The sequence below is a fragment of the Chenopodium album genome, chromosome 23, assembly GCF_948465745.1.
Source record: "Chenopodium album chromosome 23, dcCheAlbu1.1, whole genome shotgun sequence".
In the NCBI taxonomy this organism is placed as follows: Eukaryota; Viridiplantae; Streptophyta; class Magnoliopsida; order Caryophyllales; family Amaranthaceae; genus Chenopodium; species Chenopodium album.
Genome location: NC_137856.1, coordinates 2865768 through 2937856, shown reverse-complemented (window position 1 = coordinate 2937856; position 72089 = coordinate 2865768). Strand labels below are relative to the sequence as shown.

The 72089-nt window shown below is 32.4% G+C and overlaps 5 protein-coding genes across 10 annotated transcripts in view; 4 read left to right on the top strand and 1 right to left on the bottom strand.

Annotated features, from left to right (window-relative positions):
• LOC145608487 (putative mediator of RNA polymerase II transcription subunit 26b) overlaps positions 1 to 1184 on the top strand; it is a 4545-nt gene extending 3361 nt beyond the window's left edge. For 2 of the 3 annotated variants that reach the window (XM_081664102.1, XM_081664104.1), the window contains 3 exons: positions 1 to 216; positions 319 to 409; positions 564 to 1184. The exon at positions 1 to 216 is cut by the window's left edge. In XM_081664102.1, coding sequence (XP_081520228.1) covers positions 1 to 216; positions 319 to 409; positions 564 to 685 — 429 coding nt within the window. In that variant the 3' untranslated portion in view covers positions 686 to 1184. The remainder of the gene's footprint in view (positions 217 to 318; positions 410 to 563) is intronic. The other variant, XM_081664103.1, reaches the window with a different exon arrangement.
• Positions 1185 to 13964: 12780 nt separating this feature from the next.
• Positions 13965 to 17287, bottom strand: LOC145609695 (tubulin beta-6 chain-like). 3 transcript variants are annotated; one of them, XM_081665152.1, is made up of 4 exons: positions 17209 to 17287; positions 15651 to 16060; positions 15088 to 15357; positions 13965 to 14995 (listed from the first exon to the last, which is right to left on the bottom strand). In XM_081665152.1, exons 2-4 carry the CDS (start codon positions 16042 to 16044, stop codon positions 14322 to 14324), a joined length of 1338 nt encoding a protein of 445 aa, XP_081521278.1. In that variant the 5' UTR covers positions 16045 to 16060; positions 17209 to 17287; the 3' UTR covers positions 13965 to 14321. The 3 variants fall into 3 exon arrangements, with proteins under 3 accessions (XP_081521278.1, XP_081521279.1, XP_081521277.1); XM_081665153.1 differs by having other exon boundaries at positions 15651 to 16049; positions 17209 to 17283; XM_081665151.1 differs by lacking the exon at positions 17209 to 17287 and having other exon boundaries at positions 15651 to 16116.
• Positions 17288 to 37690: 20403 nt separating this feature from the next.
• LOC145607913 (stomatal closure-related actin-binding protein 3-like) lies at positions 37691 to 44417 on the top strand. 2 transcript variants are annotated; one of them, XM_081663509.1, is made up of 13 exons: positions 37695 to 37880; positions 38754 to 39052; positions 39172 to 39300; positions 40317 to 40409; positions 40536 to 40676; positions 40944 to 41012; positions 41248 to 41331; positions 41492 to 41672; positions 42206 to 42322; positions 42467 to 42525; positions 43091 to 43225; positions 43729 to 43878; positions 44092 to 44417. In XM_081663509.1, exons 2-13 carry the CDS (start codon positions 38768 to 38770, stop codon positions 44116 to 44118), a joined length of 1470 nt encoding a protein of 489 aa, XP_081519635.1. In that variant the 5' UTR covers positions 37695 to 37880; positions 38754 to 38767; the 3' UTR covers positions 44119 to 44417. The 2 variants fall into 2 exon arrangements, with proteins under 2 accessions (XP_081519636.1, XP_081519635.1); XM_081663510.1 differs by lacking the exons at positions 43729 to 43878; positions 44092 to 44417 and adding an exon at positions 43471 to 43698 and having other exon boundaries at positions 37691 to 37880.
• Positions 44418 to 46154: 1737 nt separating this feature from the next.
• Positions 46155 to 48961, top strand: LOC145608105 (G2/mitotic-specific cyclin S13-7-like). Its single transcript, XM_081663707.1, has 9 exons — positions 46155 to 46293; positions 46806 to 46944; positions 47046 to 47106; positions 47195 to 47425; positions 47534 to 47656; positions 47756 to 48004; positions 48106 to 48264; positions 48354 to 48532; positions 48641 to 48961. Exons 1-9 carry the CDS (start codon positions 46263 to 46265, stop codon positions 48786 to 48788), a joined length of 1320 nt encoding a protein of 439 aa, XP_081519833.1. The 5' UTR covers positions 46155 to 46262; the 3' UTR covers positions 48789 to 48961.
• Positions 48962 to 50862: 1901 nt separating this feature from the next.
• On the top strand, positions 50863 to 59197 carry LOC145609064 (calmodulin-interacting protein 111-like). The gene is made up of 11 exons (XM_081664634.1): positions 50863 to 51213; positions 51754 to 51912; positions 52413 to 53272; positions 53862 to 54066; positions 54200 to 54407; positions 54621 to 55117; positions 56040 to 56466; positions 56738 to 56818; positions 56942 to 57132; positions 57218 to 57405; positions 58827 to 59197. Exons 1-11 carry the CDS (start codon positions 50914 to 50916, stop codon positions 58906 to 58908), a joined length of 3198 nt encoding a protein of 1065 aa, XP_081520760.1. The 5' UTR covers positions 50863 to 50913; the 3' UTR covers positions 58909 to 59197.
• The last annotated feature ends 12892 nt before the right edge of the window (positions 59198 to 72089 follow it).

Genomic DNA, 72089 nt, shown 5'->3' with positions numbered 1-72089 from the left:
CGAAGAGAAGAACCTAAACAGGTAACTCCCCTTCCAAAGGACAACAAGGTGCAACAAACGAAAAGGCAAGAGCCCCTTTCAAAGCCTAACAAGCCCATAAGCGTGCAATCTGGCCCTGGTAGACCTGTAAAACCCAATGGGGAACAGAATATCAACAAAGATTCTAAGGTTCAACAAAAACCAGTGATCCAGAGAAGGCCACCTCCTCAACCTGAGGTATCAAGTTCCCAAAATTTATACCATAATTAGGTTTCAGGATAATATAATGTTTTTTGAAAGTTTAGGGTTTAATCTTGTTTCTGTTGCTTGTTGGATCAGAAGATCAGACCTTCGAGTGACAATGCTGTCCAAGAGAAATTAGAAGCCACAAAAAGGAAACTTCAGGAGCGATACCAACAAGCTGAGAATGGTAAGATGAGATTCTCATTTAATTCTCGGTTTACATTTTGTGCAAACTCTTTTATGAACAGACATGTCATTATTTCCAACTCCAAGTTAGTTTAACTGAAATTAGCGACCGAAGTTTACTTCTGACTGTCATTTTTAATTTTGTTGTTAAACAGCAAAGAGGCAAAGGACCATACAAGTAATGGAGATACATGACATCCCCAAGCAGGGGCTTGCAAAACCAAATGCATTTGGTAAATTTGGCAACAACAGGCATTGGGCGAATGGCAGGAAATAATCTGTGTGATATTCTTCCTTTCTCGTTGACATCAGGCGAATTTTTTCCATTCGGTGGTTTACATGCCTACAATTTGAGAGTTAGCTGTAAATTCTTTGGCAGAAGTTTGAGCTTAGCCGACATTTCGGGGAGGATGAAGCCTCATTGGTCATTCGATTCTGCAGTGTTAGGGGAATAAAGCCTCCGGGAACATTCTTTCTTGATTTATCAGTCATTTGAACACCTTAGTATCAGCGTACTGATCTTATTTACCGGAGTGTGTTTCAGTGACTGTTTTCCCCTATCCCTTTGCTACACTGCTCCTTTGTTACATAGCTCCTTTATTACAAACCTGGATTATACATGAAGATTAGCACAGAATACATGTGCATTTTCATAATCTTACTATGATGTGTAACAAAAAATAAAAGTACATATGTTACTTCACAAGATATAGAGTATATATCTGCAAAGAAATAAGGATCTTGTGCAATTTGTGTCTATTGGACACTTGTGGTTACCTTTTTTCTTCTTTGGGTGGTGGTTGATAGGCCGGGGTTGAAGTGAATATTTGGTTCACCTTGCATCCGATTTTCGAGAATTTCTTGTTTAGTTGATGCTGTATAGTTGAGAGATGATAGACAAATCTCTGTAGTAATTTTTGGTACTTAGGAAATTAGGGGAGTTTTGGGTATTTACCCAAAAAAATAGGGGTGAGCGAGGGTTTTGTCTCGAACCTCTCTCAACCAAACACCTTCTGAATGATGTTTAATGTTCTTCATACTTTGGTGATAGACAAAGATATACATTGATGTCATTGACAGATAATGGTAACATATAAGTTTAAGATTCTTCAGATCTGGTACATACTACATAGTACTCCGTAACATGTTTAGTCCAGTAAATCACTAATCATAGAGAGCAGAGCAGAGACATTTATTCTGTACTTAAAAGATTTTTGGCATTGGATAATTACTTGTGTGCCCCCTATGGTTCAATATTTTCTGATATTGGAGGAAAAATTCCATTATGTTTTTCAAGTGGAAGGACTGTATAAAAGAAAATCATATACTTGATAGGATTATATAATTATTTGACTTTCAAAAATTAATTTTAAAAAATTACTTGGAGTAAAATTAGTGATTAAAGCAATGAGTCAAATTTCACTAGTGCTGAACTGCTGATACTACCTATATCCCTAGAAGTGCCTAAGTGGAAGTATTAAAGTCAAATCTAGATTTTAAAGGGAAAAAAAAAATATTATTTTATGCCTTTATGAAAATGCTAAACAAATATGTGATGTCTTTAAGGGCCTGTTCTCTTCGAAATATTTTCAGTTCAATTCAGCTCAGCTCCAATAAGTTCAGTTCACTTCTTAACTTCCTTCTCTCATAAAATATTCAATTCAGTTTAGTTCTGTTCAGTTCAGCTCCAATAAGTTCAGTTCAGTCCAGTCAATTAGAACAGACCCTAAGTATTTAATATTTCCTCAAAGTAGAAGTAATAAGAAATACATGTAACTTAATTATTACAGTATGTCGAATTAACGAATTTTGTCATTAATTCTTAGCTTAATATTATCCACCCTATGAAATCTAAAAATGTATTTAATGCATTTGTAACATGAATCCTATTTAACTCCTCAATATAGTTGCTGATAGTTCATCTGATTTGCCGATTCAACTAATTAGTGACACTGATCTCCAAAGTTAAAATTATTACAAGCTGTATTAATTAGTTTTAGGGTTTTATTCTTAAAACAGTTTGAATCCATAAAAGACATTGTACGTGAGTTGAAACTATTATAGAGTATGATATGGATCTATAAAAAAAATTACTCTAGTTGCCCTCAAGGAGAAATAAAAGATACAAAATGCCAAAAATGGCCTTGGAGCTAAGTTATTGAGCAACAAATGTAGATATAGCATGCTAAAATGATGTCTTTATTATTTTTTTTTTAAAAAAAAAATGCAAAATGCCAAAAATGGGCTTAGAGCTATCTAATGGAGAGGCAACAGACAACTTTAGAAAGACGCCAAAAAAAAAAAAAAAAAAAAAAAAAAAAAAAAAAAAAGAGGAAAAACAAAATGCAAAGCAAAAGCATCATTTATCTCCATTAATAATAGTGTTAGTTGTTGGTAGACTTCAGCTATAATTGAGACACCTACTCTCAAACTAACTGCTTAGCCTTTGCTACACATAGCATATACTCTCTTCTTACTGCACTTTGCGGTTGCCCACTTCTTATTGTTTTCATGCCACCACTAAAGTGAAGTCTTATCAACACTCTTTTGTTCCAACCAACATTTTTTTAGATCCTCAATCCTCTGTAAGCCGTTAATTCATTCGTCTCAACATATCAATATAAATTAATTTAGTAAACGGTTAAAATTATGCGTTTAACGACTGATATGTCAAACCGTGTAAACTAAAAGATAAATGAGTATATTGCTTGCTTGGTCTTGTTTGTGAATTGTGTACATGCAATGAATTTGCACAGAATAGAAGACCTTAGCTTGATCACAAAGTTGCAACACTAGAAATAAAATACATGTAGTTGACTAAAATGAGGTAGCGTACCAAAGTAGACGCGGGAATATGTGCTTTGACCAACTTGGTCAATTTTAACAAAAAAACTATAATATGAATTCCGTATTATACGATATAAATATACAAAGTATAATTAAGAAGTTTCCCTCAAAAAAAAAAAAAAAAAGTATAATTAAGAAGTTTAAGAAATCTGAAATTACATGCCAATATTTTGTTTTCCGTTTAACTTTCATCCCAATTGCTACATTCTTTAACCCCTTAATTTAGGGAATATTAAGCAACTCATTTTGTCCATTTGCATTTGAATATTACGCTATCTGATCATAAAATAAGATAGCATATATCGTAACAAAAATTAAAATTGCATAAAACGATTTCAATTGTAATCCATTTATGCTTATTCTAAATTACATCGACATAAGTTAATTTAAAGCTATTCATCATAATTTATAATCATAATTTGCATAAAGTCTTATTCTTTTCACCCTATTTTTTCCAAGAAAATTGATTTTGGACTTGGAGTAGAAAAGTCTACGAAGTTCGTCTTTATCTAATTATAGACTCTAAACAATTTTTATTTTTAATATAATATAATGAGATCTTGCATAGAGATAGAGAGTGTATGTTTGTTTGTCTATTAGGCTAGAAAAAGTATAAGGAAAGCAACAAAATAAATTAAACAAACATTTTTCTAAAATTTACGGAGTACTTAATGTTTGACTTCTTTTAATTTTTTATTTAGATGAACATGGAAGTGTTCTTTCTAAATAGCGAGGAGGCAAATTAACATGTTAACAATTTTTAATAAGAATTTTATTAAGGATTTACCTTGACTTCCATCTAAAGAATCAAATCACAAGAACCTTTCAAATGTGTGTTATTTGTCCAATAAGTTTTCTCTAATTTATTTCACACGTCATACAATTCAATAAGATTTCTTCCTTGCAACATAGAGTTTATTTGGTCAATATACATCTTAATAATTTTTTACTTCGTAGTAAATAAATATAAAAAAGTTACTATGATTTAATAGTGCATGTCATATAGCTAATAATTTTAACGAGATATCTAATCATAGTATAAACTCTTTCATATTGCAATAATAAAATAATTAAAAAAAAAAAAAAAGACAAACCACGAATATAATTCTTGAGAACCTTGATATAGTAATGTATCGAAACATGGGTATTACTGAAGAATGCCCTTAAAAATGTTCTCTTTTCTTTATCAAAGCTTCTTACATGATAATAACTATAAATGCAAACTTTTGCATTGATTTTTATCCTATGGAGTAACTTTTGCACTAACACTAGAATATATTCAGTGACAACATTATTCCATACAACTTGATGTAGTTATTTTGATAATCAGCTTTATCAATTTTGGTATGTATATACTACTTCACCTTATTTTTACTTATTTTAGAAAATAATCCGTATAAATTGATTTATAGAATATTATGAGGTCATGTGGATAAGAATTAAATTAAATGAGGAAATGTAACCAAATTTGTTCATCCTTATAAAAAAAATTGTAGTCGTACAAATATTTGGTCTTATAAAAAAATTTAGAAGTGGGACCCACACGGTTGGCAGCATATGATATGCGCACGTGCAGGTTGAATGTCAGTGAAATTGTATACTCGTAAATAATGTAGTCGTCGTTTTTTGTCCTTTTTAAAACTCATCAATATCAGGATATTATTAATTATTTTTATTTAAATACGAAGTGGCTCCCTATGTTGAATTGTTGACTGTGAAATGCATCCTATCCTACTCTAGTCTAGAATATTCCACTTTTAGCTTTTATTACTGATTTGCTGTCATTCTTTCCCACGGTAAAAATAATTCTATCCATACTAGGTCTACTACGCTCACTTCCTTGCCTCCCAAAAACTACTGTAATAATAATAAGGGCTTGTTCTGATTGACTGAACTGAGCTGAACTAAACTGAACTAAACTTTATATTTTATGAGAGAAGGAAATTAAGAAATAAACTAAAAATTATCTAAAGAGAATATGCCCTAAGTTGTTCATGGTGATAGTGTGTAAAGATGGCACTAGGTTAGTTCAATCTGAGGCAAGGCAAGGTATGTATGACACTGTATGTATGAGCTTGGTATAGGCATAGCATGATATTTTATCATGCATGACAAGTTGGGCCACTTTTTATTCGGGAGAAGCACGATAAGATACGAGTCGGCACAACATCACATGCTTAAATTAATAAATTAGACTTAGGCAGACATACAAGCACAACGAGACTTGGCACCCTACGCAATCAACCTTATAATCAGAACACGATACTTAATTATCTTGTGATTGAGTTGTGCTAACCCCAAATCATGTAGGCTTGACATCTGGCATGTATGTTACAACCCACAATCATCTCTAATACTCCCTCCGTCCCCTTTTGATAGTCCCTTATGGACAAATTTTAGTCCTAAAATGTTCACCCCATTTGCTTTTTTCAACAACCATTAATATTTTTTTTTTTATTAAAATCCCCTCCAATTTGCAACAATACTTGTGCAAATTTATTTTCCATGTAAATTTTGTTTTCCCCATGTACTTTAATTACTTTCTCTCTCCACTTTTTTGTATACCCAATGTCAATTTACTTTTTCAATGTACTTTTACTATTCTTATTTTTGTTTATTAATTCCCGTGAAAAATGCCCATAAGGGACTATCAAAAGGGGACGGAGGGAGTATTATACAGCAAACATAAAATAAATCGAAAGTTTGGTACGCTTAGAAAATTGCAATGTGGCTTAGGAATTATGTTTTCGATGAATTGCAATTTGTGATTTGGGTACGGTTTTCAAAATTTATTAAACCAAATCGCATCGCAAACCATATTAGACTTGAGGCTTGAGAAAAGGGACACACACTATATAAGTACAAGAACACTTGAATGTATGCATACCAAGCATTTATAGTGCACATAGCCACATATTAAGACAGATGAGGCATCAACTGTGGGTTAAAATGGTGACATCTATAAATTGAATTGGAGCATATAAACTAGTAAAGTTTGTTGGATGTGGGTCGGATGATGAATTTTATGGTGGGGTGTGCAACTAAAACAGAATAAGCGACTATACATTGAATCCCACAAACATGTCTGCGAGTACCAAATTTATATCATCATTATTTTTACCTTTTTTTCGTCTTTATTACAAGTGTTTTTTTTTTTTTTTTTTTTTTTTTTTTTTTTTTTTTTTTTTTTTCACTTCACTACATAGTAGTACATTCTTGAATATATCCTAGAACCCATAATTTCACAATTAAATTCATTGCACTTTATGCCTTTTTCCTCCCATCCCTACCCTTTTGCAGTAGACTTTTTGGGTATGGACGTATGGTAATTTGGAATTGTGATGTGCTTTGGAATTTTTGGTATTACGGTATTACCGACTTATGTTAGATGTTTGTCTATAAATCCATATTAAAAAAATTAAATTGAAAAAAATGAAATATAATATATTATTCAGTGCATTATTTTTTTTTTGACAAGAAAGTACATTGATTTATATATGCTTGATTTTGTCATAATTATAATTATAAATATAATTAATATTAAAATAAATAAAGAATATATTAAAATACTTAGGGTCTGTTCATATTTACTTAAATTCAGTTCAGTTCAGTTCAGTCCAACTCCAATCAGTTCAGTTCAGCTCCAATCAGTTCAGTTCAGCTCAACTCTTGATTTCCTTCTCTCATAAATTATTCATTTCAGCTCAATTCAGTTCAGTTCAGCTCCAATCAGTTCAGTTCAGTTTAGCTCCAATCAGTTCAGTTCAATTCAGTTTAGCTCAGTTCAGTAAATGTGAACAAGCCTGTATTTATAATTTTAGGTATAGTACCCGTAGGGGAAAAAAAAAGGTATGGCATGCATACATATCACCTAGCCTTATGTTAAGTGTCGTAAAATATATGATCAAAAGAAATTACTACGTATTAGAAAATGTCAATATTGTACAATGACTTTCACTTCAATGAATGATAAAATTACTCCGTTAATCAAATGTCAATATAAAGTCTTTGAACCACTAACCTCAAGAGTCTTATCCATAACCATGCACTTATATCACTTCGCTCCACATTAATTTACAAAGATTAAAAAATCTATTCAATCATTAACACCGCATATAAATTTAATAGCTTTAGTTGTCTACCACATGCCAATTGTAGGTTGTAGGACAGGCTACGGAGCAAGCAAGGGATTAACAAATACAATACTCATTCATTCCATTAAGATCGCCTCATATTCTTTTTCCTCAACGTGTGTCTTAAATAATATATAAACTAAGAATGTCAACTATTTTACTCTCAATACAAACGGTACATGCATTATTTTTATTTTCATCAAATTTTCTCTCATCAACTTTACTCAATCAAAACTTTAAAAAGTACGTAATCATACTTTAACACGACAAATCTTAAAGAACAGAAGGTGCAACACTAAAATATAAAGATGATGTTATTGAAAAATATATCCTAAACATGCCAGCACACTACAAGAGGATGACTAATTATATATGTGTAGAATTATAGTTCATATATTATTTAATTGATAGGGTCATCTTTTTTACTTCAACTTTTTCTAATGGAAACTAATTGCATAAATGCAAACAGTTAGTAAGTTTGACGGTCTATAACAGAATAGACTGATACCATATAGTAGAATAATGTTGTAATTGTTGTTAGTTCTACCATAACATGACACCAATTGGTCAAATTAGAGGCTAACAACCTCAAGGAAAAAAAGGCTTCAATTTCACACCTCAATTTCAAACGTAACTTCTTGTTTTGAAGGCCATAAGGCCATAAGTATAACATAAGAATATATATACGGAGTATATTTTTTTTCCTTTTGGAATTGGTAAATGAAATATTATTTTAATCATGCAAGATATTTTATGACCACCAAATCCACCAAACTCTTGAGCTAATATTCAAGGGTTGGCATAAGTCATCAAGATTACTTAGACAATTAACGTACAATTACAACAACACAATTGTTGAACGTGTGTGTTTGGTGCTTTTAAACTTTTTTTTTTTTTTTTTTTTTTTTTTAAAAAAAAGGAATAAGATACTGATGAAGAGAATTAGGAACGTCATTTCATAAGATTGTTGCTTCCAAAGAATATAGGTGGATAAATTTAAGCCTTATTTTAATAAGTATGTAGTATTTTTTTATGAGACGGGTTGAGTTTAGTTTTTTTTTTTTTTTTTTTTCGTGGAAATATCACAAATTATTTTACATTGATTATTAGAGAATTTTAGATGATTTGATACAACACAATATGAAAAAATGAATTAGAATCTCTAATGACAACACAAATGACCTCATTCATCAATCTTAGTTCATTATGCCGGTATGTGGTATAATAGGAAGTATAATGCTAATAATATGTTATCCTCATGACAAAAAGAAAACAAAAGCATTGATCTTTGGGTATCTAATATATCTTGTGGAATCAATACTCGTATAAAATACACAAGCATATATTCCATACTATAAAATTTAATATCAATGCTTTGATTCTTATTAAAAGAGAAGATAATAACTATGCTAAACAATGTCACACACTCACACCATATAAGTAGTCCATTGCTAAAATGAACATATTTTCCGACATGAATGAATTTTGTCAGTATTATCGCAATAATAATAATAAGAAAACAGAATACTTTTTTAATCAAACAACCAATCATACAAAAATATGTTAATTTCTTACAAAAAAGTAAAATATATAAAAATTTCATCATTTGTAAAATAATAAATTCAAAAAATAAACAAATATTTGTGGTCAAGAAATCACAAACATATGGTCCAATAAAATACAATAGGCCCATGATGTTCACAGTTTTAACATTACATATTTGCAGTAAAGAGTCATGTCAAAAAGATGGTATGCAAATACCACTAGGAAAATATGTCAATCTACATCGATTCTTTATCAATGTGGACCATTTTAATTTTTGGTATTTCAACATTTTGTAATTTACCAACTTTTTTTGGTGAAAACAATGTAATTACAATTCTTGTGAAAGGATTGTTTTGTTGTGATCAAGCCTAGCTACTCATGAGTCATGACTTACTTGGTCGGCATATATAGTTGATGTATCATTTTCCTCTTCTTTCTTTCTTCTCCTTTCTTGTTTTTACTTCTCCTTTTTAAGAAAAAAAATTTGACAATAGGCATGTATCATATGCGGAGTATTTATCATTACAAATGCAGATCTTCTTAACTATGTTTACTATATGTAATTTCAAATTTTAGGATGATTTGTTAAGACATTTGACGTTTATGTATAGAATTGGCTAAGAAGCCTAAAATATCTAACGCGTCACTGATAACTTGCATGCACCAAGGTGACATAGTTGTGCAAATGCCAATAATCAGTTACTCACCAATGAATGCCAATAGAAATTTAAACTTAAGAATTCAATTCTTAATCCACCAAAATAACGATTTATCTTCTAGTCTCTATCAGATTTTGGACCGATGCACAACCCTATGCACTATGAAGAGTTAAGTCAATATATCATTAGGGGATATGAGACCTTAATAAAAACTCAAAAGGATGTTTAATTGTATGGGAACATGTAATGTGTACCCACTACCTAAACAAGGTTGTTCGATTGGTTGGTTGGTGTATAAAGATTAAGCTACGTACGTTAATAATATAATATAAACAAAATTATCATGAAATGCTATTTATCTTCAATTTTAATGTGCCAGTCTTTAGTTCAAACTCTACTGATCTCTAAAAAAAAAAGCTTGCCTCTTCTATCATTACTCACTAAAACAAAACCGAAGATCTATATAAGATGCCAATTAAATACTAAGTACGATATTATACCCAAGACATAAGGCACGATGTTATACCCAAGACATAAGATCAGATCTCGTTCTCAATTGTTTACATCACCTGACAAGATAATCTTCACACTAGTATACTACCATAGTGCATATTTCTACTACCACTAGGTTCATTAACAAACACTTTGGGCCATTAAAAAAATGAGGTCGTCTACTTACTGATGGCACAAAATCAGTAGCTAACAAAACTGAGGCTTTGAATAATATGATTTCCCAATGTACTGGGCCTAAGTGAACTACTTGTGAAGGCCGAAATATTGAGCCTACATAAAATCATCGAAGTGCATTCCTATAATCCCTAGATAATTTGCATTACGAATATTTTTCTCGTTTTCTTTTGTTCTTCAAATTTTGATAGTGCATGCGTGTCAATACACATTTTTTACTCACTCATTTTTCATAATAACGGATATTTTTTGACTTTTATCATTATTTATACGCGCACTTTGACTATAGCTTTGTGTAAAGTTTTAAATGTTAATTCGTACTACGTAAATCATAATTCCAAAATTTTTATTAAAAGAGAAGACACATAGCTCTAATAATTTCCCAGGCTAAGCTCGCGTGCCGGATGCGCTGTGAGAGCCGCCTTAAAGTACAATTTCTATCGAGCGGCGGGTTGAATACGTTGCAGACAATTTAAATAAGCGACGGGGTATTGTATGTGGCAGAGTGACCTTGCTGCCACGATCCACTGAGATTCGGCCTTATGTCGCTCCGATTTGTCTCTCCCTCCTCCCCCTCCCCTATTCCCTAAAACACCTATATTTTGGAAGCGAGGTTATCGGTGCATCTTATATGCTAAAAATGCTAAAACAGTAACTATGGGATAAAGACAATTCACAAAGCCTAATTGTTGCGATGTTGGATGGTGCAAGAGGGCGTGTGGCATGTGCACAAGACATTTGCACCCAAGGACAAGGCATACTTGGAGATATTTTTGTCATTTGAGGGTATGTCGACTTTGCCATAAGACATGATGATTAAGGATGAATGAGATTGTTTCGGCATTATGTATGACTCCCAAGGCCCTTTGGGAACCCACGGAAGTACTTGGATGCATGATATTGCCAGCTGAAAACATTATATACGAAAGTCAAATATGAAAATTATAATACACGATGTTGGAGCAATTTAGGAGGTGTCTAGACTCGGTATCGAAAATTTGCGGAACACTATAGGATGCATCTCGGGGTCATATAATATAGCTTTGACCCATATATGGCCATTAATCGGCTATGTAAAGGCTCCGTGAAAGCTTATAGCCAATAAAAGAAGCGCGTACGAAAACGGGTAAATTGGATGCTTAAAGGCAAATTGGATGGTAGCACCCACCCAATTGGACTCCCAGAGGATAGAGACCATGGTAAACATCTCGGCAATTTTTATTTTCAGCCCTAAAAATGTCAAAAATTTCCAAAATTGAAGGCTATTATTAAAGCTTTTGAGCAATTTTGGAGGTTTCAGGGCCTGATGTCAAAAAGTCTTAAGGTACTAAAGGATAATACCCGAGGTCATATAATGCCATTTGGAACCATATATAATCATCATATGTTGTCATAAATGTCCGTGGTAGGCTTGATTTTATGAAATCGGTGCAAGTTGTAAACGGGTAAATTAATTGTTTAAATTTAAATTGGATGATTTTACCCACCCAAATGGACTCCCAGGATATGTTAGTGTCCATGGTAAGCATCTCGACAATGTTTATTTTCGGGTCAAAAAAATTGGACATTTGTCCAAATACACGATTTTGGATCAATTTTTGACATTTTTGCAAAAAATGAACTGATTGCGTGGGATGACTCATGGGTCATATAAGGTGTTTTAAAACCATAAGACACCGATAAAAATGTCTATAAAGTACCAAGAATGAATTTTGACTCTATTTTCACATTCATGAAATTTTGAAATATAATGATGTCATACAAGTGTAATAATGTGATGTGAGTTGACTATAATGATGTCACAAGAAAAAGATGATATTAAAAATGTATATTGAAGTGATGTAACTTAACTATAATGATGTCATGTGAATTTAATGATGTCATAAAAGTTTTATTATGTCATATAAGTGATGTCATATAACCATAATAGTGATGTGATTTAACAATAGTAATGGAAAATAACACATGGTAAAAGTATTGGGTAGAACCGTAGAATTATGGACTCACGTGAGTCCAATCATAAAACTGAAAAATATCTAATTCCTGATGAAAATTAACTTATTTCTAACTAGAATGATTTTATTCCTGACTAAAAATATCTAATTCCTAATGAAATTAACTTATTCATGACTAGAATGATTTTATTCCTGACTAAAAATATCTAATTCCTGAAGAAAATTAACTTATTCCTGACTACCAAAATCTTATTTATGATAAAAAAAAAATTAAATTACTTAATATTTTATTACTAATCACTGAGAATATTTGATTACCCACGAAACAAAGAAATGTCTAATTACCCATCAAGTAAGATCCATGTCAGTGATTGAACAAGGACCAAATCAAGTACCACAAGCAGCACCAAAGAGAAGCGACGCAACAAAATATCCTTAGAGGTAGGAATTCGGGTCTTTCATTGATGGGTTGTTCGGGTTTGAATTCGGGTTGCTGGGTTTTGTTGATGAGGCCATGAAACGACGGGGGCGAAGGTGGTAGTGGTGGCCGAGACGGTGGAGATCGGCGGAGACAACGATGAAATAGGTGGGGGATGGGTATGTGGGGGATGGGTATGTGCATTATAATCCGGACTCACGTGAAACAGTCTCATGCAAAACCTTCTAACACATGATATAATATAATGATTGATTTAACAATAGTAATTATGGATAATAGTAGCTAGGAGTGGACTAATCACATTTGTATTGATTGATATGATGTGATGGGTTGATTGATAGATTTGAACAAATTATTCATGTTTGTAATGTAAGTATCATATCTTATCTCATGTAAACAAAAAATTACCTCATTCCATCATCACCAGCAACACGAACTCACGAGCGGAATCTTTCACATTTTTCTTCATTTCTTCACCGGGCTTGGACCAAAATAAGGGTCAATCACCACAGTTTCGATCTCGATCCCAAACCTAGAAAAAAGCACAATAAGGGACTAAGGGTTACATTGGATGTAAAAAGTGTCAAAAACTCATCCCCTTCTTATTCCCAACCTTTTCCTCTATCTTCTATACTGTTTCTACTAATCTATATTTATACTTTATTTAATATTTAAAAACACAAACCATCATTTTCATCATGCCACATGTACACTTTATTTTTCACCAATGACACATGTTACCTCACCTTTTCATTAATTTATCCCCTTTCTCATATTAAAAAAAAAATTAAAAAAAAGCATTAGCTTTAATTGAATATATGTATGAAAGTTATTTGATTCACTTTCTTCTAACTTAATATCTTATACAACAACATTCAATTGTCACCCTTTCTTCTATATAAACTATTCATTTTCCAATTAAAACATAGTATAAAATAAAAATTTATATACCTATATACATACCGTGCATTACACGGACCAGAAGGCTAGTTTTCTTATATTTTCAATACCCTTTTCCCGTATTTTCGCCCACTAGAATTATAATTCCAACAATTTGTGAATTGGTTAACTACGAGTATGGTAATTACATTTAGTTCAATGATTTGACTTTCATGCGATTTACATATTCTACTTTGACTCTTCGTATAATATATATTTTCACAATAACAATTTATAGAAGATAAGCGTTAGCCAATAAAAATGGCAGAATTGAACAAACAGTTTTTGTTGTAATTGCAGTTGAAAAAAAAAAATAAATAAATAAAATTGGAAGTGGCAACTAAACGGAGCCAAATACATTAACCATTCAGCATTATTATTAGATCTTGACTCAAATTCACGCAAAAATTAAAACAAAAAAGAGAAGGAATGCAAAATTACAATCCAAAATATGACAACCAATTGGTTGTATAAAGCAGATAAAATCCCAGAAAGTAAATTGGGCATAGCAACATCAAACCATGATTAATAATAATAATATCAAATATGACTACATACCAATCTTAACGCTAGAAGATATAACATGACCAAATACTATGCACCAGGCCCACCCCCAATCTCTCTACCACTCTCCCCTCCTTATACACACAAATCATCCACGGTTAAACACTCTCGACATTTATGACGAATTTAATAAACCTCTTCTTCCTCACATGTGATCTAGCTCTTCCTCCTCATCCTCGTACTCTTCCTCATCAGCGGTAGCATCCTGGTATTGTTGGTATTCAGAGACGAGATCGTTCATGTTGCTCTCTGCCTCGGTGAACTCCATCTCATCCATACCTTCTCCGGTGTACCAATGCAAGAAAGCCTTCCTCCTGAACATAGCTGTGAACTGCTCACTGACCCTCCTGAACATCTCTTGAATGGAGGTTGAGTTTCCGATGAAAGTTGAGGCCATGCTCAAACCACGAGGTGGGATGTCACAAACACTGGACTTCACATTGTTAGGAATCCACTCAACAAAGTAAGATGAGTTCTTGTTCTGAACATTGATCATCTGTTCATCCACCTCCTTTGTAGACATATTACCACGGAACATGGCTGAGGCGGTGAGGTATCGCCCATGCCTGGGATCAGCAGCACACATCATGTTCTTGGAATCCCACATTTGCTGGGTGAGCTCAGGGACAGTAAGGGCACGGTACTGCTGAGAGCCACGTGAGGTCAAGGGGGCAAACCCAACCATGAAGAAATGGAGACGGGGGAAGGGAATCAAGTTCACAGCAAGCTTGCGAAGGTCAGAGTTCAATTGACCAGGGAAACGAAGACAGCAAGTGACACCACTCATGGTGGCTGAGATCAAGTGGTTAAGATCACCAACTGCATCCAAATAAGAAGGATTGATTAGATAGACAGAATTTTAATTTAAAGCACAGAAAGTGGGGAAATAGGTGCAACATGATTATACTCACAGCTGGGTGTAGTGAGCTTGAGAGTCCTGAAGCAAATATCGTAAAGTGCTTCATTGTCCAACACCATACACTCATCTGCATTCTCAACAAGTTGGTGAACAGAGAGAGTAGCGTTGTATGGCTCAACCACTGTGTCTGAAACCTTTGGTGATGGGAAAACAGAGAAGGTGAGCATCATCCTGTCAGGGTACTCCTCCCTAATCTTTGAGATCAACAAGGTACCCATACCAGAACCCGTTCCTCCACCCAAAGAGTGGCACACCTGAAATCCTGCATTAAAAGAAATGTTGTTAATCACAACCTCAAATCACAACCTTAGAGCATAAAACAGCGGTCAAATGAACTTTTGATCAGCTTGTAGGCCTTGCACTACACAATTTGAACCAACGATTGGGGAGCCCCTTTTTAAAGTAGATTAAGAATGAATTTCTCTTATTTCATAAGCCATGAGATTCAAGTGAAAACAAGCAAATCTAGTGAAACCATTCTATACTAGTCAAGCACAAAAATACTAAATTTTGCAAGTGATAAACTCATACAGAAAAATAAAGAGAAGTTGGTACCTTGAAGGCAGTCGCAGTTCTCAGCTTCCTTTCTCACAACATCAAGAACAGAGTCAATAAGCTCAGCACCCTCTGTGTAATGACCCTTAGCCCAGTTGTTACCAGCACCAGATTGTCCAAAGACAAAGTTGTCGGGGCGGAAGATTTGGCCGTATGGACCAGTCCTAACAGCATCCATGGTACCTGGCTCAAGATCCATCAACACGGCACGGGGAACAAATCTTCCACATGAAGCCTCATTGTAGTAGACATTGACACGCTCCAATTGCAGGTCAGATGTACCAACATACCTTCCAGTGGGGTCAATGCCATGCTCATCACACACTACTTCCCAAAATTTAGACCCAATCTGGTTACCACATTGACCACCCTGAATGTGAAGGATTTCTCTCATTTTTCCTAAATTAAAACTTGGATCATTAAAACTTGGATTAGTTAAAGTTCCGACCATCCTGAAAGCAAATTAATGTAAGCCCATACTAATCACAATAGTAAGCGATAATAACAATAAATAAATCAATCATGTCTCTTCAACCACTATATAGCTATATTGAGTAATCTGCTGAAGATAACACTAACACAGATAACAAGTTAGGTAAGTCAATATAACATATAATCCAAAACTAATCTCCCTGTGATCATAGCATCACACCGACACACACTATACAGACACTTACAAACAATGCTCACTAAAACATAAGCTAATACTCAGTCAACGTATTTAAAAGCAGAAAAAAGACTACCAAATAATCATAGAATTAGCACTCAGAAAGCATCATATAACGACAATACGAATATACGATTTTCATATCATAACGAAACCCACTCAATCCATGGATCTAAGTGAACATATATCAGCATATTTCTAATTGAAATTACAAACTCCTCGGGTTTAAGTATACGAAGCCATACATCATCAAAATCACACAACTTCAACAGTAATCAAAACACTAAAATCTACATTGCTACGCTAATTGCAAGTTCGAAGCTGAGTCATATTAACCATTCAGTTCAACAATATCAAAATGATTGATTCACAAAAACTAACCTAGCAACACAGTTTTCAGAATTCGAAACACCATCACAACACAATTTCTGCTCAAACTACTTAGATCGAATCAAATCATACACTACTAACCAACAGATCTATGCTACAACTTAAACAACAGTCATTATTCACCATTTTAAGCAAAATGAACTCAAATCAGACAACTAAACCCTAAATTTCGAACAAAACTAGAAATTAAAACTTCAAATCACAAATCATCACAAAATGTAACGAAATCATAATCAAATTCAAAAATCAAACCACAATAACACAAAATTGAAATCAAAACCAAACATTCAAAATTATTAGAACCAGATTAATAAACAAAATCAAAACGCTACTTCATAATTCATCAACAAATCCATTAATCAAAACCGCAACAACAAAACCAAAAAAATTCAAAAACAAAGATCTCATCAAATTCGAAGCAGATTCAGAAACTAAACCACAAATTCAACAAAAATTCATCAAAAATCATGAAAAACACAAATGAATAATGTAGATTGATACCTGTAGTTGAATATGAAACTGAAGAGTCCGAGGAGAGAGAAAGAGTGAAGGAGTGAGGAGTGAGGACTGAGGAGAGAGAGAGAGTGAGAAAAAGAAAAATCCAACTCCCATCTAATGGCTTATAAATGAAAGAGGATTAAATCGGACGGCTGTAATTATTTCCCTCCTTTTTAATCAATCACCGATCGGATGCCGTTGGATGTAAATAAATGGACGGTTGTGATGGAGTTTTAGGTTGCTGGTTATTTTCAGTGTAATTTTGAAATTATTTGGGTTAGAATTTAAAATTTTGAATGGACGAATACACCCTTGAAGAGTATTGCTATTTTCGGAGGTTGATTAGGGGTATATGCGTAAATTCAGGGGTTTTACCGTCGGTTACTCGAAGGTGTTTTCCACGCTCTCATGGTGTCATTTAAGAATTCTTCTCTAATCAAACTGCTTACCCATTAATAATAGAGGTCTGCAGGAGTTTTCACAAAATATTAATTCATTAGCAATAATTTACTGATTACCGATAATTAATTAAAAAATAATTTACACTTAAATCGTACAGAGTATGAATTAAAAATAATTTACAGTTAGATTCTGTTATGATTGACTAAATTGAGTTAAATAGAACTGAATTGAACTTATTGGAGTTTAACTTAGGGCCTGTTCATATTTACTTAATTCCAGTTCAGTTCAGTTCAGTTCAGCTCCAATCAGTTCAGTTCAGTTCAGCTCTGTTGAAGAATAAACCTCTCAAGTGTCACCACATGTAAGTGTCCCACATTGGTTGAAGAAGAGAGACTTAAACACTTTATAAGGCTAAGGGGCTACTCCTCCTATTGCCATATGGTTTTGGAATGGAACCTCCTTGGACTTGTGAAGTGGACTCTCTCTCTTAGTTTGCGGGTGCGGCCCAGGCCCGCGTTTATCAAGCTCCAATCAGTTCAGTTCAGTTTAGCTCCTAATTTCCCTCTCTCATAAAATGTTCAGTTCCCTTCCAATAAGGGCCTGAAATTAATATAAGAACTGAATTGAACTTTTTGGAGCTGAACTGAAAATAATTTAAAGATAACAGACCCTATAATCATATGGAGTAGTATAAATTAAAAATAATTTATACTTAAATAGTACTCCGTATTCCATATGATTATCGAAGTTGAGTAACATGTAAAATTTTATATGTTGATGAAAACTCCCATCTTAATATGAAGTTGTAACAGTTGAAATTTTATATGTTACTGAAAACTCTACATTGAGGACATTATTAATATACAGTAGTATTTTTAAATGCATCCGTAGTTCTGTATTTGACTGACTTGACTCCTTGGTTCGGTTTATTAAGTAAAATCCATCTCAAATTGAAAATATATTTGCAATTATTTAGAAATAGAGGGAGTATGTTAAGGAGCATAAGCAAAAGGTACACCATCGGTGTAAAAGGACCAAACTAGTGTCTTACCAAATACGGAGTAATACAAACAAGTAAAACAAAGCTGCAAAAATAAGAAATAAAGTAGAAGGTAGCATATGATAAAAGGGATGCCTTGGTAGAGTATAGAAGGCTTCACCATTAGTCATTCATTGTTGATTGTTTACGAAAGGATTGTTATACTTCGCATGTTTGGAGTTAAAAGAAAGATTTAAACAAGTTTTAAAGATAAGTGTTAATTGCCTAGTAACAACAATATGCTAATTTCTGGTACTAGTAACGTTGCAGAACTCATGTGATTTCAAATTTGTAAACTTACATAGGTTTAAGATGTTACAGCTTTCTTTGGCAAACCTCTTTAAGGAACCAATATTTCATACGCCGTAAATAATGATGGAACATCCAAATACGGACTCTATGGAATACTCAGTATATTTATGAAGCATCAAATTTTTGGTTTTAAGGGTTAAGACAATGCGACAAGTACGACAAGTAAATTCGTGTGGAAGGACTAGTTGATGGTAGCCCATGCATCGATCCTTAGGTCCCCCTAAGAAGCGATTGGATAGGTTGGAAAATGAAGGATAAAATCCAATAAGCAAGTGTTGCATTGCAGGTTGCAACCACATGAGATATACGGCTGGACACATGCATGTTTGTTACTTGCACATGCCTCTGCTCCTATTCTTTCTTAATTCTACTGACAACTGACTATTGCTTCGTCCTGTCTATAATTTTAACACAAAATTATGATGAGATAACCCCAAATATATTACTGTACTGTTGATGAATGCACCACAACTCGATCAAATGCTACTCGTATGTATTTTGTATGGTACCGTTCCAATCCAAACCTTTTAGCTTGCCCTAATTTCTTTTCAATTTAACCCATACAAAATTCCAAATCTCAAGCATATACGAAATACATAGAATTGGGCATGGGTCGGGTTGGCACGTGAGTTGGGACATTCATGGACTCCGATAATAAAAAATCAGCACGACACATTTGACCAGTTATAAGCATGACCTGCTTAAGCATGAGACATACTAACACGACACATTTGCTTACAAGACATGACTTATTTCAAGTTGTCCACCTCTAATTGTACATAGAGCTGTCGTAAAAAGACGAAACCAACAGAGGGACTAGGGTAGCAGGGTCATATTACTAACATTAACTCTAGTTAATATTTGACTTTGGTATATAGTTAACTTGCTACTTTGCTAGTAGAGAGCAGTAGGCTAGATTTGGATATCTAAAAATGACATTGTGAGATTGTGACCTTTGCTTAGGTTCCAAATTTAAGCTTCCTTCTTCTGTCTATTTCCTACCTAATCTGGTAGTATAGTAACCAACACTCTCTAATAACATGATTAATTAATCAGAAAAGGGTCTAATGATTTGATTAAGAAATTAATTATGGGTAAGAAAGGAGGTGTTCTTTATTTGTCACTTATGATAATTGATATCCTGTCTACAATGTTCAATGTTGCATAGCTAACTATTGACTTATCAACCACAAAGAGGAGAGAAGTGCTAGAGTGTGGATTTCATATTTGGATTATGTGTATCATTTAAGGGAATTCACTCAATTTATTTAGTTTATTTAACTTTGTTTTTCCCCCTGTCAATCAAATGATCAATTATAAGTTTAACTAAGGTCCTGTTCTTTAGAGCTGCTATACTTTGCTTTATCCTGTTCTGCTGAAACTTAGGCCTTGTTTGGCAAGTGGTTGTTGGCGGTTGGCTGTTAGCTGGTTTACTTGGCTTGTTTGACCAGCTGGCATGTTTGGCTATTTATAATGGCTTTTGAATTTGACTGTTTAAGCTAAGTGTTTGGTAATTAAATTAATTGTTGGTTGTTGGTTGTTTGTTAGATAATTTGTGGGCCAAAAAGCTAAAAGCCAACAAAAAAAGCTACTCAAAGCAGCTTTTTCATTTTGGCTTAAAAGCTAGCTTTTTCACTGGCTAAAAAGCCAATTACCAAACACATTTTTTGGCTGTTTGACCACATAAAAAAGCCAAAAGTTAGCCAAAAAGCCACCAAAAAGCCATTTACCAAACATGGCCTTAATCTGCTCTATCCTACTTTGCTCTGCTAAAATTTGCTTTACTCTGCTTCTGCTCTACTGAAATCTGCTCTGCTTTGCTTTGTCCTGCTCTGCTCTGCTTTGGCCAAAAGCTCAAAAGAACAGGGCCTAATATAAGGCTTTGTTTTCTTAAGTTTAATTCTTTTTTTTTTCGTTAGGAAAAATATTTACACTTGTACCTATATATATATATATATATATATATATATATATATATATATATATATATATATATATATATATATATATATATATATATATATATATTAAGTTACTTGTACCTTTTACTGAACATAACTTATTTGATTTCTAGCATAAACAATTTTTTTAACAATTTTTTTTTTTCAATATGCGAAGAACTCCTTCTCCTATCATATGAGAAAAGATGAACTACAAGTATTATTATTATTAATTTTTTTTTTCTTCAAATTATATGCAAGATGGATATAATGTTATCACCTTGAAAGTAATATGTCAACATTAGAATAAAAAACATGTCACCTAGCATCACAAAAATTACTAGTATTATATGCCCATATTCCTAGATTGTTAAGAGTCAACATCAAGCCAGGGCTGATAAAAAAACCGTGTTAGATCGAAAAAAATTGATGAAATTGCTATATACTCACTCAATTTTATTTTATTTTTTGTTTGCACCATGAACCCACAGTTTGTGAGAGCTTATTCAATTAAATGGAGCAAAAAATAAAGGGCAAAGGGAGTATATATATTTTTTAAAAATTTTGGTTCAATCAACATATAGGAGAGCTTGTAGTTTGAACTTTTAAGTCTTGTAACTGGATTGGAAACAAAATGTAAATGAATAAGACTCAATATAACAGGTTTTTAACCAAAAAGCCCTTCCCAATTCTAGTCTTCTAGACTACACAAACCATATGTTTTTAGACTACCCAAATCACATTTTTATTGGGCTAGGACATGAGATGGGTCATTGACGATCAATTTTATATGCAACATATTCACTTTATCGGGATGAAATTTCAATTATCTTTGATTATCTGGAAAAATTATCGCTTATTATCCATATCCTAAATAAAATTTTGTTATTACCTCTATTTCAAGTCTATTCTATGCGATTATTTTCGTCTGAACTTATCTAAACTAAACTTATTATACTTTGTATACAAAAATTGCTAAATTTGTGAGCATGTTAAAAAAAATACTCCGTACATCAAATGGATGAAAAAAGTCCATATAAGTCGAACAATACAAGACCTTAAATGAAGCAATGTAAGAGAATATAATTTGTCTCTAAAGTCTAAATGTGACAAGGTTGTCTAGTCTACCTCAATTAGAGAGGGAGTCAATAATACAAATCCTAAGCAATAATTAAGGAGGGCCCAAATTAACTAGCCATTTATTAAGTTAATCCGAGGACCAAAACTAGACATGTAGCCTTTTAACTATTGCGAGGTCCACTATGAAAGGGAATTCAACAAACAGCTTGGTTTCACCAAAAAAAAAAAAAAAAAAAACAAACAGCTTGGTGGTTTGTAGGCCATACTACTAAGACCAAGATCTAAACATTGCAACCAAATTGATTTTTTTACTTAATTGCTAATTAAGTCCACAGTTTTCTTGTAACTTTAGTTAATTGAAGGGGTAATGAGAAGGTGGAGGAGTGATAAATCTATAAGGGCCCGCCTGGATTGAGTGTAATGGGGCGGAATAATTTAAGGAGTAACTTTTATGGGCTAAAATTGTATGCCTGGATTGGGCTCAAAAATTAGGCCCGATTTTTTTCCCCTCAAATAAAGGGTAATGTTTTACTCTGGCCCCCCCTAGAGTAATGAATCTCAGGTTAAGGCCTTGCCTGGATTGAGAGGAGCTGTTAGGGGGTAATGATTAGGAGGGAAATTATAAGGATGGACTAATTTAAGGAGGTAACAATTAAGAGGGACTAATTTGAAGCAAGTTTGGTAAAAGGTAACTTATTACAGGATATAAGTGTTCTTACGTTTGGTATTATTAATTTATATAGAGCACTATTGCTATGCTTCCATTCAAACCATCATTTTTTTATTTTGAACAATTTTTTTTTTTTTTTTAACAAATCAAACCGTCAAATATCATATACAACAAGCATGAAATTAATTCCTAAGATTATGAAGCAATTCAGTTACAACATGAAAAAATCATTAAATCAAATTAACCCAATAAAATTATGAAACCAAATTTTTTTTTTAAGAAAATCATGAAATAAAAGTCATTTTTTTTTAAAAAAAAAAAGAAAATAAAATAAAATTCTGATTAACAAACATGAAATTAATCCCAACCGTTCTCAAAAAAAAAAAAAAAAAATCCCAACCCTTTTCAATCTCGCATACTGTAAAACTTGCATTTTTTTTCATCAACAAATAAATAATCACTAAAAAACTTAATTTTTTTTAAATGGATCACAAAAATCGTATAATGCAGCAATACAATCATGATTTTTACTAGCAATTGAATAATATAGGTACTACTAAGTTCTGAGAAACAATTATTCAATCAAAAAAAAATCTGCAAAACAAAAATCAAAAAAAAAAAAAAAAAAAAAGCACTAAAATTTGCAATGAATTGATAAACGTAAATTATTACCCAATCTAATAATGAAATAAGCAAATATTGCATGCTCACTTCATGAATGGAGATCTGCAATTACAAGAGGTCGAAGAGGAGAGGAGAGAGGATGAAGCAAATATTGCATGCTCACTTCATAAATTAGACAAGATTTCATTATTGAGTAATTATGTCATTGATTTTTGACACAAAGTCCATAATTCCTTTAATTATTGTACATGAGTTTCAACTTTATATCCATATTATAGTAAAAAGGCCATACATTTCAACATGTATAAAACATTTATAATACGACGTATCTTGTTAGTAATTCTAATTACGTAGTATTTATAATTATTAGGACACTCCGTCATAATTCATTATCATTTGGTTTGGAGTTTTGCATCTAACAAATTGCACTTCAAAGGAAATTACAAATCCTCAAAAAAATTTCATTAATTCAATATACACTTTTGTTTGGGTGATAAGTATGGTTTTGTATTGTGGTTATGTGAAGCTCTTGTTGTGAGTGGGCATATATAATATCATGTCCAAGCTAAGGATTTACTAATCATTTTCACAAAGAGGTGTGGTTAGTGGGTTCAAACCATGGTCATATAATCAACTGAATTTTATGATAAGAAATTTGAAAGAGCTAGGTAACCAACATCATTCTCTATTTTTTGGGAACTACTTATCATTTAAAACTTATTTCTTGTAAATGCCAACCAAATATATCTACTCCGTACTATGTTGTACAAAAAGCAATGAATGAACTACGAGTAGTATTTTTCGTTCAAAAAAAAAAAAACTACGAGTAGTATTTTTGTCTAGTATAAGAAGTTGGTTTATTAGAGTCAACCCAAACATTATACTACAGTATATATACTACCTCCGTTTTTTATTATGTACAATAAAGGGGTATTATTTGTGTGATATAATTTTTTTTTTGTTATACATAATAAGCAATCGAGGTAGTATATATTTTTTTTGGTTAAGAAATTATGTGCTTAGTAGAAAAAAAAAACTATACTAATTTTTTATTTTTAAAAAAAAAACACACACGAAGGAAGCAAAATTTTGAAGACCCAACTAAAATGACTCATAAAAGAGTATTGGGCTTTGGTACATCGAATTTTATACTTTAGGGTTGAACAAAACTTTAAACCTACCAAATTCTGTTAATTTCATAAATTGAATTGCTGGGCTTTATATCACAAATTAAAAGAATAGTGAATTTATAGGTGGGCTTAGCCCACAGGATGAGCAAACTTCCAAACCAACCACAATAAACAGTTAAACACTACTCCTTAGTCCTTAGGTTGAAAATTTGTTCATATCTGAATGAGAAACATTCAAACATATGTATAGAAGATTGATAAAGAATATTTCTTGACATATAATTTACAATTTTACTCAATAAGATATTGATTTTTTTCAAAGAAAAATGTTTTATTTTACTCGTAACAGCTTTGATCATTGACTAGATCTCGTTTTCTTTGGGTTTTGGGTTTCGGTTAGGGTTCCAAGCTTGTAAGTTCGAATTATCTAGGTTTTGGGGTTCGATTGTTGGTTTGTTCTTGTTGATTTAGATTCATGATTTAAATATTTTTTAGTTGGGCATGTTCTATCGAATTTTTGCTCGAATATTGCTGCAATTTTTACTTCGAATATTGCTGCCATATATTGCTTCAAATTCTGCTGTAATTTTTTGCTTTGAATTTTTTCGAATTTTGTATAAAATTTTTTGGGTTGTGGTCAATTTTTGGTGTTCAATTTGTGTTTTTTAATTCATTTTGTTCAATTTGTTCTTGAGTTGTTGTTTGATTTGTTCTCGATGTTCAAACCTGGATTTGTGTATAAGTTGTTCTTTATTTTGATCTTGAACTTGTACATGAAATTTGCTTTTCAATAATCTGTTACGGAGGATGTATTGTTTTGAATTCCAAAGTTTAATAATTGAAATAAATGCAAGCTTGAGATGGACAGTGGGCAGTGATAATGAATTACGATCTCCCATCCATTTTTGTTTGTCTTGAATTTTTTGGGTTGTCAAAATGTCACAGAAAAAAGGGTCATTAAGAGAATCGAGATTTGTTATTTAGGTAAGTCACACATAGAGGACATTGTAAGGAATTCTTATGGTTGAAATGTCATTTGATGTTGGTGAATGAACTCAGAGCCGTCTTGTTGAGTTATCAGATGTAACTATACTAGTTGTCAATCATTTGTACTCGTTTATAACTCATTTCTGATCACTAAGGGCCTGTTCACATTTACTGAGCTGAACTAAACTGAATTGAACTGAACTGATTGGAGCTGAACTGAACTGAGCTGAAATAAATATTTTATGAGAGACGGAAATTAGGAGTTGAACTGAACTGAACTGAAGTAAATGTGAACAGGCCCTAAGTCAGCTACACCATGTGTCATTGTATTTGCCGAAATTAACACAATGACACACACACACACACATAATGTTTTTTAAATACAGTCATTAAACTGCATTTTTAAGTGCTTATTGGAACTTATTTTGGAACAAAATTATTTAAAAAAAAACTGAACCAAAACGGTTCAAAGGAAAAGGAAAAAAAAGAAAAAGAAATGAATGTCATCCTTTTCCAAGTCAATTAATTAGACTAATTAGCTAGTATTGAATTAAAATTTATAACTAACGATTTTGGTAAATACTTTTGTTAAATTAGCCATTTTGGTAAAAGATCTAATTTGTTTCATTGTGAGCCCCTCATCCAATACGTAAAACGAGAAATATTGATTGTTTCTCAAATGATAAAAAATTGTTAGCAAAAGCAACTTTATCAATATTTTATTTATTTTTTGGTTGCTGACTCACCCATCTCCCTTCTTCCTTTCTTTCTCTTACTTCCTTCTTCTGGCTTCTCAATGTGACAATGGTGAAATTTTTACCAAAATTTTAGACACAACCCAACACCATAGCCTTGACCAACCCCAAACCCACCATCTCGACAACCATTTTTGGCGGTAAAATCCTTAGAAAAGTGGAGAAATAAAGGCATTGTTAACCCTAGAATTGAAGCTAGGAGGTGTTTTACATTTTTTTTTTACCTCAAAAGTTGCTTCAATGGTGGAGAGAAAGATGCTTCATGGAGGAGAGAAGTTGCTTCAATGGTGCAGCCAGAATTGCTAGTAATTTGGCAAAAGAAAAAGAGAAATAGAAATTTACATTCTAAACCTTGTTTAATTAGTTAAAAAGACAAGTTTTACCCTATGAGATAGATTAATCCCATGTTTATGAAGAAGAGAAACATGGAATTACCCCATGAAATTCCAAAAACTAATATGTCTAATAACTCATGTAATCTTATCATAAGCTTATGGCCCTGTTTGGTAGTAAGCTTATTGGGGGTATATTAGCTTATTTGACTAACTTTAGCTGATTGACTACTCAAACAAGCTAATACAAGTGTTTGGTAGTAAGCTTATTGAAAGAGCTTATTCCACTAAATAAGCTCTTTTTGAAAAAGCTCATTTTAGGAGCTTTTTCAATTAGCTTATTCATTAATTATTGTGAAATGACACTTATAACCTCATTTAATTTAAAATCCTATCTAAACTACCTACCCCACAATTAGCTTATTAGTCATTTCACATACTCAATCACCTTTAAGCTATCAGCTATTTACCAAACACTTTTATATAATCAGTTAATACAATAAGTTAGTCAAATCAGTTAATAAAATCAGCTAACTCAATCAGCTTCAGCTTTCAGCTTTCTCCCAAACAGGGCCTATATATACTTCGTATGAAACGTCTCAAAGCTTATATCTAAATTTCAAATGTTAAAATGTTTGAAAACTTAATTATATATATAAAAAAAGTTCAATAACTAATACCCATTTCACCGTAATCGAGTTTGCACAATTCTTTCTCATAACACAAAGCTAGATATAGTAGTATATTATATTTTTAATTCATTTCATTACTCTCATTTTAAGTCGGATGACACAAAACCTAGCTATCTAGTTAAAAAAAAGCTAAAGATGACCCAAGACATTTAGCTTTTCCGGCCATTCAATCTTGATTTTAAAGTGTGGTTACTTGGTACTAGAGACTTAAAGAGGTAAAATTGAATGATGATGATTTATTTGCTTTTTATAGCATGGTATATAGGTTAAATGAAATTAGATCCCACATAGATTTATATCATCTCAAAATTAATACGAACAGTGGCAAATTTGGAATTAAAAAGAAGTAGGACAAATTTGAGTCTCAATATCTAATCTAGTGTTCATTTATATATGTATTGAAGACATTTTATGTTTATAACTAATTTTGAGTTTAGGTCCTCATTGGACCAAAGAAGATCCATTCATAGATGCAAAAATGATGAATTAACTCGACCTTGTTGCCCCTAGCAACAACCAACAAGACATGTAAGTCAAAGATAAACAATTAAACATGTATTACTTTAAGTTTTCTTTCTTTTTAGAATCAACCAATTCTCAGTGAATTCATATCACATCATTTAAATATTTGATGTGCCTATGATTATCCTTGTTGATTCTTGTGTTTACAATGTGAATTACAAAGTGGTATTCCTTGCTATATTCTATTTAAGATAATCCAATTTGATATGATAGCACCCTTTAATTTCCATCAACATAAATAGTCAATAGAAATTTCCAAGTACAATATATATCTTGCTCTATAATTGATCAAAACAAGTAACATGACACAACATTCTTCAACCACACAATATACCCTTATATTTTTGTTTCCCTTTTTCCTTTTTTTTTTATCTTTGGAAATGGAGGTGACATACATCACATAACATACATCAATCATAATATGCATCTCATCGAGTGGTACTTGAGACTAAATAGGTTCCATATATTCATTCACCAATAAGAAATGATGACCTAAAAAGGACCAATAAAAAAAGTTTTAATAAAATAAAAATGGACCTAAGAAAAAGGGGGACATTATTCATTGATGTTAGTATGAAAGCTTCATATTGATGCTCCGTAATTAACGATAGTTTCCTCATTGCCATCATAAGTTGGTTTGGCCCTTTTTCATGCTAAAAAGATTAAGACTTGCCAGCTGCTTCAACGGTTTGCAATTTGCTTGTATACCTACCCTTCCCCACCCTCCGGCCCTCTCTTTTTTTCTAGGTTAATTGCTATTCGATATCCGACAAGGCCGACTTAAATGAACTGAAATGAAAAGTGGGTAGAATTGTGCAAGTAAGAGTCTAAGAGAATAAATGATGTACTTTATGAAACGGAGGTAGTATACGTAGTTGGAATTTTTTATTAACATGAAACAACTCCTTTGCGATAATTTTTTTTTTATTAACATGAAACAACTCTTTTGCGATCTGACAAAATATATGGTTATGCCTTGGTCTTATATGTTAACCTTGTACTTCTATCCATTCATATTTGTTGGTTACACTTTTTCCTCTATTTTGATCACAATTTTTCTTGTACAAACTCTATTAACAAGACTTTTATATCTTAATTACTATACAAAAACTCCATTTATTACAATTTTTTTACACATCATGATGATTCACATGATCCTCCTTGATTTCTACTTCGATATTAATTGTAATTGTAACCACCGTAGAATTTAGAAACATGTATACTCTTTCCATCTCTTAAAGATTGTTGTTTTTCCTTAAAGAATTGCTCAATTTACATACATTAGTCAGCAATAGCACGCTCTATACAACTCTTTTCTACTAATAGATTTACCATCTCAGTCACTTTTATAAACCAATCCACCAACTGACTCAATACAACTCTTAATAAGGTAAAAATTGAGGATGAGACAATATTTAAGAGACGGAGACAGGGAGAGAGTATATGGAGTAGTGGTAAGAATGCAAAAACACAAGTATAGTAATGCATGCATGGTTGATAATGGTCCTACACCCATGTGCAAATGCTTCAGGCTTTGGACACTCGCAGACAATATACTCTTATTCGAGTACTAATTTATAGTTGTGCCTTTTTTCTATGGACTTTTACAGCAACACAAGTAGAGGCAGGTAAATTTGGTCAAGCTTTGTTTCTTGAATCTTTGACTCGTTTTAGTGCTAATAATAATGCTAAATCACATACTCATCATGTTACTATGTTAGTTTCTGCTAGTACTATAATTTTATTTCACCTTAAATATCTAATCTTTATAACATACGTATGTAAGTAAGTCGGTTTAAGTGTATATAAGAAGTCATAAAAGGTACTCCTAGTTAACTCCATTTCTTTATTATATTATAAGAATCCACTATATATAATATACTCCGTATTTATCATGTTACAAACCCTATATTTAAACGATGAAATTACAAATAACTGCAATAAGTAAAGGATCCGATATCAAAACATTCATGCAATAACTCGAGGTATTTTACTTCATCGATGTGGGATATAACGATATATACTTAGAACTCATAAACACATGAAATAGGCTAAGGAAAAAAAAAAGAAGTAAAGGGGGGTCCATGCATATAAGGTGGTATGGTCAAGGTGAGGGTGAAAGGGATAACACATAGGGTCCAAAAATGGGCTCACTAACAATCATTTATTTTGGAGACAAAATTTACATTAGTATCACCATCGACAAAGCATGGAAGATACTAATTGATGTAAGCATTTGATTTAAAATATAAGTTGGATAACAAATTAATGAGGCTTCTAATTAAAGCTCCCAGTGAAGTACCCCAATGAACAATTTCACTACAGTTGGCTCATTTATGCTACTCAAAGTTAACTAACTTTTGTTTGACATAAGCTTGTTTTTGCTTTAATCGCACTAAATATTTGTCTGCTTAAGTCCTTAATTAGTTGGATAGTTATGATGATCGATTGTACATTACAAATGAGGGTTTTTTTTTTTTTTTTTTTTTTTTTTCTTAAACAAAGTTTTTTTTTTCCTCATGTGATCGATCACAAGGTGCAAATATATACACATGCAATGAAATAACCTTATAATTATTTAGGATTGTAACTTTGTAATTGGTTGTTAAAAATAAAATCAAATTGTAAGTTACATATTTATCCTAAAGTGAAAGCGTAAACATTAAATAGTACACGAAGGGAAAGTTTTGCTACATTACCTCATATTATATCTTGACCTTGACCTAGAGTCAATATATGATGCAATATTTAAAGGCAATATTATGTTGCTTAATTTGAGCTAAATGATGTAGCTAGTATGGGATTTCATTTAATCAATTTTATGAGTGTGTTCTACTTATCTGATTTTTATTTATTTGAACGTATTTAAATTAAATTAAACTTAATCAATTGAATTTAGCTGATCTTATTTTAGTTATAAGTTATACTTAGATAACCCTTATTAAAACTTATTTTTCCCAAACTTATCTTATCACAACTAAAGACTCTATATTTTGGAGTAATCCTTACCAAATTCTTAGTTTACTTTAATAGTTCCAAATTGCAATAGATTCTGTTACATTATTGATCAAGCTTATGGTGTAAAGATACACTTTAAAGTGGTTTTGGTACATACAGATACAATGGTACCTTCTTTATCTCGCAAGTTTGATAATTAGATCTATCTCTAACCTGAGGGCACTGTATATACTTTACAGTTAGACAATTTGTCCTTTTTTTAGAAGTTGTTTACTTGTTTGTATCTTTTTTCCTTTTTGTTAATTATTATTGTGTAATCAATAAAACTTTTGCTGATAAAAGATGATAGTAGTCACATACTCCACTATATCTTAGGATATCCAAATATATTGTCATACATTTTGAAACATTAATTTTTTTGTAATTGGTTTTAATTTGTTGTCATTAACTTTACTATGATTGGTATTGGTAGATTATAATATTGAAGTATCTATCTATTTTTTTTTTTTTTTAAGTAAATTGTGCTATTTCTCAATTATAAGAGATTGAGAGAATGATTATCATATCCACACGAAGAGGTTATTACTATTTAATTTGTTACGACTTTTAGTACGTGCATATTTATTTGATTCTGTTCATGCCATGTAGTTAGCCTCTAAATTCCTATATAGACGGTCAAATTAATTTGATGTTGCTCCTAACGTAGCCTAATTGGGCACAAAACTCACACCGTACAAATTCTTGATTCTACTGATAAGAAAGTTATTCCAACTTAATAAGAGTTATGAATTTGAATCTTATAAACACTAACATATTTAGAACTTAAAAGAGTTTTTTTTTTTTTTTTTTTTTTTTTTTTTTTTTTTTTTTTTTTTTTTTTTTTTTCAAGCTTCCAATTGAGACCTAATGACCTACTTAAATAGTACTTCGTATAAGGCTATAAGCTAATTAGAGTTTAATAGCTTCCATTAGGTCTTCCAAGTACCCTGCTTATTAAGAAAATTTTATTAGTTAATGTGATGTACTAGTTGTACACATCTTCACAACCCAAATTATAAATTGCTTTCACGTTTAATTCTTGTACTGTAAAACTTATGGTCCGTTTTCTTCAGATTATTTTCAGTTCAGTTCAGTCCAGTTTTCAATTTCCTTCTCTCATAAAATATTCAGTTCAGTTCAGTCAATCAACAGGCCCTTAATTAATATGAAGTGTGGCCAATGAATTATAAAAGTATTATGAATAAATAATTGTAGAAATTATATACACAATTCCAAATTTCCAACCGTTCCTAAGCCTAATCATAAATTTTAAGTAGTGATTGATTATTGCTTCTAATTTGGCTCTCTAGCCTTTCGCATCTTTGAGTAATATTTTAGAAATAGTTTGTGATTCATCCTTAATATAATGGTGTAGTTTGGTCAGTTAGAAACTCAAAGTACGTTTCATTAGTTCTGGGATATTAAAATAAACTTTAATCATTAGCATAACACTAAATTAAGTGTGGGACATTGATTAATCATGAGAGATAATTAATCTCACCAATATCAACTACCATATGTCCCTCACAAACCCAAGCAATCAATGAATTATACCAAAAAGTATTACAAATTTTAAGCATTTAATTTTGCCGTTGTAACTAATGGGGCTAACCATTGCACCTTTATACCCTACAAAATAGAGTTAAGTATACAACAAGGGACTCAATTCTTGCAAAATGTGGGGAAAGAGGACTCTATTTATTTTACAGAGGAAAAAGGGACTGGGCTAGAATGGGGTTGGATTTTCGGTGGGTTTTAATTAAATAAGGGAAAGAATTGAGTCCCCTTGGTTAAACAATTGAGTCCCTTTGGTTTAATTGTGTTTTTTTATTAAGAAAAAAAATATTTTAAATTAAGACCAATAAAAAATAGAGTCCCTTCCTCTTTTTGAAACAAAAATAAGGCATAGAATTACAAAACTTTCTGAATGTTTGTTTTCTTCACATCTTCATTACATCCTCGACCTTCCAACTCCACATTTCTCTTTAAAATCACAACCATCTCATAAGATAATCTTGACTCACGTGGATTGTCAACCCACCTACCACCTAGAGGTGATCAATATCAGTCTGATCCGAGTTTGGATCGATCCGACTAGAAAATAGAGCGCGTTTGGGCAAGCCTTAAAACATATTTTTGGTTACAAACCCGATCCCAGCCGGAAAAACTCGACAAGTCTGCTACTTTTTTGCGGGTTTGGCCTGGGCACGAGAAATTTTGTCAAGATCCGGTCCGATTTTGACCACCTCTACTACCAACTTTATAATCACGCAATCAAACAAATGCAAGACAAATAAGCTACAGTAAACCAGAGATGAAGAGCATGCTTTGACTTTTTTTTTTGTTCTTATTATTATTATTGAAAGAATTATTTTTTTTTTTTGGACAACAAACATTAAAAAAAATTCAAGAACAAAACTTTTGCATTGCTATTGCACTTTCTTAATTTCGAACAATTTTATTTTTAAACCAATCAGCAGTAATGATTAATGAAGGAATTGAATTTGTCTGGTTTAATCAAGGTAATAATGAGGGGACTCAATTCTTTACAAGGGAATTAATTCTTCTTGGGTTAAAAGTGAGTTAAGTCACCTGAAAATACCCCCTACCACCAGAGATTTAACCCCAATCCCCTTTTCCTCTGTAAAATAAATAGAGTCCCCTTTCTCTACATTTTGCAAGAGTTGAGTCCCCTGTTTTATACTCAACTCTACAAAATAAGGGTAGGTTGAAGATTAGTGCTACTAAATCCTGATTACTTTGGTAATTCTTACTACAATCTTACACACTAATGTGCTATTAGAGAATATGCTTATAGCTTGTCTATGTGTTAATATGTGATTGGTTAGTGGTATATACAAATGATAAAATATATCTATATTTTTTAGTTGCTTTTAGTGCTAGCTACTTAGGCTACCTTTTTGGCCAACTTATTTTTGGTAATCATTTTCACATGGAATCCAATTTATTCAATGAGTTGGACCAAACTCATTTACATTCATATTTTACCTCTACTTTTTGTTAAATTGTCAAGTTTGTTAGGTTGTTTAGCAAATATTTGCATAGACCATTATTTTCCACATATATGATTGTTCTATGATGACTTTGTTGCTCTAACAAGTTTAGATGAGTTTTAACTTCTTCAAATTATTAATTTGTAACTTCTTTTCCAGTGGCGGAGCTATTAAGGTACCTGGGTGGCACCGGCCCCCCCATTATTTTTATTTTTTTAAAAATTTTATTAAGTTAAAGTTGTAAATTTATAGGTTAAATAAAATTTTAATGCAATAAATAACATCAAATTAGCTTTGTCATAGTGGTAATGCATTGAGTTTGGTGAAAAGTGTTGAAATCAAGTCTTTATACAAGCATTTTATTCATTTTTTTAATTTAGTGCCCCTCCACCTTAAATATTCTACGTCTGCCACTGTTTTTTTCCCCTAAAAGATACTGCATTTATAGGCATTAGTTTTCTCGGATCCATGCAAAATTAATTAACGAGCCAATCAACCTCCAAGATCACGCATCTTACATCATGTGTGAAAAAAATCGTACTTGTACACGTTAGGAGAAGTTACTCGTAAACATGCAAGTAAGGTAAAACATCAATTCTTGGAAGTTAACTAATTTAGCTTGGATTTGTTGGTTTGGCATATAGTTGGAAGATATATACATCATTACTATTATATATTATTTGTATATTTAGTACATATGCATATATCCTTGTCGAGAAAGAAACTATAAGCCAAATAAATGGACCCATATATATCCCATACGAAGTATGATATAACAACTTTCGTTAGATTTATACATTAAAGATTTTAGTCCAATTGTAATTTTATTTGCATGTATATATTGTTTGAAAATGATGCATATATTATCAGTCAACACCTGAGACCTAACATTGCATGTGATTGCCGCTCGTGGATTGTGTATGTCGGTATTAATAGTGACTTTATGATTTGTCCATTCTTCTTCTCAAATCATAATCCATGCATCTTCACCATTCGTGTTAATCCATGCATACCGTTAGTAAGAATAGTAACAAGCTAACAACTACCACTACTCATCCACTAAGGAAATTAATTATCGCATTGTCTCAAACTCTCGATTTATCAGGAGTGAAATTGATGATAGACTCATAAGGATTTTATTAAGTATGCTGAGTAGTTGTAACATTTTCTTCCTCTCAATTTTCTTAAATTAAGTATAATCCAATTCTATAAATGTTAGAAAACTAACTTGACATCTTTGATCTATATTGTGCATCCTAACAAAGCTACACATACTTTGGTTGAGAGATCAAATAGCATTATCAGTATTCACTTTATGTGAAGAATAAAGTTATCATTAATGATGGAGTATAAAAATCAATCTATTAAGTTTTTGGTTAACTTGGTCTTCTAACATTGTATCATCGTCTTTGTCAAAAAAAAAAAAAAAAAAAAAAAAGATGGTTTCATCGCCAACTAATGTGACACAAAGATCAAGGATTTATATCTCATTTATCAAAAGTCAATCTTGGACTTCGTACCATAATTTAAGTTTTTGGTTGAGTTAGGGTCTGTTCTCTCTAGATTATTTTCAGTTTCAGCTCTAATAAATTCAGTTCTTAATTTCCTTCTCTCATAATTAAAATATCCAGTTCAATTCAGCTCCAATAAGTTCAATTCACTTCAACTCAGTTCATACCCTTAGCCCTCTAACAAATAATTTCAATTGTAAATAGTCAGCCATATCATTACTTATGCATTTTAGAATCATTAAGAATATTTTATTTTATTTTTATTTATTTATTTATTTTTTAAAAAAAGGATTCAATTGGAAAACGTTCTCTATCTAATAGTCTATGAGTTTGATACCTTTTTCCACCCAAAAACAAAGAAATGAAGCCGAATCTCTAAAGCGCAACAATTTGTAGACGGCGGCGCGCAAGAGAAGTCCTTTAACAATTAAGATAATCCAAATAAATAAGAAAAGAAGATATAACAAGTAATTCGCCAAACTCTAGCTTTTCACATTAGCTAATCATCATTATTCAACTAACTAATTTGTTAATTAATTAATCTACTATATATGCAATTTTTGAGTCCAAATCAATCAATCGTTGTCATCTTAAACTAAAGTCATAATCTAGCATGTATTATATTCATCTAATTCCCCCTCAAAAAAAAAAAAAAAATATTCATCTAATTAACGATAATGATCACATACATTTTGACAAACAAGTACTGTGTATATTAGCAAGAAACACATTATTGTGTTTTATGAAAAATCATGTGATCGATAGTCAAAAAAGTTGTTTTTATTATCTCTTTTAATATGTAAATTTTTAATGAACTTTAATTTAACTAACATTGCATAAACTAAGCTAAAAAATTAAGGACAAAATTATTAATTTCACTTCATATTCTAATACGAGAGAATAATATGTGCTATAAAATATAAAAGTATAATTTAGTAGCATCATCATACTTTGAGCTTACTCCATTAAATTGATAGATCCTATAAATTAGCAAGTGAACTGGCTAATTACGTGTCACGGGTTTATAATTGTAATTATTACAAAATGGACAATGCTAATAAGCTTAACAACCCATTAAAATACAAAAAATACTTAGTATATGCTTAATTAAATATTAATGGGGAAGTTTCATCTTCAAAAACAGGTCACCTCATATAGATAGATTTCATATGCATCCAAAAGTTAGTTGCTTCTATATATATACTCTAGTTCCAATTGGATGTGCTCGTGAACTAATATACTTTGTCAATTACAACTCACATTATAATTATTGTTGAAGATAATAATTGGTTGAAAATTGGATAGCTTTTCACATATCATTTTCAATATGTTCCCATTTCCCTTATCATTATATAAGAGCTAAATATAATCAAAGTATATTAAGTACGAAATTTAAAGTATATTTTTTTAGAAGAGGTATTAAGGTTAATATATACATGTTATTTAGGATTATTATACATTTATACAACAAACACTCATACTTCTTGTATATACTTGACAAGTGTAACTTAGAATGATTGTGATAACAATTGAAAATCTTAGAAGAAGAAAAAAAAAACAAGAGAACTTTCAATTTATATTCGTTCACTATATGTATGTCTTTTTCAATTACAATGTCTTTCTTTTTATTTTCTACATTTCAATTAGAAAAGTCTCATTATACACTAATTCAATTGATTCATAAATTTTTTATTCAATTGATAAATCTTTAATAGGTTATAAGAATTGAAGAGAATTGAATGGCAATGAGTTGAGCATGCTTCAAGTTGCTTAAATTAAATCAATCAAGATCATATTAGGTCAGATTAGCGTAACTCATGATGCAACAACACCCGCCATGAATAAACAAGTTCATGAGGCATGCACAACATGACCTATTACCAAGTATTTCATTATTTTAGTCTGAAAAACATGATCTACTAAATGAAATTTAGCCTAGGGTACAACATGATTTGTTCGTGGACTTAGTCCATATTTGATATATGTACATAGTCCTTTTAATAAATACCAATCACATAATACTATTCAATGCATAGCTAATGAGCCGAACCTAACTAACCCCAAAAACATGAGCCACTTCTACGATCTAATATAATTTTCAACATTCACTCAATAACTTAGACGAAAGTCCCTTTAATAATTACCAATTACAGAATACTATTCAATGCATAGCTAATGAGCCGGGCCTAACTAACCCCAAAGCACGAGCCACTTCCACGGCCTAGTATAATCTTCAACATTCACTTAATAACTTAGAAGAAAGCATCAATCACTCTCATTCACTACACCTTCTCTTCCCTCCTTCTCCTTCCCTCCAACCTCAAGAACAATGGTCCCACAATTGTACAGCGCGTGAAATCACAGCAGCCTTTTCTTTTCCAATTTTCTCCCTCATTCTCCAACAAAAGAATCAAAGTGAAAAAGAAACGTAATTTATCAACACTTCTTGTATTATTTAGTCGTTAGAAAAAGAAAGAAAACCCCAGCAAAATTACACACTTTTTTCGCATTCATCCCTTTTCCTTTTTCCTCACTTTGCTTTGTTAAAAGCACTTCTTCAGCATTATATCCTCCTTTATTTAATACCTTCTTATTTTTCATATATACATTTTTCTTCCCAAATTTAACATTTTTCCATGATATTTCCTACATTGTGCTACTAATCCTAGTAAGTATTCTATTTCCTTAATCGTTTATTTAGGGGTCGGGTTTTATGTTAAATATTTTGTTACGACCCCGTCTAAACGAGGGATCGTAACAATAATAAGGTCGTTTGATAAGAATCAAACCCGGGTTAGAAGGTGGGAACTCTACCATTGAACTCGTACTTGATTCTCTAGGCGTTATAGCCTATCTAGGACGGTTTTAAGTTTATTGTTTTTATTTTTTTAATGGGGTGACTGATTTTTTCTGTTGGCATCTTCAGAGATTAATTTTGGCGGTTTGCTTGATAAACTTTACTTGGGTTTATTGTGGCTAATTTGTTTTTATGTGTATGTATGTATGTATGAATCATCATGCATGTATGTATTATTAATTTTCTTTAATGGGGTGGATGATATGATTTGTTAGTTCTAATTTAAGCTGATGATCCAGCTTTTTTATGGACTCAAGTTTCAATTTTTGGCACATAATTTCCTATTTTGAAGTATTATTAAAAGGGGTTTATTAACTTGCAAGTAATTAACACTTTAGTGCGTTTATGATTTTTAATTAATCTGCTTTATTTCATCAAAGTAGGATTTTTAATGTTTTTGCTAGAAATCCTCTCTGGAAAATATCTTGTTAGTTTGCAAAATTTTTTAGATTTCTGGGATAATCATGCTTTTTTTTCTTTTTTGAAAGAAGGATAATCATGCTTAAACAGTAATGTTATTATCTTAATTGTTTTCATAATTAATTTTGCTTAATTAGAAACAAATTAGACTTTAGATTATATATGGGACATGTCAAAAATTAAAAAGATTTGATGTTATGAAATGTTACAGTATGATTTTGCAAAATGTTTGTAGTTTAAAGGGTGGTTGTTCAATTTGTGCAGAACCCTGATTTACAATGACAAGGGTGAGTCCAGAGTTTGAGTATGAGGTACAGCATGATGCAGTTCTATCAGTTTCAGCTGATGTTAGTTTCCCTTCTGATGGATTTCCAAAGTATAAAATTGGACCCAACAATGAGATAGTAGAAGAGCCTAAGACTAATCCTGATTCGCCGCCCCTCAAGGAGGTTGTTACACAAGAAACCAAGCAACTGGCCGAGCAACACAAGCGTCTATCTGTTCGAGATCTTGCTACTAAATTTGATAAGAATTTAGCTGCTGCAGCTAAGCTATCAGATGAGGTTATTGGCTTTTAGCTGCTTATGTTGTACTGTCTTTCATTGTTTGTTGAAGGGGTGTAGCTCTTGTAAGGAACTAAAGGCATTGCATATTAACAAATTTGTGTTTGTTTGGTTATTAGGCGAAACTCAGGGAGACGGCTTCTTTGGAGGGACATGTTCTATTGAAAAAACTTAGAGATGCTTTGGAATCATTGAAAGGGTGTATGGCTGGTAGAAATAAGGAGGATGTGGAAAAAGCTATCTCTATGGTTAGTCCTCTGTACCTTGTTTTGATCATATTGGTTTCTTACTGAGCTTTATAACTTGTGTTCACGGTGCCTTGTTAGCTGTCTGATCCACCATTATTCATAGTTGAGATGTTAAGCTGTAGTGAATGGAAGAGTATTGTGAACTGTGACACAAGGGAAATTGGTTTCTGATCTGCTGATTCATAGTTGGTTTTTTCAGAATCTGAAACTTTATACTCTTGAAGTATAAGAATTGAATCCTGAGGGATTCTATGGCATTATGAAGTCACAGGTTATTGCGGTCCATTTGTTAGCCATCGTATGTGTCAATAGAGGATAAGCATTTGGGGACCTTTTTCTGGCTCTGCTGTCCTTTAACTACCTGCTACTTAGAGTTTGCCAACTTGGGATATTCATGGAATTGTGGCATTGCAGGGGTATTATTAATAAGAGGTTCTCCCTTTGCAATTAAATGGGAAAGGCTCTCTACGTTTGCCATCTCTAATTTACCCATGGATGGGAGCCCCATCAGAAATCTTGTTAATGAACTCACTTTCGGAGTCATAATAAACTAAAACCTTGGCTAGAAGTGGCCCTAGCCTAACTTAGGGAACCATGCCTTCTTTGGTAAGAAGGGATACTCAATAGTAGTGCTGTTTGTGGAAATTATTTCTTTTAAAATAGGAAAAGCAGTATGTGCATTAGCTATTGTTGCTGTTAAAAATCTCCTGCTTCAAATGTTTAATTATAATGGTCATGCTATCTTCACATTTCAGCATTTGACAATTAAACATTTCCTTCTTGTTTCTGTGTAGCTTTCTATATCAAAAACATTTAAAGAAACTGAGATAGCTTGTAGATTTAACATACAATATATTCTGCAATATGTGGCTGTCTTAAAGTCATATACTCATATTGCCTCGCCTCACCTGATATATTTTGTTCATCTGATTTGTGCAAGCTGCATATTTTTATCATTTACCATCTTCTAAATTTTATTATGTATGGTTTATTCAAGTTACACACCGTTTCCACAGGTGGAAGCTTTGGCAGTTAAGCTAACTCAAGAGGAAGGAGAGTTAATACAAGAGAAATTTGAGGTCAAGAAGCTGGCAAACTTTCTTAAGCAGGTGATGGGCTGTTAAATTTATGGACTTAACTGTGACCTCTGCAATTTTTCTGACTTCAGAAAGTCAGACCACTGTTTATTCTTTGGACAGAATTGGCATTTATATTTCTCTTGATTTCATTTACAGGCTTCTGAAGATGCCAAAAGATTGGTAAACCAGGAAAGATCCTTTGCTTGTGCTGAAATTGAGAGTGCTAGAGCTGTAGTACAAAGATTTGGGGAAGCTCTTGAAGAAGAAGAAAAACTCGCTCAAACATCCGGAAAGCAGGTTTGTAAAAGGTGGTCTGTTTTCGGAGTTAACTTATACAACTACCAGAAGATCTAATTTTCATATTCCTGAATTAAAATGTTGGTGCTAATAGATAAGTTGAAATGGATATTCATATAATTACCTTGGAATCCTGTAATATTGTCTAATTTGATTGGACAAAAGTACTTTGAACTGAGCTTCTACATGTCAGTACTCTGGTCAATTGAAATTGACTTTTGAAGTTGTTAACCTTTTGTCATACTGTTTTGATCTTGATTAATTTAGGACGTTGAGACATTGGTGGAGGAGGTTCAGGAAGCTAGACGAATCAGATTGAATCATCAGCCATGCAAGGTGTGTCAATGCATAATTTTATTGTACTTTTAGTAAAGGTATTTCAGTAAAAGATCTATGGTTATATCACCATATATTTATAAAACCTTCAAGGATACCTCAAATTGGCTTTTGGTGACACAGCTCATGCAGATGTTTTGCCTTAATTTTTCCTGCATCTTCCTTTCACTGGGGTTCTCCCTTTCCTGCTCTTTTCTTTCCCTGTTTAAATAGCTCCTGACCTTTTATATTATAGGTGATGGACATGGAACATGAACTTCGAGCTCTTAGGCTTCAACTTAGAGAGAAATCTATATTCTCGGCTAAGCTTCAAAAAGAGGTTTATTTACATTCCTTCATTCAATAAAGATCTCTTGCAGTTAAATGACAATTAGATGTTCTGATTTACTTCGTTACATTGTTCTTTATTTTTGGGTTATACAATCAATATATTTTAAACTAGCTAAGATTGCTGACCTGACCTTATATTTACTTCTCAGCTGGCCATGACCAAGAGGGCAGAAGAAAGTAGACTATGTGTGTACCAATTAGAAGGTGCTCAAACCCTAGGTTCATGTCTTAGGATCCGGCCTCGTGCCAATAATGCTCCTGATCTTTCAAAATGCTCTATTCAGTGGTTCCGTTTATCACCTGAGGGTGACCATACCGAACTACTAGCAGGTGACTATATACCAGGCCATAGGCATCACCTGCATGTATTTCATTTTTGTACCAAGCTTTTGTAACTGTGTTTTTTTTTATTGCATTCTGTCTAAGCTAAATGATATTTCTTCACTGATATTGATCTTTCTGCAATGTCTTTTATTACTGATGTACTTACCGAAAACACCATTCTGATGGCAGTAGTCTAAATCATGTGTATTTTTTGATCTCACTACTTTCATAATTTTTCAAGCTTAAACTCATTTTGTTTTCTTTAGGAATATATATGTTAGGTTGTGGCCTTTTCATATCTAATTTTTAAAAATCTACTTGTGAATTCGTGAGAAAACTCACTCCCATTTGTGCTCATTTTATCTTGTTTTTTCTTTTATCGAAGGTGATTCTTTGGGTTCAGTTTGATTTGGATACGAAGTTGGAAGTTCAAAAAAAAAAAAATTCTTGATAACTCATGATTTGGCAATTTCAGTGTTTCATCTAAAGCTCTCTAATCTTGTAGGTTATTTTGCTTAGTTATCTACTTCTGTTTCTAGGTGCCAACAAACCAATTTATGCACCGGAACCTTTAGATGTGGGCAAAATTTTGCGAGCTGATGTTGTTTCCGATACTCAGACAATTTCAGTGACAACAGTTGCCCCCATTGACCCTGGTTCGTTTTCTCTTCCAGTCTTCCTTCTTCTCCATGTCTCTCTTTCTCCCTTTCTCCCTGTCTCTCTCTGTCTTTCTCTCACACAGAGGCACACACATGAGTGCTAGTCTCTCACCCATAAGATATTTATCACTTTTGTGGCAGCTCCTGGATTGACAAGCCATGTGCAATCACTTCAGCGGCGGTCCAATGCTGAATTCCATGTATGCTTTTTCTTTCCCCTATTTGGTTCATACTACTAGCTGATAGGAAAGTCTTTATTTGCTGCAACCTTTTTGAATGTGAACGAGCTATTTCTTTTAGGGCCTGTTGATATTTGATAATAAAGTACAGTAATGGTATTGAGTTTAGGAGTAAATCTGTCAATAACCATGATAACAGCTCTCGACTTCTATGTTTTTCTCTTCTAATAAGGTAAGAAGTGCTGATGGAAATTTACAAAACAATAAACATACTTGGGAGATAATTGAAAATAAATTTGCATTACCATGGGGCTTTCTCTGCAAATTTACATACAAAATTATTCCCATTACCACCATTAAATGGAGTGAAATTTGTGAGGGTATTGGGAACCTTTTAATGATTGCTCGTTAAGGAGCAGTGACACTATAATGCTGTAAACATCTCTGTATATCACGTACTGGTATCCTAAATGTGACCATTTACTATAAAGTTCTCCATAGCCCCTCCTTTCTGTACTAAGAAGTTCATAATAAGACAATTAGGCACGTTAGCTGTAGTAGCTAATATGTTTTTAAATCCATGCAGGTAGTGATATCGCAGATGAATGGACATGATTATCCATCACATTCTGTTCATGTATTTCATGTGGGAAAATCGAGAATAAAACTTAGTAGAGGATGGATAAATAAGACCAGAGAGACTTATTCTACATCAATGCAGGTACATGATTTTGCATGAGTCTTTGTTATTAGCGTGTTTCAACCAAATTGCTTAGTAGTAACAATGATCTTGCATCCTGAGTATAAATAATTAAATGTCATGTAGAATAATGCTTCAGAGTAATTTCCTTCCATATATTTTGTGCATCCCAAATCCTCGTACCTTATTAATTCCTCTACCCATATGTGAGGAAAGTGCATGAGGTCACCAATGAATAAAATCTTGTGATAACTGTATTTTGACAGACATATATACATGTACTATATAAACATACATGTCCACCACTACTTGGTGTCCTAGGAGTGGGAAAAAGCAGAAAGGTTTAGCCTCGCTCAAAACACAGACTTTGGAGGGATCTAGAGTGGTCTGAGAATATGCTAATCTTATCAGTACAAAGCCGGTTTTCCAAATACTCCCTTAATTAAAAATTCCCTCCTGGCTCCTACTGATGGCCTGATAACTTTCACTTATCTACAATCTTTCTGTTTTTTTCTCTGGTCCAGCTATGTGGTGTAAGAGGCGGTGGTAATGCTGCTTCCAAATCATTGTTTTGGCAAGCAAGGAAGGGAGTTTCCTATGTATTGACACTCGAAACTGAAAGAGATAGGAATGCTGCCATCATGATCGCAAGAAAATATGCTCTTGATTGTCATGTAAGTTTCTACTCTGTGAACATTTAGATAACTAAACAAACAATCATCTCCTCTTGCAACAATATCCCCCCCCCCCCCCCCCCCACTTTACTTGTCTTTTCATTTGTGACAACTTACGAAGTATATTGTCTTTGAAGTGTGTTTGTGAAAGTGCATAAGGGGAGTGTGTATACTATCTAGTGCTTATTGATATTTTTTTTTCATCGTGAACAGGTCGTACTCGCTGGACCTGATGAGTGATGACAGAGCCTAATATCAAGCCTAACCGAAACTCAAAGCATTTATTGGACTGTATGAGAGTTTAACCTGATTTTTTCCCTAGATTTTTTTTTTTTTTTTTTTGTTATGGTTTTCTTGGTGTGTTATTTTTGTTGTATATTTGTGTGCTTTAGATGATACAGATAGAAGAATGGCTTGTATTGGAGTTCCACTAATCTTGGTTGCGACCCTAACTTAGGCATTGTTTTTTATAATTTGCCTAATTTTTTGGCCGTGGCCTTTCTTATTGATATAGATATATATATTATATATACTTCGTATATGATACTCGTATATTAAGTGCCCGGTTTTCACTTGATTCACAAAGGTGTATACAGTATACTTCATATGTTTCACACTATCTCTATACTTGTATGTTAAGTGAAGAGGTTTTGGTATTGGTATCCCCTAAAATGTTCAATTTATTTTTACTTATAATTCGTTTTAAAATTATCAACAATATAAAAACCCGAAGGCTGAATTAAACACTGATGTTGGGAAGAACATGACGCTTTAAAACTGGATGTTATCTCTTGTGGAAAATAACAATGAGAAGAGTTGGTTGGATATCTTCTGGAGTCTTTTTTGGGATATTTGGCTTGAACGCAATGCTTGTATTGTTGAGAAACGCTGCATTCGCATGAAGGAAGTCATAACAAAAGCAGTTAGCCTAGTTGGGGAATTTGAGAAGGCTAATGAATGCTTACCATCTGACTTGTTAAATCAAGTGAAAGCCCCTCAGCATTGGCAGCCTCCTGCGATTGGCATGTGCGAGATCAACTCAGATGCTGCTGTTTCAGGGGAAGCAAAGAGGTGGAAGTAGCAGAAGCGCTAGCAGCAAGACATGCACTCACAATTGCCATAGAAGCAGGCCTGAACCGTGTGATCCTAGAGGTTGACAACTATTCAATGCCCACTGAAGAATGGTACAAGCGAGAGCTCATGCTTTGGGTCGATAGCTAATCAGTGTTCTTATATTGATTTCTCTCATATTGGTAGAAAGGGTAACAAACTAACAATGTAGCACATAAATTAGCGCATATTAACAAGGAATTTGAGGACATGAGGGTGTGGATTGAAGAAGTCTCGTCTAAAGTTTCATATGATATTTATGAGTTAGCTCCGTGTTATTTTATTTTTTTTAAAAAAAAAGAAAGATTAAGCATAATATTGTTATTTGGTCAAAAAATTATATAAAAAAAAAAACGCACACACATTTTGAGCATTATAGGTAATAATTGTTCAAGGCCTTGATAATTCATTACCTTTAATGCGAAAAATAAATATAAATTGAAAAAAAAAAAAAAATTAGAAATACTACTCACAACTTCACTATATTGAATTTCTTCACCACTTTTACAAAAGTAAAATGCATACTATTTTCAACTAAATATGTACAAGTGATTAATTGATTATGCTACTAAAGAGATATGATGATTTGTCAAAAAAAAAAAAAAAAAAAAGAGATACTTTGATTTTTGTTATTAATAGACCAAATAAATTGATTTACTAGTATTTTTATATATATAATTTTGAAGAATTATTTTTTATTTTAAGTTGGCTTTTTTTTTTTATTTTATTTTTTTTTTTTGAAAAAATAAGGTTGATTTCTTTCCTTTAGGAAGGTAAATAATTTGGGAAATTCCTAACTCCTAACCGTTACCTGAAGTTTTACAAAGTGTAGATTTTTCGGCCATATCGTTTGCTACCTGTTACAAATTACAAATTACAAATTTACTCTTTGATAATCTTTATTAACTTATTGTTATTTGGCATAATCTTGTTAAGGGAGCAAGATTAAGCATAATATTGTTATTTGGCTCACTTTTCCCCTAATTTGTTCATTTTTTTTATGCTCTCCTCGTTTAGACATCTCAATTGTCAAAGAAGCCACCCAACGGCTATATTTTCAAATACAATAATATGACCGTTAGAAGTACCACCTTGGCTCTCATCTTACAAAATAGGGCAGCAATTCACAGTCGCAGTTTTCCCCATCTTCTTCTTCACCCTTCTATAACAACAGAATAAAAAGAGGGGAAACAGAGAAATTCAAACTAATCTTCTACGTTTTTTTCTGGTTTGATTTTGATCCTCTCCATTCTTTTCTTCTTCCATTAAAATCCATGGCTTCCAGAGTAGTTCTTCCTCAAAATGGTACGTCTTTATTTCTCCTCTCATCCCCTTCTTTCAATTTCTAATTCTTCGATTTGATGTTAGTTTTGTTTATGTTGAACAAACCCAGAAGAATTTTAATAATTTCTGGGTTATTTTCTGTAATTTTTTTTTTTATCTGGGTTATTCTGATTCGTGTTGAAAGGATTTAATCGCCGTTTTGTATTTCGTTTTTGAAATTTCGTCTTCTTTAAATCGTTTTGTGATCGAAAAAAATTCTGGGTAATCTTCCATCTTTCATTTTTAAAATGATTTTTCTGGGTTTGTGGATTTTAACTCCTAACGATTCGATCGTCGTTCACTCAATTGTCTGTTGTTTGATTGAATGTTTGGGACCTGGAACTCGTTTAACGTCGAATTGATTTTCTGGGTTCAATTAATTTTTCCCCAAAATTTAATCGTTCTCTTTTCTGGGTTTCATTAATTTATAAATTTATTTTGATAAAATTATTTATTATTTCACTAGAATTAACATTCAAGAAATGATTTTGCAGTTGAAGGTAATAATAATGGCGGAATCAAGCAAAAGAACGCAGCAGAAGGACAGGGTAGAAACAGAAAAGCTTTGAATGATATTGGCAATCTTGTTACAATTCGAGGTGTTGAAGGCAAACTACAAAGACCCATTACAAGGTTTTCCCCAAATCAATTGAATTTTTGTATGATTATTTTTACAAATTGAAATCTTTTTTTTATTTTTTATAAACCCTAATTTTATACTTCTCTGTTCACAGGAGTTTTGGGGCCAAATTACTTGCTAATGCACAGGCTGGCGGAGATAATAAGATCAAGAAGGTTTAATAATAGCATTTTCATTAATTTTTTTGTGTGGGTGTTGAAATTTTTTATTGGGATGATATTGATATGATTTTTGATGTTGCAGGCTGCCCCAGGAGTGGCAGGAAAGGCAGTGGTGGTGCCAAAGCCACCGACGAAGAGGGCGGTCCCGGCTACGAAGCCAAAACCAGTGGAAGTGATTGAGATAAGCCCTGATACAGAAGAGAAGAAGCAGGAGAAACCAGAGAAATTGGTGACTCAGAATGAAAGATCAGTTGGTTATAGGAAGAAGAAGAAGGTTCCTAGTATGACTGCTGTACTTACTGCTAGGAGCAAGGTATATTTGGACTAATTTACTGACATTTGAGACTTTGCTTTGAATGTTAGATTGGTAAAATTACTGTTACATTGGATTCTGAATAAGATGTTTTTGGTGGGATTATAGGCTGCTTGTGGTCTGACTAACAAGCCAAAGGAACTAGTTGACATTGATGCATCTGATGTTGATAATGAGTTAGCTGTGGTTGAATATGTTGAGGATATCTACACTTTCTATAAGATAGCAGAGGTATAATCTTATTAAACCCACTTTTAGAATTTCAGTTTTGTTATGGTTCTTGTTATAAGTAGCAGGGAATTGATGAATTGTTCTTGTTTTTGGTGGTAGAATGAGAGTCGGCCTTGTGACTATATGAATTCGCAACCCGAAATCAACGAAAAAATGAGGGCTATTTTAGTTGATTGGTTGATTGAAGTGCACAACAGATTTGAGCTCATGCCTGAGACCCTTTATCTGACCATTAACTTGGCTGATCGGTTTCTTTCGTTGAAATCTGTCCCAAGGAGAGAATTGCAGCTTGTGGGTATTGGTGCTATGTTGATTGCCTGCAAGTATGAGGAAATCTGGGCTCCTGAGGTACTTACTGCAGAAATTATATACTGTGCTGTTTAGCACTACTTAGCTTAGTCCTCAGCATAGTTTGAAACCCTGGATTAATTCCTTGTAAATGTTTTCAGGTTAATGACTTTGTGAGCATATCAGAAAGGGCATACAGCAATGAACAAATACTGAAAATGGAGAAGGCCATACTAGGCCAGCTAGAGTGGTACATAACTGTTCCTACTCCATATGTTTTCCTTTCGCGATACATCAAGGCCTCGATTCCTGATAGCGAAGTGAGTATCTATCTCAGAACATATGCTTGTATCTGACCATTTTTGGTAGAAATGTTATGCTTATTTTGACCTGTTTATGCTTATGGCAGATGGAGAACTTGGTCTACTTCCTATCTGAGCTTGCCCTGATGCACTATGGCTCTATCTCGTTTTGCCCATCCATGGTTGCTGCCTCCGCCGTCTATGTTGCTCGGCTTACCTTGTTCAAGACACCTAGCTGGACCGAGACCCTCAGAACTCACACTGGGTTTTCAGAGTCACAACTCATGTAATTTCCTTGACATAAAACTTATACTATATGGTATATTGGTTAATACTACTGATATAACTATTGATTGATGATTGACTTGTATTTTCGCGGTGTTGGAATTTTCAGGGGATGTGCAAAGATGCTGGCAAACCTGCACTCAGTAGCCCCAGGACACAAACTGCAGACTGTGTACAAGAAATACTCAAAGCCTGAGAAATGTGCTGTGGCTTTGTGCTCACCACCCATGTCTCTCTTGGTTCTGTCTTCATCATAGCTTGATGATGATCGGTTATGATTCTTTAGATTAACTTTTGTCATTGCTGATGACAGCATAGAAAACTTATCTAGTGTGATTTTTCTTTATGTTGATGAAAATTATACAACTCATCAATATACAATAATTGTAGTTCAATTTTACTGATTGTATGGTCTAATGTTGAGCAGTTGTTTGATGATTAATCAACTTTATATAATGCTTTACCATAATGCAAAGAAAGCTGTAAGAAAATTAGACAAATTATTGTTTTTCAATCGGCTTCGGTTGTTTTTCATGGAGCAGTTTGCCTACATTTATGTTCACTTGTTCTATATTTCAAGTCTTAGCTTCCTAGTTGCTGAGAGCTTGAATATTTACAATGGTGGGAAGTATACATCTTATAATGTGCTCCTTGTTAAATGTGCCTCATTGAACATATATCCTACTCCCTCTACTTTCCTAATATATTTTATCAATGTTTGACATAAAAGTGTACAAAGTGTGTGCCTTGGAAACGAAAAGTTTCATTTTTGTAGATAAATTCCAAATGCTCTGGAGTGTGACTGATGTCTAGAGACATGTTTAATTGGATAATTGTAATTTTTTTAACAATTTCAATTTAGGTACTCCAAATTTACTCTTTTTCTTATATACTTTTTTTCCAAAACATTTTTTGTAATACTTAAATGACTTGTGACATAATCATGCTAATTTTTTAAATGTTATTAAATTAAATTCGCTTTGTTTTCTTTCATGAATTTTGTGGCTTCATTTTTATCATAAAAGTTAACACACTATTAGTGATAAACGAACAAAATGAAGCGGAACTTAAGATAACTATATTTCTACATAACTAATCTTTGATCCCAAATAGTTACAGTATGTTCTTTTTGAAGAAATATACAAAATATATAGCACGAAATTAGAGTTATTGATATATAGCACTAGAGTTATTAGGGATGTCAATGGAGCGGGGCGAGGCGGGGCGGATGTTGGCTTTTCTATCCCCCATCCCGCCTAACATTCTCATCCCCATATTCATCCCTACGACGGGTACAATTTCAAAACCATCTTTGTCCCACCCCCCCCCCCCCCCACTTGGATACCCACACCCACTTAATCCTCACCCAAGACCGCCTAATCCTCGCTTCAAAATACAACAATATTACATAATATATGGATGTGGCCATGTGGGTATGGTATGAAGTGGGGCAGGGGCGGGGCGGGGTATAACCCAGAATCTACCCACGTCCCACCATCCATGGCGAGTATGATTTTTATCCCCCATCACCCATTAAATCGGACATATTCGGGTCTCTCACTTGACCCACCTCATTGACATCCTTATTTAAAATGGTATTTGAGTATGATTTTAGTCTATTTTTAAACCTTATTCATTGTATATCTATAGATCTTTTTTTTTTCCTCCTGTAATAGACTTATATATTCCTTTGAAAATGTGGATTTGTTAGAGGGATTATTAGTCCTTTTTCTTCCAGAGGGATTATTAGTCTTAAAGTCTTATTAAAGAATTTAGTTCTTATTGTATTCAACTAATCAAAATAGGAATAACTTGACAAAATTGATCAACTCCAATCACCTACTCGTTCTCGAATGTTGAAACTAAGGCCTTGTTTAGTTCACCTTATCTGATCTGGTGTGATCTAATTTGATCTGATCTAGTATCAATGTATCATCTGATTGTCTGATTTGACCAAACTTTAACCTTAAGTGTATGATAATCTATAAAGAAAAAATTTATCAAATGAGGTATTGTTAGCTTCGTAATAATGTGTATTTTATTAATATGTAATTTTCATAATTTTTTTCATTACGAAACTAAAGATTTAGCAATAAAAAACTGCATATCAAACGAAGATCTGAACTTATTTTTTCTGATATGATCTTATTCTAAAATAAGTAAAAATAAGGTGCACTTAACGGGGCCTAACCCCAATCAAAGACGTTTACTTAGTCCCATTTTTTTCCCTCTTCGTTATTGAACCAATGAACCCTTGAGGGTTTAAGTCCAAAAACCCTTCTTGCATTCCTGCCCTTTTCCCCTCCTTCTTCTTCTTCTTCTATACTCCAGTAGCAAAACCAACCCTTGTATACACAATTTACACACTTTCAGATTGACAAAATGTCTTCAAAATCAAAGAAAAAATCATCAAAAACTCCATTATCAAAGCTTCAATCTTCACAGCAAGAAAACCCACCTTCTTCACCTTCTTCTCAATCTTCTCCCTCCATTTTCTCTGAAATTGACCTCCAAAATACCCTTCTAGAAGCTTCCAGAAAGTTCCCTTCTTTCATCACTCAATCTGCTCTTATTGCCCAATTATCCGAGTTCGATTCCTCCCCCAACCAAAAGGGTAGCAAAATTTGGCTTTCTGAAGCTTCTATGCTTGCTTCTTCCATCTCCCCTGCCTCCCTTGTTTCGGTAATCCTTCTACTTTTTCTAATTCTTGTGTTTGTTTCTTGTTCTACTTAGTAGTATGGCTGTATTTACTTGCTCAGATTTTTACTGTTATATGACAGATTGTTCTTGTGAAATTGCATTAGAAGAGATAATTTGTGTTTTTATAGTCTTGTAATTTTGTGGGTTTGGTTTTTGATTGGATTATATGTTAATTGCACTAGCTTTCGTGGTTTCTGATTATAAATACTTCTTGTTTACTTCAAATTGCAAGTTTGATGAACAAATTTGAAGGAAATAGGACTTATATAGTATAATTTTATCATGTTTTGTATTTATTTCATCTTTTAGTGATTTATGTATGACATGAGACATTTTTGTTAAATGCATTTGAAAGCTTATTGTGGGTATTTATTGTTAATTGTAATTGCCATTCTAATGTGGGTTGCTCTTATGCACTAGATGTGTTTATTATAGGGTAATTAGTTTGTTGATAATTGTAATATTAGTATACTATTGTGTATTTTTGTTTATATAACTTACGGATTTTGCGTGATGTGGCAGGTATCACTCGCTTCGATAGATGGATATTCGAACAGTAGTTCTCCTTTGAGTTCATTGTCAGCAGAATGCAGTGAACAATTTGGACTTGATTGGGATGGGAAGTTGGATAACAAAGCAGGAAACTATTTTGCCCTTGCAACAGCATATCCTTCTAGTAAGGTCTAAGTGAAAAAATTTACTCCTTATGAATTTTGGTTTATTGAGTATGGAATTTAACTGGAAAAAGGATTGAAGTTTAAAAAATAAATCACCTGTTATCAGAGTTAATCAATTGTATACTGAGAAACCCAAATTCTGGGTATTGTTGTTCTGTAGCACAAGCTAATCTATATATTGCTGAAAGATTTTTAGCTGGTTCGCTCACCTTTTTTTCTCTGGAAAAAACCATTGCAAGGCCTTTATTTGTAAATCAAGGAATATGACATGGTGCACATAAGACTAGCCATCATTTTAAGGATTTTTTTAATTGTTTGGAGTGGGTGGGTTGGGGAGGATTTTAAATTCTTGACAAGTGGATATATAAATTTACCCCTATCATATTCTGATGTTTTAGATCTATGTTGAGAACCCAATCCACAATGTACTTTGAATTTGAAAACTATATAGCCAGTGATGGGTATGCATCCTATTGACTGGGTCTCATGTGTTGTCTCTTGCAGCTTTTAAAGAATGGAGTTAAAATCTCTTCTAATCTAAATAATACATTGGGTTGTCCTTCTGTTGGGAGAGTTATGTTTGTGCAACCTATTCAGGGTGGATCATTGACTACGCATATACAAAGTAATGGAAAGCTTCACAGCTCTTCCGTGGACCATTCTTCTGTACATTACTGCAAAGAACTATCATTGAGACTGCTACCATTCAAAAATGCTTCAGCAAAGATTATGGATGCATCTTCCCCATCTAGAAATTCTATTTGCAAAACCATGAAACAGTATGAAAATGGCAACCCTTCTTCCCCTCGGACACCCTCACTTGAACGCTCAAGGCCATGCTCTCCAAGTCCTAGCAAGAGTTCATTGACATCTGAAGATTTAGTATCTCATTTAAATGGGATAAAGGTATCCTATTTTGACACAATTGAGATGCAAGAAATCCTAGAAGATAAGGACGCAAACAAACTTCTGCAGTGTACTGCTGTTTCATGGTTATGTTCTCGTGCTTTACTCTGTGGAAACCTTGTGACTGTCCCAGTGCTCTCTAGACTTTGCCTTTTCGAAGTGGTGGGTTTGAAAAGTTTGTCATCTGATAGTACTATCAGAAATCCTAACCAAACTCCTCTACTTCATTGTGATAAAGAGGCATTCATCATAGATCGTGCAACAAAAATAAAAATTGGTTCACAGTCAACAGTATCATCAGAGACTCCAGAGAAAATAACTTCAAGTCCTGGTGAAATGGAATCTAAGGAAGTCAATGTAAAAATGGGAGTTGGAAGTACAATGTTGGGCGGACTATGCAAGGAGTACACGCTTCTGCGAGAAATCATCTCTTCGTCAGTGAAGAATTCCTTGTCAAGGTTTGTTATTAATTGCAAGTCTAAATATCTTTTTTTTCCAGTTTACATATGCTGGCAATATTCATCTTGTAATCTTCTATCACTAAGCTCATATGGAGACACTTACAGCTTCTGATGGTGGCATTTGTTCTTATTAGCTTTCAGCACCATTCACTATCATGTAGTAAAGTGCATTGTGAGTGCACTTGATCTTCAATAGTATCACTAGTGTCACTGTAGCTAATGTATGCAAAATATGCGATCTTTTTTTTTTGCAAAAAGCTAAAGAAATTGTGGAATATATTATAAAAAATGACAATTTATTGAACCTGGCAAATGATATTGAGTCTGAAACTCTGAATGGCTTTAACTCTAGATTTCAGACTGTTGAACACCTGAAAAAGTTGCTGTACTGGTGTCTGTTGTACCTTTAGCTTACTGGATCGATTACCATCATGGTGACTTTGTTCTTATCATGACAGATAAAATGTTTGATATTGTTAGTAGATGCTTCCTTATGTACTCATATATGTATATCCTACAGGAGCTTTATTATGATTCCCTTTTCAATTGTTGATATTGTATCTTGATTAGTATTTGACTATTTTAGTCTGGGGTTACGAACAACAAAAGGAGTGCTGCTTCATGGGCCACCTGGCACTGGGAAGACGTCCTTGGCTCAACTATGTGCTCATGATGCTGGGGTTAACTTCTTTAAAGTTAATGGACCTGAAATTGTCAGCCAATATCACGGGGAAAGTGAACAGGGACTCCATGATGTCTTCAAGTCAGCTAGTGAAGCTGCCCCCTCTGTGGTTAGATCTGCTTCCCTACTTTTTGGTTCCTAGATATTGTGATATGTAGACACCAAAGGTTTAGATGATGTTAATGCTTGTCAATTTGCCTGATATGTGTTGGATTTTGCTGATTAGGAAACTCGTTGTATAGGTTTTTATTGATGAGCTGGATTCTATTGCGCCAGCCAGAAAAGAAGGTGGTGAGGAGCTATCGCAAAGGATGGTTGCAACTTTGCTGAATTTGATGGATGGGATAAGCATAACAAATGGTCTTCTTGTAGTTGCTGCTACCAATAGGCTCGAGTGTATTGAGCCTGCACTTAGACGACCTGGAAGACTAGATAGAGAAATTGAAATAGGTAATTATCTTCCAAAAGGGTATCGTGTATCCTTGTGCTGCCACATCACAAACTTCATATGATATGATGTGAACTCTGTGTTGCCAATGCTTTTCATATGATTTTCTATACATGTAAAAGATAATGATATACTTTGTACTATATTATGTGATGCAAGAACAGCATAGGCATCATCCTAGGAGTAGATAATCACTAATGTATATATTTACACAGGTGTACCATCTCCCGATCAACGACTTGATATATTGACTACACTTCTGGATAGAATGGAACATTCTCTTTCATTTACTCAAATCCAGCAGCTTGCTGTGGCTACACACGGTTTTGTCGGAGCAGATCTGGCTTCCCTTTCAAATGAGGCAGCTATGGTCTGCTTAAGGCGTTGTATTCAGTCAATTAACTCTATAGATGATTTATATTCTAAAAGCTCTACTCATGATGGTTCTGGTGCGATGTCGGGAGATTGTGATGCAAAAGATGCCAGGGAAATAAATGTAGATGATCTTGAGGCTTCTTCGTGTTCAAAAGATTTGGAATTGACTGAGTCTATTACTTCTGTGCCATTTCCTAGTTCTGGGGAAACAGTGGTTAACAGGGAGGAAGTGATTTTAGATAGTTATGGGTGTTCTTCAATAGAATATATGTTGAAGATAACCTTCGAAGATTTTGAGAGGGCTAGAATGAAAATACGTCCAAGTGCTATGCGTGAGGTATGCTGGATATCTTTTCCCAGATTTTAAGTTCATAGAAAAATAGATTTTACTAGTATGCCAATGCCTTATCTCAACTGAATCTCAGAATGCTTATGTAGTAAATAAAATTTTGAAGGATTTTTTTGCTGACCATTTGAGACCAAACTTGATGATTTTAAAGACAGTAGTTTGAGAGAGTTTTGTTATTTTTTTTTTAAGAAATGATTATCAAATCCCCACATATAGTATTTGAAATAGAGCTCATGTCATTAATTACGGAGTATAATGTCTGTGTATTTTGAAGCTTATGAGCGTCTTGAGTTTACTTCTGTTTTGATCTATGTATTGCCGCACTGCCGTCTTAATGTTCTATACTTGTTGCAATAGGAAATTGTCTTAATCATTAGATGCACTTGAATCACAGATATTTGGAAATGACTAATTGCTGAACAGTATTGACTTACACTACATTGATGCTCTCTTTAACTTCCTTGCATTGCTGTTATTCATTGGGTATAGAGGAGAAGTACATTGGGGAATTGCTTTATAACTCTGTTAAAAGTAGAAGAATTTTTTTTTTTTTTTTTTTTTTGACAAGTGAATAAGCAGTTCTTAATGCAACATATGATTATGCTGGTATGTTAAAACCTATGTGGCAATTCTTTTTTCTTTTTGAGAATTTCTAACCTGAGTTTTGAAACTTGCCTCTGAAATGTGACATATTGCTGCATTACAGTAGGTATAACTCTGTGAATCTTATGCGATTCTATCCCCCCCCCCCCCTCCACTCCTTACACCCACACAATTCATTATGCCATGTGTATTTTGCCAGCCTTTGACATGTGAATTGGGATGTTGCTTCAGTCTTTCAAGTTCAACAGCTAGATTGATGTATGAAGTATGATTTAATCCTTTCCTCTCTTATCTGCTTGTTCTGCAGGTAATTCTTGAGATTCCCAAGGTCAAGTGGGAAGATGTTGGTGGACAGGAGGAAGTTAAGGCACAATTGATGGAGGCTGTTGAGTGGCCTCAAAAGCACCAGGATGCTTTTGAGCGAATTGGGACCCGCCCACCAACAGGAGTGTTGATGTTTGGTCCCCCAGGATGCAGCAAAACTCTGATGGCCCGTGCTGTAGCTTCTGAGGCAGGCCTGAATTTTCTGGCTGTTAAGGGTCCAGAGCTATTCAGCAAGTGGGTTGGTGAATCTGAGAAGGCTGTAAGAACGCTATTTGCTAAAGCAAGAGCTAACGCCCCATCAATAATATTTTTTGATGAAATAGACAGTCTTGCTGTCATCCGTGGAAAGGAAAGTGATGGTGTTTCAGTTGCAGATAGGGTCATGAGTCAACTTTTGGTTGAATTGGATGGTAAGCCTTTTTGTGTGGTTAGTAGCAGTATCTTTAGTATACTTAATGGAATTGGAAAATTTCCTTTATACTCTCGTGATCTACAATAAACTTGAACGGGAACTTGTTGTACAGTCTTAGATTAAGGTCCCCTTTTATTAAGTGGTGCAATGAAGGAAATCTGGTCTATTATAGTAAAGCAGGCTTGAGTATAATGTATGGTCACCAATGTTATTTCTTATTTATGTTATATATGATGGCTGGATCCCTGAGAAGACCCCTTTATTTCTAGGTCTGCATGGAAGAGTTAATGTTACTGTTATTGCTGCAACAAATCGTCCTGACAAGATTGATCCTGCCCTTCTTAGACCAGGTGAACCTCCGGCTTCTCTGCAATATACAGTCATGAATAAATGTTTGGTTATTTTTTATTCCTTTTCCTTCGCGTTCCTAACTTCAGAATATTGTCTTGATGTTGGACCTGGTTATTGAACAGGGCGGTTTGATCGACTGTTATATGTTGGACCCCCTTGTGAAGCAGATCGTGTTGACGTATTCCATGTTCATTTGCGTAAAATGCCTTGCAGTTCTGATGTTGACATTAGAGAGCTGGCTCGTTTCACTGAAGGCTGTACTGGTGCTGATATATCATTGATTTGCAGGGAAGCGGCAATTTCAGCTATTGAAGTATGTTGTCTTAGTTCTTCGGTGATTGAATAATTCATTATATCTTCAGCTGTAAATTTTTATATGCAAGTTTCAATGCAATCAGGAGGACTTAAATTCTTCAGAGATAAAGATGGAACATTTAAAGAATGCAATTCTCCGTGTACACCCATCAGAGGTTCAACCTTATCAAGAATTGTCTGACAAGTTCCAGCGCAGCGTATATTCCAAGTCTCAATCAGATGACTGGACATATCAACATCAGCTGAATGGACAAAATGAATCATCATCCTGGTAGAAGTTTTCTTCTTTTTCACTTTTTTTTTCTTTAGTCTAAATTGTTAGCCAACCTGCTTACAAAACCCTTCTAATTGCTTGTGATCCTCATAGCTTTTAGACCTGTTCATTGCTTTTAAAGGCTGAATTTTGTATGACTTTTGATCATTCATTGTGTAAATAATGTTAGTCAAGTAGGATGTTGCAGAAGATGGCAGTAACTGCCCCGTACATTGAGGATATAAAGTTTAGTAGCTGTTTTCTTTTGGTTTCTTGTAGTAAGAGAAAATGTCACATTGAAACTAGAAAATGTCTCTTTTAATGCGAAGTTTGCTTAAATTGGCCCTTTTTTTTTTTTTTTTGGCTTGGCTTGGCATACATCCTACTGGAGATTTACAATTAGAGCAGGGTTGATTATTTTCATTTAAACTAGCTCAATCTTCTCATGCATAAATAAGAAATAACATATTCCATTTCGCCATCAGACTGGCTGTAGCATGAAAATTTTTGATATGGAACTGGCTGTACCCTCGTTACTAATGTGTACTCCGTAAGTGTTTTTATTCTCAAGTTCACTTATACATCATATATAGCATTATACATTCAGTGTGCCGACAATTAGTTTGACATGTTTTTAAATTATTTTTGCAAGTCACTACCATATGGAAATCTGTCATCACTGATTGCGAAATATGGGAATTTTAAATTGCATATTAGGCCTGCTGCCTCACAGGATCTGGTTGACTTGTTACTTGGTGGAAATCTATCATGCTGGGTGTTGAATTAAGAATGCTGTTATCTCTCAATGACAAGGACATAGTGATAAGGAATATAATCATCATGCAATCTTATTAAATTGCTGTATCTGATGTGAAGAACATAACGAGTACAATTAGGATGATTATTTTAAATTAAACTAGTTGTCTTGGCTATTGCTTCTTTATGTGACTAAAGTAGCCTATAAGGATCTCTACTCATCCAATTATGGTGTAAAATATATATAGATGGCTTTAACTTCCGACTAATGAAAGTAAAGTAGGTAGCAGCTCTTTTTGAAAAACTATTGCGTCATTGTCACTGAAATCGTTTAATCACACTGAATGAGGATTAGCCTATTGCCTGTTAATTGCTCACTTTTTGCTCTTATAATATGATAATGTTGAATTATCTATGATTACCTTACTAATGTTTGAACAACTATGTGGGAGTTCATTGACGGATCTCTTTTACCCAACATGGTTAGCAGTTTGATTATCATTTACCTTTTTTTTGTAATTGTATAGTGTTTTTCTTGCTGGGTTTTCCTTTACTATCTTTCTTAGTTAATGATTTGTTGCTGATGGCATATTTCCTCCTTTTGTGAAAGTTCGTCCAATCAACATCAGATCTAGGCCATCTAGTAAATTATAAAGCTAATTTGTATTTATATGGAAAAGCAGGAACCCAGTGAAGTGGATTCAGCAGCTTGCTCTTTGGCTTCCAGCTACCTTTTCACGGCGAAACATCTCTTCAAACAGGTAACTAAATCTAACGTGTCACAGTTGTCGCAGATTCATTTCTCCATAAACATATAACTTGGATCAGACTCTGAGAGAGCTTCTTTACCATCTTTTGCTATGCACGTATGCATGCATGCATGCGCGCGCAAAATCAACCTCTGAAGTACATACACACTCACAAACAGAGATTTATCATTACTCAACCAAGATCTTGTGTGACACAATACCATGATATGTTCGACAAATGGGCAAACACCCAATCAAAGCAATACTAGAATGTCTGATACTAAATCTGTGACACATTCTTATGATAAGGGAACCCCAGATCTTGGTCCTTGGACAAGCAGTTTGTTACATTTTGTGGGGTTATTATTATATAATTAAATTATAAATATATTTGGATTATTTAGGCACATTTTGTTGCCCTCAAATTTGGTATAAGATTTAGAAGTATGTGGTGATTGGTGCTGGTAATATATGAAAAACTAGGTTAGATCCCGTGCCATGCACGGTGATCAGTATAGATTATTAATAGATAAGTATTATAAACATAAATTAGTCGAGGAATAATAAAAGTATGTGATATGTTAAATTGGTATTTGCAAGGCTAATTGTGGTTTCTAATACACAATTAAAATAAAAGTAGGCAAAAAATCTGAGCAATATTTTTTCTTTTATAAAACAGATCACAATATATTTTTAGGAATACAATTTTTGGTTTATAGTTATCCAATTTTATTGTTTTAGAAAGATTTGTGAAATCTTTTTATTTTAAATATACTACATTAATATGGAATATGTACAACAAATAAAATTATTTTTGAAATTTATTTGTTTCCTTAATTAATAGATTTTTTATATAAAAAAATAATAACTAAGGACACACCAGAGATGACACGTGTCATTGCTAGTGTGTCTTTTAGTATATAGTATTGATTGATTGATGTGTTTGTATTCTTTTGGTTGCACAGAGATTGTTGTCACTGTCCTACAGCTGTGGGAGGGATGGTCTATTTATATTTGTAGGTTCTTTATTGTCAATATTTGATATTTTGGAATTATTTCTTTTTTGTATGATGATATCTTTTTATTAAACTCATAATTATTCACCCTTTTATTTGTGATGTTGAAAGAATCTATTGAAAGGTGAAATTTTGTGTACGGATACCAAGTAAAAACTGTCATAATTCTAAAATATAAAAATTAAAAAAAAAAATAACTTGGAAAGAATTTTTTCTATTTACTCTCTATATATGCCATATGGTGAGTTACTTTGTTTTTTTTTTTTGGTTACTTTTTTTTATCTTGATTGGGCCTATAGTAATTACTCTTTTAGAAAGTTAAATTTTTGATTCTGTCATACTATGGTAATGATTTCAAGAGGTACTACATTCGGTCCTTAAATAATTGTTTTATATACTATACTAGTTAGAACTCTGCCAGTTATGGGATTTTAGGGCATGTTCTAATTTATTGAGCTGAGCTGAACTGAATTGAGTTGTTTATGAGGGAAGGAAATTAAGAACTGAGTTGAATTAAAATTAAGCTAAAGAGAACAAACCCTAAGTTGAACTGATTTCAATTCTAGATTGACCATGTTAGTATTTTTTTTTTTTTTTTTGACGGGGACCATGTTAGTATATGATAACTCGCTTTGTTAATTACCCTATAATAAAAGTGTAATTTTTATTCTATATCCGTTAATTGAAGATAAATCGCTTGTTTTGGGTGGTAAGATGTGGTCCGTCTAAGTATCTCAGTTAAGTAAGATTTGGCGAGTTAATGCTTTAAGCATCCCCACCCTATCCCGTACGTGGTGAAGTTCGATCCATGGACCTATATAAACATCTCAACTTCAAACTTTTCCTTATCAAATCAATCGCAATTGGTGAACCCCCCTTTCTCCTTTCATCTTTTGCAATTGATTCTTTCACCTAGGGTTTGGACGTTTGGTGGGGTGTAACAACTAAAATTATTAATTAACTAATTAATTGTACATGGAAAACATGCATTATAGGAGTTTGAAGTTTCAAGTACTTCTTTTGGCTATGCTTTAATCATCATTCATTATCATATTGTTGAGGATCAGATCAGATCATTCTTTGCCTTTCTGGCTCCCACTTTCTTTTGCATCATCCTTGTCTCTCTCATTAAATTATTAGCTACTCCTTGGATTTTGTATGATTAGGCATTTTTAAGGTTTTAATGACAATTAAGAATATTTAATGAAATGACTATTTACCTAAATGCTATTGGGTCATTTATAGTGTTAAGGAGGAAAATTTATTCCGACTTTCCTTGTACTGACTATTGTATTTTAAAATATATTAAATTGTTTCAAATAATTATTATTGTTAAAATATTATACTTCATACGTCTATATACAATACTCGCATATTAATACTCCGTGTATTATATGGTCAATTGTTCAAAATATGTTTATTTTCAATTTGAAAATATGAAGATACATTGTACGCGCCAAGTTTAACATAATTATGCCTTTTGTAACATAATCTTTTAACAAGTATTTTTTTTTTTTTTTTAAAAAAAAAAAAAAAAAAAAAAAAAAAAAAACTATAAATTGACTATTAATATTTGGATCATTTCATCAGTCATTTTTCATAAACTATTTATGAAGGAACTTTAAAAATATTTTTGTGCACCAAAGAGAGTATTATGATTGGTGCTATTGCTTACTAATTTAGGTTGATTGGACGACATCAACACAAAGATATATTTTAGTTATATACTTCGTATATATTAAACACACGGTTCAAAAAATAAAGAAACCTCTCGCTTCTAATCCTTTTTGGCCTTATTTAAACTGAAAGCATACAACAATACAATTTTTAACTAACTTTGACCTTTTTTTTTCCTGACTTTCAAAAATAAAAACCATCCATTAGTAAGGTGAATCAAGCACTTAAAATTTTTATCCTTCACTATTGATCATTCTCAATCTCGATCAAGAAAATTTTTAGGATTATTACAAATTTTGTATCTAAAACTGTATTTCTTTATTTGATAGTTTACATTATTCATATCAATAAAGTAATAACTAAATCCTCGGGATGTATAGTTAAACCATGCTGATAGATTTGGAATGTTTTCGCCTTTGTCGTAGGGATATGTCATATGGGAGAGTGGTATCTAGATCACTTTTGAGCAAAAATTCGTTACATTTGAATATTTGATTGATATTGATATGGGAAAAGAAAACGCTTTCCTATATTGATGATAGAGTTCACTAAACTTTGTAAAATCTTGGGACATCATACTTTGCTTGATTAGGAGCAATAATCTTTGAATGATGATGTCAAATCATCCCCATTGGTCATGTGTAGTTAGGGTAAAAGACAAAAGATATGTGAGCTTTCATGATTACAATATCTTAATAATGCAATTTTTTTAACTTTTTTTTCTAATTTTGGAGAGACATCTATTGGTTGGAGTTTTGACAATTGTTGTCAATGTATAATTGACAAACTAGTTATGTCCCGGATTGTTATGTGTCATTTGATGTTATTTACAGTATCTGTTTTGAAATTATAATTAGGTGCATGTATTTTGAAACAATATGATTGAACATTAAAATTGGTTAAACAGTAATAGTAAACTAATTGTCAAATTAGTTTACTTACATTAATAGTTCTTCAATCATAAGAAACTTCTTAAATTAAACCCTAAAAAAATGTAACAATTAATTTTTCATCTATCAAAAAAAATCACCGCTACCAAATTTTTTTGTATACTTTACTTCTTTAGTGAGTATTTAAGCCGTTTCAATTTTTAAACATGTTTTAGCGTGTAACTCTCTAGCTTAGGGTCTATTTTGATTGACTGGACTGAACTGAACTTATTAGAGCAGAGCTGAACTAAACTGAATTGAATATTTTATGAGAGGAGGAAATTAAAATAAGAAATGAAATGAACTGAACTGAACTTATTGGAACTGAACTGAAAATAAGCTGAAGAAAACAGGCCCTTAGAACATCTCCAGTGGTAAGCTATAAGGGCTTGTTGCTTACCTTGATACATCAAAATTTTGAGCTAGTATATTATTAAGCTACAAGGTGCTTTTGTCAAAATAAAATAAAATAAAATAAAAGCTACAAGGTGCTCAAATGGTGAGCAATAGAATGTTGTAGCTTGAAAAAAATAAGTAAATAAATTAAATAATTTTAATAATACACATGTCATAATATAAGTGGATAAAGTGTTCTTTGAAAAATCAAGCAATGTAGCTTGTTTGAGCAACGTTGCTTGATGTAGCTACATCAATATTGTCACTCTAATGGTAAGCTACATGCTTACAATTTAATTTAATTTGCAAGCAGGTCCTTTTTGTAAATCATTGGAGATGCTCTTAGTTCATGCCATTTTAACTTTTAGGAAGGACTTCTTTGAGTAGGGTAATGTTGCATTCATAAAAATCAAGTCTATTAAGACATATAATAGTTGATACAAGATTGGTTAAATTCACATTTGTTAACACTACTAACATTTTTCACATCCTATATAATATATAAAGTAGGAGCGAATGGTGTTATGTTATCCTCTTATCTTCTTTTTTTTTTTTTTTTTTTCCAATAAACCTGTTATCTTCTTATCTATCATATACTATAAACTTATATTCACACAAATCATGTGGATTCTTTTTTAATTTGAGGACTTATTTAATTTGGCATATACAAGCATTTTTAACTCTTAGGGAAAATATTCTCAACAAATTTGCACTTGGAGTTCATGAAAAATGGACCCACAAAAGATAGATACATATATGCCGAAAACTTTGATGTGCCAAAGCAACAACCATCCTCATTCATGCGTTAAATGGGACCCATCAATAAAACGTACTATTAAAGCCAAATACGTGTGTTATATAATGTGTCCTTTAAAAGTTTGAAGTGATTGACTCGACTAAGTTGGATCAGATTTGGACCATTTTTTAGTTTGAATCATTGTCCATCCTTGATTGGGTTGTGCTTAGTTGTATAAAAATTTATTATAAATAGTAATTGCATACTTTCTTTATAAATGGTTATTGACAAGTTGAATTTAACCATAGATATTAAGTGATCTTTTAATTGATTTTGCCGCTTTAAAAATTGATTTAGATTTTCATTGTAAGAGCAGAGTTTATGTGCTACACTTAAAGTCACAAGAGATTTGTTACTATTTCCGTCTGTATGTTTTATTTGTATCATCTCTTAAGAATTGTTTCATTTTCTTATAAAATAATGTCTCAAACATTAACCCTCAATTGCATACACTTGCAAAAGTAAATTGATGTGATACCTCCATCCACTGGTTAACTATTGATGCATAGGCCCTATTTACTAACATTGCATAAAGGATGGCATTTTTGTAAATAATGAAAACATGTAAGTGAAAGATATGATGGTGCATTATAGTACACAAAAATATACCATTGTACCATTAAGAGGGAAAATGTACCACCAAACTCTAGATTACCTTCCTATTTGCGAGCCAAATAAATAGGGCCTATGTGCCCAGGGGGACTCCCATCCACTTGCAAATTTTTGGTCCTAGCCGTAATAAAGCATGCGTTGTTTATGAGGCAAACAAATAGGAACTAAGCCCAAAGGAGTACTAAGAACAAATGATATGCTTATTTACCCCCAATGTAGCCAATGTAAGTGCTTTTTTTTTTTATATAAATATCAAAAGACTTATTCGCAACTTCAACATCGTGGAGTCTCACCATGTTTATCGATAATTAATCGAGCAACAGAATATATTTTTTTGGTTAGGTTACTTTAGATACGAATATTAGGATATCAACCCTAGACTGTGGGTGCCTTTTCAATACCTTCTCGTGGAATGTTGAATAAGTAGTAGTTTTCCCTTTTTATTTCTTTTGATAAGTCGTTAGGTATAGTCTTGAGAGAAAACTTCTCCTAATTATGTGTATCTTTTTTTCTTTTTTTTGAAAAAAACTATGTGTATCTTTCTTTCTTTTTTTTGAAAAGAAATTCATATGTACACAAACTAAATAGTATTGAAAATTAAACGACTTAGGTATCCCTTAGTATTCATGAATCATGTGTGTTTATCTAATCTTATTGTAAAACTTATGGATGGAGTTTATAATATTTCTAAATTGTAACTTATTTGAACTAAATTGTCCTAAAATAAGTGAGAATGAAGTCATATCACTCCTATCATTAAAGTTAATCTAATAAAAACAATATTAATCAATCGAAATGAATAATTTTATAGAATAAATACAACCGTAATAAATTCGTAAGTATATGTTTCAATCAATAATAAGTCAAATTCAAATTCAAACTGTAAAACTAAGTTTCAATCAGTAGAAAATTATTGTTTATTATATCAGCAAAGATCGGGTGAAGGAATGAAAATGACATAATAAAGTGAGTACAACTAACATGGCCTTAGGGCCTGTTCTGATTGGCTGAATTGAGCTGAACTAAACTAAACTAAACTTATTGGAACTGAACTGAAAATATTCTGAAGATAATAGGCCCTTAGTTCATTGTTTTAAATTAGGGTCTGCTCTCATTGACTAAACTCAGCTGAACTGAGCTAAACTGAACTGAACTGAACTAAACATTTTATAAGAGAAGGAAATTAGGAGCTGAACTGAGCTGAGCTGAGCTGAGCTGAACTGAACTGAATTTCAACGTATGAGAACAGGCCCTACTCTGTCCAACTTTAAGGTTCATATCTTGTGCCAAAAGTTTATTTTTATTTTTAATATTACTCATAAATATTACTACATAATTACATTATTCTATACCTTAAAATTAATACTTCTGCCATTATTATGTTATTGGCTTGAAACCATAGGCTTTTGCAGGAAGAATTGAATGAATATCATTTTGGGTTTACAGTGAATGTGTTGCATAAAGGTTGATTTTGTGTTCCATTCTTTTATAGCAAAAATTTAGATCATGTGGACTATATTCTCTACATGAAGAGTTTTCATTATGAATGTTGCTACTATTCCATACTTTCCAGCTTCAAAAGAACATAAATTTTATCTTACATTTAATAATGAATTGTGTCTTCTAGTCTCGTGAAATTGTCCCTAGGGATTGCCTTGAAAGTGGTGCAAAATAGGTACTTTAAAAAAATTAAATAAAAAGAAAAGAAAAAAAAGTATGTAAAGCTTTTTGCTCTATATTGCAAAGCACACAATCTTAGAAACAATTTTTTTCTTCTACAAAATCATTTTCTAATAGAAACTTCATCATTACACTCTATATATGATTATCTTTAATAAAATTGTTTCTTTCAAATTCATTTGAATTAGGACAATTAGTTTTTTATTTTTGTTATCCACGTACAGTCATTTAACTTGAGCTAATCATTTAGTTTAGGTAATTAAGATCAAGCAACTTGAACTAATCAAATGAGGACCGATAGGTTTGTTGTAGATTATAATAATGATTTACTGTAAGGAAAAAAATTTATCATAGAGTAATCACGAAAAAAGGATTTGACGTACCAAAATCTAAGTCTCCAATTAAATCATTTTAAATTGATGCTATTTTGTCATTTTCTCACATAATAAATTTGTTTTTAAAGCACATATTTACAAAAGAAAAATAAGTTTTTATTCAATCAAAATTTTTTATAAGAGTGTAGGTCTATCTTCCCCTTTTTAAACGAAGAGATAGAAAAGGCGTGGCAATTCTAAATAGATTTAGATTTATAATTTAAGGAAAAGGTAAAAAATTATACTACTATTAGATAATTTCCAAGTACCTATCCTTGTTCAACTTAAGGTCTGTTCACATTTACTTTACTGAACTGAATTGAATAGAGCTGAACTACACTGAACTGATTGGAGCTGAACTGAACTGAACTGAAATTAAGCTGAAGTGAATAGGCCCTTAATTGCAAGAGCAAACTTAAAAAATAACCTAAACAATGAAATTTTAGTTTCATTAAACTACAATATATATTGAAATACCCCCTCGTAAAGGTTATATTAAACAACAATGTGAAAAGAGGATATCAATGTCAGATCTCATATGCAACGATCGTGATTTTGCCCAATTAGAATATTATTAGAACCAATTTCTATTGAATTTGCTAGTTTTGATTTATACTATAGATGTCGTATGACTCTTTTATCAATGAATTAATTTTACTCTTAAAATAAAAAAAAAAATCATTAACCAAAAAAAATATTTATATATTTCTATTATTAAAATTTCATTTATTGTGATAAATAGAATATAGAAGTCCGTACTTAAAAAAAGAAAGCAACCTAATTCAATTATTGTAATGAAATTGACAACAACAATATAATAATAATCCTATTTCTTTTTTTCAATTATTAAAATTAGAATTAGATATAGAAATAGTGTAATAATAATAGTAATATTTAAATGGGTTTGTTGCAAAATAAAATAAAGAATGTTGAAAATGTAGTTTGTAACAACCTTAGTACTAGTAGTGTGTAGGGCAGAAGATACGATATTTTAAGCGAGCGTTCAAGTGGGAGAAATGTTGGCACTTGTAAGTCCAATCAATCCTTCTCAAACTTTGAAAGTGAAAGTTGCCATCATATTCATATCTGATTTTTTTTACAGCTTGGTCGTTTTTTTTCTTAACTATATGCGGCTTTTATTCTCCTACTCAACACTGTTTTTTTTCATGGTAATTTTGTCCAAATCAACACTCGTTTTTGAAGAGTCAACTCAGTTATTGATGCACCTTTAATTTATTTAACTGTCTTTTGTGATTTACGTAATTTATATACTTATACGGAATACTTCATATGTAGAGAAAAATATACCGTACTTGTTATGTACTTTCGATAAATGAACTTTTGTAATTTTTGATTTTTTTTTTTTTGTTCCTAATTTGACTATGTACATATGTCAATGAATTTTAATACTGATTCGACTTGTTATTAAAAAAAAATTATAATTGATCACTTATTAAAACGAATCAAACATGATCCCATATGATTATAGATTGAGAATAGTTATTGATTTATTATTACAAGATTCCAATTGATAATATAGAAAAAATGAAGGGGATAAGAGGTACTTTAGCTTATTTTGGTGTATGATTGAAATCTAATATGGGTTATGGACCAGTAAAAATGTTAAAGGTTGCATTGATATATGGATATTTACATACAACTTTAATTATAATAATACAACTATTGTTTGTTTTCACATTAATATATAACGTGCAACATAAAATATTATTATAAAAAAAAAATGAAAAGTCATAGATTAATAAGAAGAAAGATTCGTTGTAGATAAATCATACATACATTCATACAACATGTTCCTAGAGTCGTTGAATCAAAGTCGTTATCACAATAAATGAAAAAGAATAACTCCAAATAAAATCATCTCTCTTCCAATTTGTTCTATTTTAGAAAGTCACAAGTTCGGCGTAGAAGTAAGAAGTCTTTCCTATATTCAGCAAGCTACGAATACTTGGACCAGTACAATCATATTCAATCCCTTGTGCTAAAAATGCACCTCTCTTTTCATCGTATATTTAGTACGGAGTAACATACATTATCTGTTGATTTAGCATCTTAATTAAAAGGAGAAATTTATAGATTTTAGTACGGAGTTACATATATATACACATGATTGGTAGATTTAGCGTCTTAATTACAATGAGAAATAATTTGCAGATTTAGCACGGAGTTAAATACATAACTTTATGTTGCATAAAGAAACAAATAATTGTATGTACCTTGTCAAAAAATATATGGTACACTTAGAGCAAGATTAGCCCTAGGTTTTAAGACTATACATGACATCAGCAAATCACTTTTAAATTGTCTTAAGACAAGACTTCACAAAATTTATGCATTTATGAAGCAAAGTCTTATCAAAGTCTTAAATGGAGTCTTGAAAATTCAAGACCCAACTTAAGACTCGGTTCATACTTTATACACTGTATTTTGTCCATATACGTATACCAAAGCACACTTTTTTTCCAAAAAATATTATCGTTAACAATAATTTGATCTTATTTTATTGACACATGTAAAGTGTAAATCTAATTGCAATTGACTGTTGTATTTATTTTTATTGATAAAATTGGCTGTATATTTTTTGTATTTTAATCTAATGTATTCTAATATTTGCTATTATTTTTATCAACAAATAAATTATAAAAAAATGTAAATTTTTTGGCTATGGTATTATGTATATATATCGATCACAATATTCACGTAATTTCATTATTATTTATAATTTTATCTATTAGTGGTTTGATATTATTTTTCAAATATGTGCCTATGTAAAATACGTAATTTACGACACCATTGAAAATTATACAAACTAAAAATAGAATGTATATTTGAGTAATCTTAAATAAGTCTGATGAATGAAGATCTAAATTTAGTTGAATCTTATAGAGTCTTAACATAATTATAAAATATTAAAAATTATTAAAATCTGATGTGGCATGGGAAAAAAATCTTAAGACAAGACAGGGCTAATCTTGCTCTTAGGTGTATTTAAGAGTCTGTTCACCTTTACTTAATTTCAGTTCAGTTCAGTTCAGCTCCAATCAGTTCAGTTAAGTTAAGTTCAGCTCAGCTTCAATCAGTTCAGTTAAGTTCAGTTTGGTTCAGCTCTTAATTTCCCTCTCTCATAAAATATTCATTTCAGCTCAGTTTAGTTCATTTCAATTCAGTTTAGTTCAGCTCTAATCAGTTTAGTTCAGCTCATTTCAGTAAACGTGAACAGGCCCTAAGTTACGAGTAAATTTTTAATAATATTGCCCGACGAACAGTTTCCTTAAAAAAAAAAAGTTACGAGAAATTTTCAAGATTATTTGTGTAATTTTAAAACTCGTTGTGTAACTTCTAATAAAATGCCAAGTGACATCTTAATTTATAATTTCAAATACAGCTACCACAACATCAACTGAATTTAGCGCTTTTCTTTCGAACATAGGTGATATTTTAAATATATTATCAAAAGGTAACTTGTTTGCTTATTTCTACACTTGGATGCACTCTAATCAATTGCATTATCTTACTCATAATTAGGTAAATTAGTTCTTATTATGTTCAATGATCCTCTTTATATATTTATGAATTTTATGTTTATGAACATGGCAACAAATCGAATCTAGAAAGCTCTATTAAAACACAAATCAAGCTTAAAAAGTTTGGAATCAAGATTAACTTAGTCAAACCACTAACAAAGGAAGGCAAAAAGACAAATATGGCCCCCATTAATCTATAATCACACCTTGAGCACACAAAATGATTCCTTCTCAAGCAAAGTGACTAGAACCCAAAATAAATAAAATTAAAAAGCTTAAATTTTCAAAAAAAAAAAAAAAAAAAAAAAAAAAAAAAAGAAGCCAAAAATCAAAATTAAAGAGAAACCCCACTTGGAATATTACTAATGTATTTATTTTCTTTAACATTGGATTGGAACAACTCCCCCTCTTGATTCCCCACATCACCAAACTAAAAAAAATTAGTTATAAGTAAAAAAAATGAAAACAACAACCAAAAAAAAGAAAGAAAAAAAGGAAAATCATCAAAGTGACCTAACTTTGCATTTTCTTTTTCTTTTCGTATTTTTTTCTATTCCCTTCTTTTTTTTCACTCATACACTCAAAAAAATTTTCTTCTAAAGTCCTTCCTAATCCCAATCTCCCAACCCCTTTTTTTCTCTTACTTTTTAATTTTCTAGTACAAAGAATACAAAGCTTTCTTTGTCCTTTTGATCTCTTGTAATTTGTACCACTCGCATACAATTGCATGTAAGGCACGCGCCACTAGTGTTTTAGATTATAGTCATGTTTGATAGGAGTATAAAAGCTGTCTAAGAAATCTTATTGGTTTAATACTAGAGCATATGCGTGAGTGGATGTGACAATGGAGTAAGCTCCCTATTTAATTTGTACTCCTTCCATTTTTTTATTAGAGACCAATTTATAACATTTATTACTACATAATAAAGATAAATGAGACTTTAATAAAAGGACGAAGGGAGTATTAATTATGAGGATGACAGGATGCTCAATTTTAAAAGTGATAATAGAGTAAGGGCCCGTTCACATTTACTTAATTTCAGTTCAGTTCAGCTCTAATCAGTTCACTTCAGTTCAGCTTCAATCAGTTCAGTTCAATTCAGCTCTTAATTTTTCTCTCTCATAAAATATTCATTTCAGCTCAATTCAGTTCAGTTCAGTTCGGCTCCAATCAATTCAATTCAGTTCAGTTCAGCTCCAATCAGTTCAGTTCAACTCAATTCAGTAAATGTGAACAGATCCTAACACTACCTAGTCTCATAGAGTCATGGACATGTCTAAAAGATGGACTTATGTGATGAGGAGATAAATTAAGAGAGACATCACTTAAAATTATTTAAATGGATCTTATAAAATTTTGTATTAATGTATATTTAGGGCCTGTTTATATTTACTTAATTTCAGTTCAGTTCAACTTCAATCAATTCAGTTCAGTTCAGTTAAGCTCCAATCAGTTCAGTTCAACTCTTAATTTCCCTCTCTCATAAAATATTCATTTCAACTCAGTTCAGTTCAATTCAGCTTAATTCAGTAAATGTGAACATGCCCTTAAACTCAAAATATTGCTAATAAGGTGGCTAATTCAAAATCATCGATCTAACTCATAAAACTTTTGGTTGTTGGTTTTGTTTGGCCCAAATTTGATAGTCTACTACTCCGTATTTTAGTGATGGTATTTATTTACAATAACATGATATATTTTAGGAAATTCTAGTTTAGTCATGTACCTATAAAACAATTCAGGATTCTTTCAATAATATGGCGTGGGTTAACTTTAGAGACTTTTAGTGACATAATTTTCTACACAATTTATTAGTTTTATGAATTCACAATTGTTGATTTACATCATATATATGTGTGTTATATATTTTGGGAGTGATCCACCACGCAATCCACATCCTCTGGCCCTATTCACACTTACTGAATTGAACTGATTGAAGCTGAACTGAATTGAATTGAACTGATTGTAACTGAACTAAACTGAATTGAATTGAAATGAATATTTTATGAGAAAAGGAAATTAGGAGCTGAACTGAACTGATTTGAACTAAACTAAAGTGAACTAATTAGAGCTGAACTGAATTGAAATAAAACTGAAGTGAACAGACCCTTAATCTCCCTATACACTATTATTTAGATAGTGAGAGTTATTATTATTTACGTACTCACTCCCAA

Excerpts from the sequence above, each read along its gene's own strand:
- LOC145609695 (XM_081665151.1), bottom strand. The coding sequence starts at position 16,101 with ATGGTCGGAACTTTAACTAATCCAAGTTTTAATGATCCAAGTTTTAAT. Across the intron at positions 15,358-15,650 it reads GAACTGCGACTGCCTTCAAG|GATTTCAGGTGTGCCACTCT; the intron begins GTACCAACTTCT and ends CTTTTAATGCAG. Across the intron at positions 14,996-15,087 it reads CAAGCTCACTACACCCAGCT|TTGGTGATCTTAACCACTTG; the intron begins GTGAGTATAATC and ends ATTTGGATGCAG.
- LOC145608105 (XM_081663707.1), top strand. The coding sequence starts at position 46,263 with ATGGCTTCCAGAGTAGTTCTTCCTCAAAATG. Across the intron at positions 46,294-46,805 it reads AGTAGTTCTTCCTCAAAATG|TTGAAGGTAATAATAATGGC; the intron begins GTACGTCTTTAT and ends ATGATTTTGCAG. Across the intron at positions 48,005-48,105 it reads AGGAAATCTGGGCTCCTGAG|GTTAATGACTTTGTGAGCAT; the intron begins GTACTTACTGCA and ends AAATGTTTTCAG.
- LOC145609064 (XM_081664634.1), top strand. The coding sequence starts at position 50,914 with ATGTCTTCAAAATCAAAGAAAAAATCATCAAAAACTCCATTATCAAAG. Across the intron at positions 51,214-51,753 it reads CCCCTGCCTCCCTTGTTTCG|GTATCACTCGCTTCGATAGA; the intron begins GTAATCCTTCTA and ends GTGATGTGGCAG. Across the intron at positions 55,118-56,039 it reads GTCCAAGTGCTATGCGTGAG|GTAATTCTTGAGATTCCCAA; the intron begins GTATGCTGGATA and ends CTTGTTCTGCAG.
- LOC145607913 (XM_081663509.1), top strand. The coding sequence starts at position 38,768 with ATGACAAGGGTGAGTCCAGAGTTTGAGTATGAGGTACAGCATGATGCA. Across the intron at positions 40,410-40,535 it reads TGGCAAACTTTCTTAAGCAG|GCTTCTGAAGATGCCAAAAG; the intron begins GTGATGGGCTGT and ends TTTCATTTACAG. Across the intron at positions 42,526-43,090 it reads GGTCCAATGCTGAATTCCAT|GTAGTGATATCGCAGATGAA; the intron begins GTATGCTTTTTC and ends AAATCCATGCAG.